The sequence below is a fragment of the Pelophylax lessonae genome (assembly GCF_965119305.1).
Source record: "Pelophylax lessonae genome assembly, chromosome: 8".
NCBI classification, from domain to species: domain Eukaryota; kingdom Metazoa; phylum Chordata; class Amphibia; order Anura; family Ranidae; genus Pelophylax; species Pelophylax lessonae.
This window is the reverse complement of record NC_138775.1, coordinates 147026515-147098603: the sequence shown is the minus strand read 5'-3', so window position 1 is coordinate 147098603 and position 72089 is coordinate 147026515. Positions and strand designations below refer to the sequence as shown.

Here is a 72089-nt window from a genome sequence, read left to right as displayed (position 1 = left end):
ACAAGGCCATGTTTTCAGTCTGTTGTATTTGAATTACTCATAGGAAATTGTGCTGACAGCATGACCTGTGTAAAAGAAGAAATTTTTGGCCCTGTGATGTCAATCCTGCCCTTTGATACAGAGGAAGAAGTTTTGCAAAGGGCAAACAATACAACCTATGGTCTGGCTGGAGGAGTTTTCAGCAGGTTAGTGGATTTAAATAATTTTTTTTATACTGGTTACAATTGAAGGAAGCTTTAGCAGGGAACGTCAGTCTGCAACCTCTGTATTTACTAAAAGACTTTGATACATTCGCACAAAGGATAACTACCATTACACTGGCTATATGTATAACATGTTTGTAGTGAAATGACAGAAGTGATGGGTTGAGTCTGAAGCTGTTGGGTTGAGTCAGGCATGAAGTTTGGTTCTAAATTCTCAAGTTATTGGACGTTTGGTTGAATTTTAATGTGTATGGGAAACCACTTTCCCAGTAGATCTTTTCACAGCTGCTATTTTTGGCTTCAGCCATTTTTTATTTATTTTTGCAGCCAGTAAACTCCCCATCATGTTATCCTATGTGTCCATGCACACATAGTCTGTTATCAGCATTTTTTGGCAGAGGCGTTTTCTAGTTGTAAATCCAACACCCCCCCAGAACTAGTGGGTTTGAGGAGGAGTTTTTCTGCTGTAAAAACGCTGAAAAACGTGGCTATTTGGCATTCATGAGAGTTAGTTTTTGAGCCATAAGCTTTTGGGGGCATATAGTTTTGCTAAATAACGCAAATGCTCAAAAACGCTGCAAAACTCATTCTACAGCTACAGCTTTCTACTGCTAACGCTACTGCCATTCTTATAACGTCCAGTGTGCATGAGGCCTAATTCTGTCAGTAGCAAAACATGACCGTGACCTAATCAATAAAACTCAGTTCACTTCTATTATGGCTTTGCACCCTCACTGCCTAAACCAGCAAGGTGTTGCACTTTCACTGCTCCCTTGCTAGTGATTCAAATTGTACAGCATTTGATTTGCAAGTGATAAGCCTTCATTAACGGTTAGTGGTTCTGCTGCTAAAAAAGGTATTGCCAGTGGCAAAATCATCAGTGCATAATGGACCTAAATAATAGCTGGATTAGGGCACATTTGTTAACACTGTAGATGTTTTCTATCACCGAGCTCAAAATGTGAGTATAACGCTCAAGCACACTGTAAACTGTTAAGGTGACATAGAAATGTGAGGGCACTGAATTTTATCAGCAGAACAGAATAATAAAGGTGAAATATTTTCAGACCTTATTTTGTGGTTTGTGTCTGCTGCTCCTATAGACATTAGATAATTATCTGATCTGGCTCAAAGATCATATCATGTCTGTGACAACCTCACTATATCTGTGTTTACATATGAGTTTTGTTTAACAAGAAAAAGCAAATAGCTGCTTGATCTTACAGAAAATACATGTTATCGTAAATTATATAAAGATTGCTATCCTCTCTTAAACAGGATACAATTTGTTAGAGATGAAGAGCGGCTGTTTGATTCCAACCTAGAAAATAAGAAAAAATATAGCAGAACTTTTACTGCTGTCGAATGACCAAAAATAGCTTTTACATACACTGCATCCAAAAAGTATTCACAGCTCTTCACTTTTTCCACATTTTGTTTGGTTGCAGCCTTATTCCAAAATGGATTAAATTCATTATTCTCCTCAATATTCTATAAACAATATCCAGGATAACTTGAAAGGAGCTTGTATTCCAGCTTTTGCTATGACACTCAAAATTGAGCTCAGGTACATCCTGTTTCCTTTGATCATCCTTGAGATATTTCTACAACTTTATTAGAGTCCACCTGTGGTAAATTCAGTTGATTGGACGTGACTCAGAAAGGCACACACCTGTCTATATAAGATCCCACAGTTAACCGGTTGCCGACCGCCGCACGACTATTTACTGCGGCGGTCAGCCCCGGCCAGGCAAAGTGACGTAGACACTTCCTTGTGAGCCAATAGCGGGCGAGCGTGCGCGCGCCGCGGCTCTTTCACAGGGAAGTCAGTGCGTGTGACCGGCAGGCCCGATGTCCGCCGGTCACTCGCCGATCGTCGGTGCAGAGGGAGAAAGTCAGGCGGCTGATGTAAACAAGCCGCCTGTCATTCTCCCCTGTGTAGAAATGGTGATCCATACGGTTCTACTATGTAGGACCGTTGATCACTGTTCCTACACTAGTAGCCACAGCCAATCACAGTAAAAAGCACGCCCCTAGGGACACACTTAACCCCTCCCTCCCCAATAAAGTTAACCCCTTCCCTGCCAGTGTCATTTTGCAGTAACAGTGCATATGTATAGCACTGATTACTGCAGTAATGTCACTGGTAACCCCAAAAGTGTCAAAAATGTCAGTCAAGGGTCCGATCTGTCCGCCGCAATGTCGCAGTACCGCAAAAAAAAATCGCAGATCGCCGCCATTACGCGTTAAAAAAAAAAAGACCACCAAAAATGACCGAAATCTTTCCCTTAGTTAGTAAACGCAATAACTTTTGCGCAAACCAATCAAAATACGCTTTTTGAATTTTTTTTTTACCAAACATATGTAGCATAAAACAAATTGGCCAAAAATGTTTAAAAATTTTGATTTTTACATTTTTTTGGGGGAATTTCATATAAAAAAATGTGAAAAATATTGTTGGTTTTGCAAAATTTACGCTCTTTTTTTGTTTATAGCGCCAAAAAGTAAAAATCGCACAGGTGATCCAATACCACCAAAAGAAAGCTATGTTTGTGGGAAAAAAAGGACGTCAAATTAGTTTAGGTACAGCGTCGCACGACCGCGCAATTGTCCGTTAAAATCACGCAGTAAAAAAATCGCAAAAAAGCCCCTGGTCAGGAAGGGGGTAAAATCTTCCGGGGCTTAAGTGGTTAACAATGCATGTCAGAGCACAAACCAAGCCATAAAATTCAAGGAATTGTCTGTAGACCTCCGAGACAGGATTGTATGGAGGCACAGATCTGGGGAAGGGTACAGAAAAATGTCTGCAGCATTGAAGGTTCCAATTAGCTCAGTGGCCTCCATCATCCTTAAACGGAAGACGTTTGGAACCACCAGGACTCAGAGCGGGCTGCCTGACCAAACTAAGCAATGGGGGGAGAAGGGCCTTAGTCAGGGAGGTGACCAAAAACCCGATGGTCACTCTGACAGAACTCCAGTGTTTCTCTGTGGAGAGAGGAGAAGCTTCCAAAAGAACAACCATCTCTGCAGCACTCCAATCGGGCTTGTATGGTAGAGTTGCCAGACGGAAGCCACTCCCCAGTAAAAGGCACATGACCGCCCCCCTGGAGTTTGCCAAAAGGCACCTGAAGGACTCTCATATCATGAGAAACAAAATTCTCTGGTCTGATGAAACAAAGATTGAACTCTTTGGCCTAAATGGCAAGCGTCATGTCTGGAGGAAACCAGGCACTGCTCATCACCTGGCCAATACCATCCCTACAGTGAAGCTTGGTGGTGGCATCATCATGGTGTGGGAATGTTTTTCAGCAACGGGTACTGGGAGACTAGTCAGGATCGAGGGAAAGATGAATGCAGCAATGTACAGATACATTCTTGATGAAAACCTGCTCCAGAGCGCTCTAGACCTGAGACTGGAGCGAAGGTTTATCTTCCAACAGGACAACAACCCTAAGCACACAGCCAAGGTAACAAAGGAGTGGCTACTCCTTGTGGCGACAACTCTGTGAATGTCCTTGAGTGGCCCAGCCATAACCCAGACTTGAACCCAAATGAACATCTCTGGAGAGATTTGAAAATGACTGTGCACCGATGCTCCTCATCCAACCTGATGGAGATTGAGAGGTCCTACAAAAAAGAATTGGAGAAACTGCCCAAAAATAGGTGTGCCAAGCTTGTAGCATCATACTCAAAAAGACTTGAGGCTGCAATTGGTGCCAAAGGTGCTTCAACAAATTACAGTAAACCCCCCTCCATCGTGGGGGTTACGTTCCGGACCCACCCGCAAAAAGTGAAAATCTGCCAAATAGAAAATCCCTATTAAAATGCATTGTAGGCATGTTTTTTTTACTGTCACTGTACTTTTAAAAGCATTTTAAGGTCTTTAAACACACTTTTTAAACACATAAAAGATACTGAGAGACAGAGCAAAAGCTATGGAAAACGCAAACATATTTAATTTTCAATGATTTAATTAGTAAAATAACATTACAGAAAAAACGCAATATACCGGGACTGCAAAAACTGAACCGCGATGGAGCGGGGGTTTACTGTATTGAGCAAAAGCTGCAAGTACTTATGTACATGTGATTTTTTTTTTTTTTTTTTTTTTTTTAAATACATTTTGCAAAAATTTCAAACAAACTTCTTTGACATTGTCATTATGGGGTATTATTTGTAGAATTTTGAGGAAAATGTAATCCATTTTGGAATAAGGCTGTAACATAACAAAATGTGGAAAAAGTGAAGCACTACAAAGTAGGTCACAGAGATTGTGTCTCCACCAGTATGGTAGGATCTAGAGCAAGCCCAGTGCTGAAGCCCAATACACCGTAAGTAAAGGTGGTTGATCAAGCATTACAGGGGGTTGTGACAACCATTAAAAAAAAAAAAAAAAAAAAAAAAAGAAAAACCTTTTAAATCGTTTCACCTTTTATTGATTAAATTTAATCTATGCAGCCAACTTAATCATCTTACACACGGAGCTAATTGCATTGAGTGCTACTGTATATTTTTTTTTCATGGGTTCCTGCTCTCGAACAGCTGGCCAACCAAGTAGAACCTTTATAGTGGCTTATACACTTGCAGCATTTGGACCCTTGTTTTTGGAACTACATATCTTGGCAAAATGTGTACAGTTTACATTTTTCTGACATTTTATTCATTTTTTTTTTTTCAAGTATTTTTTTTTTTTTTTTTTTTGCTGGGCCCTTTTTATTAGTGCCGCAGAGAAGGCAACACTTTCAAATATTTCTACTTTAGGTATACATCACCTGGGTGCAAAGAAAATCATACTCTGAGCAGTAGCAGGTTTGCAAACAAAGAAAAATCTGCTTACTAATGACTTTGAAGCAGAAAACTTTTTTTTTTTACAATTAATTGTGGGTTTTGTGGGCATGACCAAATCAAGCAAAGCTGCCACCAATATCCCAGATAGTCTGTAATTAAGAGTATGGGGTATGGGACTTTCAAGGTGCTTAAACACGCAATACCCAAATTTTTATAGTAAAAAAATAAACATTTATTTAAAGAAAAGATTTTTACACTGACTATGGCTTTCTTGGGCTTTATTATTTAGGGGGAGCATAGGATGGGGCCATCTTACTGAATTGGCACGCTGGGCAGTTTCCCAGGGGCCCCAATTGCCCAGGGGGCCCCACCTGCCCAGTGACCCAGCCCCAGCCAAGCATTAGTCCCGATTCCCATGTGCATCTTGCCACCGAACTTAGCAGGTGGCAAGCGCCTGTCGGCCCTGCACTGCTGTCAGGCCACTTTGGCCATGGAGGGGGAGCCCACAACTGCAGGAATGCCTGTCCGCCTCCACAGGAACAGGCGCACACACAGGACAGTCGAGTCTGACTCCCGGCCGTGTGTGTGTTCACCGGACCCAGCTGCCCAACTTGGAAACTGTCAGTAGCCTGGCACTGCTGTACCAATAAATTATCGCCTTATTGATTAATTTACATTTTTATTCTCATGGGTGATTGTGTAGGCGGGGCCCCAGTGCACTGCATTGCCCGGGGCCCTTTAATGCTCTTAAAGCGGAGTTCCGGGCACAGAAGTCATTTTTTACTAAACATACCCCCGGGACAGTCAGGGCTAGCACATTCCACAATGGCTAGCCTCTGATCTGTCCCGGTTCGCACTTACCTTTTAGAAGAAATACTTACTTATAAAATTTCTTCCACAGCGTTTCCATCTCTCTTGTGGGCAGCTGAAGCCGGCGCGGTCCTCTTCTGTGCCTTCTTCCGCATCTTCTTGTCCCAGAATGCGCCGCACCGGCCCCTCTCGTCATTTCCAGTGCGGCGCCGCATTCCTAAACCGCTTCTGGGCATGCCCAGAAGCTGTTTAGCAGGGGAATGCGGCGTCGCCCGGATATGACGAGCGGGGCCGGTGCCGTCAGGTTAGGTCTACCTAGCGGAGGGTCACAAAAAAAAAATATCGTTTCTCTGTCGCTCATTGACAGACGTAGTCTTCTTGATTCACATCAATTGGGTTATGTTGTCTCCGCAGGAGTAGGACTAGGCAGAAAGAAAAAACGTTCTGGCTCCACCCTAGGGGCAGTCCCAGAGGGTATATCCTCCCTCTCTCTGCTACAAGGAATCAGTTTTCCTTCCGGTAGGGAAACTCCGGAAGATTCAATCAGCAGTCCAGTTGTTACTATCCAACAGCTGGTCTTCCCTTCGGACTTGCATGAGGGTTCTGGGGTTGATGGTGGCTTCCTTCGAAGCAGTCCCATTTGCCCAGTCCCATACCCGAATTCTTCAGCAAGAGATTCTTCTCAGATGGAATCGGAATCCGGAGTCCCTGGACTATCGGATCCAATTGAGCAAACAGACCAGAGAGTCTCTGGTCTGGTGGCTTCGGTCTCCGATGCTCAGCCAGGGAAAGTAATTTCTGCCAATATATTGGACGATAGTGACCACGGATGCCAGCCTATCCGGATGGGGAGGAATTCTCGGTCAGTTATCCGTTCAGGGACTTTGGTCCCCGGAAGAATCCAGGTTACCGATAAATGTATTGGAACTGAGAGCGATCAGACTTTGTCTGATTCACTGGACCGAGCAGCTCCAGGGCAGCCCGGTTCGGATCCAGTCGGACAACGCCACGGCTGTGGCTTATGTCAATCACCAGGGGGGCACCAAGAGTGTCCGAGCGGCCAAGGAAGTGGCTTGCATTCTTCGCTGGGCGGAACAATTTGTTCCAGCTATCTCTGCAGTGTTCATTCCGGGGGTGGAAAATTGGCAGGCAGATTATCTCAGCCGTCAGACTCTGGATCAGGGGGAATGGTCCCTCCATCCAGAAGTTTTCCACCAGTTGTGCCTACGTTGGGGCACCCCGGATGTGGATCTGTTGGCATGACTATTCAACAGGAAAGTACAGAGATTCGTGGCTCGCTCCCGCGATCCTCTAGCAGAGACCGCAGACGCACTGGTCGCTCCGTGGGGGCAATACCAGCTAATGTATGCCTTCCCTCCTCTCGGGTTACTGCCAAGACTTCTTCGCAGGATAGAGGAGGAAGGAATTCCAGTAATCCTGGTAGCTCCGGACTGGCCTCGCCGAGCTTGGTACGCCGACTTGGTCAGACTGGTGGCGGACGTCCCGTGGAGACTTCCTCTCAGGGAGGATCTACTGTCTCAGGGACCGATCTTCCATCCTGCTTTACGATCGCTGGCTTTAACGGCCTGGCTATTGAGACCCAGGTGCTGAAGGACAAGGGATTGTCAGCTTCAGTTATTCCTACTCTAGTTAAAGCAAGGAAAGCGACTTCCAGAAAGATTTATCATCGCACATGGAAGTCCTACATTGCATGGTGTGAACCCCTGGGGTTCCACCCACGATCTTATTCGGTTAGTCGAATATTAGCTTTTCTGCAACAAGGGGTTGAGCAGAAACTGGCCTTGAGCACTATCAAGGGTCAGGTCTCAGCATTAGCTATCTTCTTTCAGAAGCCTTTGGCTACTCATTCCTTGGTGTGGAATTTCATCCAGGGGGTGCGACATCTGGCTCCGCCAGTGCGCGCGCCGTTACCACCCTGGGATCTTAATTTAGTATTGTCGGTTCTTCAGAAACCTCCCTTTGAAGATATTAGGGAGATTCCTCTACCTACGTTGTCCCAGAAGGTGGCCTTCTTGGTGGCTATCACTTCTGCATGCAGGGTGTCAGAACTGGCCGCATTATCTTGTCGTTCCCCATATCTGGTGGTTCATAGAGATAAGGTGGTTCTTCGTCCGAATCCATCCTTCCTACCAAAAGTGGTTTCAGAATTTCATCTGAATGAAGAAATTGTATTACCTTCCCTGTGTCCTAATCCCAGTCATCCTCGGGAGTTTGCTTTACACTCCTTGGATGTGGTCCGGGCGATCAGGGTATACTTGAAAACGACAGACTCGTTTCGCAAGACGGATTCACTTTTTGTGATCCCGGATGGACCCAAAAAGGGGTTGCCTGCATCTGCCGCGACTATTTCCAAATGGATCAGACAGACGGTGGTACAGGCTTATTCTATTAAGGGTCGGGAGCCCCCGTTCCCTGTTAAGGCGCACTCCACTCGGGCACTTAGTGCGTCATGGGCCTTTCGCCATCAGGCGTCAGTGGTCCAGGTGTGCAAGGCGGCTACCTGGTCGTCGGTGCATACCTTTACAAAACATTATAAAGTTGATGTAATGGCATCGTCTGATGCCTCGTTTGGCCTTTAAAACTTCTAGTTGGCACCGGTTGGGCCTTCTAGATTGGATTTTGATTTCTGTCAATCCCACCCCTCATTTGTGGCACTGCTTCTGGATGTCCCAATTGATGTGAATCAAGAAGACTACGTCTGTCAATGAGTGACAGAGAAAATCGGATTTTTGTAAGATCTTACCGTAAAATCCTTTTCTCTTAGCTCATTGACAGACGTAGTACCCGCCCCTCTATCATTGAGTTGGGTTGGGTTAAATTCTCTGTTGCTGCTTTATAACAGAACTGATTCCTTGTAGCAGAGAGAGGGAGGATATACCCTCTGGGACTGCCCCTAGGGTGGAGCCAGAACGTTTTTTCTTTCTGCCTAGTCCTACTCCTGCGGAGACAACATAACCCAATTGATGTGAATCAAGAAGACTACGTCTGTCAATGAGCTAAGAGAAAAGGATTTTACGGTAAGATCTTACAAAAATCCGATTTTTTTGTGCCCGGAACTCCGCTTTAAGATGGCACTGGCATAGGACAGTCTTTGGACTGTACTAGCTATGAAACACATCTGCTCCGGCTGTCATCACATGGTATAAAAGCTATAAGAAAAAAAAATGTATATATTTTTTTTTATTCACAGATTTGGTTATATTCATCCATATAGCTGGGGTCTTTGTAGGACCTTACAGTTGGATATCAAATTAATAATAGCAATTTTTGTTATGCGGATGTCAGATTCTGTTGGACAGATGGACTTGATTTTTTTCTGTCTTCTGAATATTTTATGTGACACTGTGACATTTTTCTTTATATACTGTGCATTGTTGCAAACACTTGCATGAGCTCTACTGTTCCTTGGCAAACCTTTTAAAAAAAAAAACGTTTTCTGTTAAAAAAACAAAACCAATATAAAAAAGTTCACTGGTGTTGGAGTTTAAAGCTACATTCAGTCAAGCAAGCCAGGAGTGGCTGACTGTGGGATTTAGTAGATTCTTGCTAGAGGGGAGCTATACGCTGCATGTACGTATCAGTACCAGTCAGATTTGTACTGTGCACAATTCAATGGCCAGGGCCTCTGCTGTGCGAAATGGTTCCATGCAAATAGAGCCTCTGACAGACCCGGACAGTATGCATCCAGGGACAGTGTTCCTGTAGAGTGTCTGACTCCATGCAAACTGGCCTGAGCTAATCAGCCATTTTGTATGAGGCCATTGCACAGAGTGCAGGTGCATCCAGAGGTGGCATTTAGCCATTTCTGAATGCAGCAAACTATCAACCGCTTGTGAATGTAGCCTAACTGTCATTGTTTTCCCTGGATAATAAAAGGGTTGTTTTTGGAGGATATATTTTTTTTCTTTGAGGTTTTCTCTGCGGGTTTTGGATTTTTTTTTTTTTTCCCAGTGTATTTGGCTCATGCCATGGTAATGCATCTGATAATGTTGTTTACTACAGCTGGAATACACACTATACAATTTTCTTTAGATTTTTCTCCTTCAGACTTACCAAAACCATATAAGGTCAGACCTAAACACTTTCAATTTGTATGCAATCAGGCAGGCACTTGCACTACATAGTTGAAGGTAAATCTAATGCAAATCTACCAACAAAAGTTGTATAGTGTGTATCCAGCTTAAGGGAGACCTGTAGGAAATGAATACTCTCTATGCTGGCTCTCATTAGTCTCTCCTGTTTCCTTACATGCTTTCTTTCCTCCCTACAGAGATATACAGCGTGCTCACAGAGTAGTCGCTGCTTTACAAGCTGGAATGTGCTTCATCAACAATTATAATGTGAGCCCAGTGGAACTGCCCTTTGGAGGCTACAAAAAGTCTGGTAAGTGTTGGCTACAGCTCTACAGATGGAGACGTTTAAGGAGAATTCTTGTTAACATGTTTGCTTAAAGTGGAGTTCCACCCATTTTTGGAACTTTAGATCTTTGTAATCCCATTTTAAAATGGCTTTTACCAATGGAAACTTTTTTTTTTTGCTAGTAAATACCTTAATTTTGGCTTTATTCCTCCTCTCCTCACTTCCTGGTCCGATCGGCGATGACGTCATTCGGCGATCCGCAGTGTCTGCTGGGATGTATTCTACTTGCAGTAGCTGTATCTGTACTGAGCCGTGCCTGCCCCGCCTCCGCCCCGCCTCCTCTCATTGAATTGCATTGTATGAATGTATTAAGGCTGTTCTCTGCCCAGCCTCCGCCCCGCCTCCTCTCATTGAATTGCATTGTATGAATGTATTAAGGCTGTTCTCTGCCCAGCCTCCGCCCCGCCTCCTCTCATTGAGTTGTATTGAGAGGAGGCGGAGGCTGGGCAGAGAACAGCCTTAATACATTCATACAATGCAATTCAATGAGAGGAGGCGGGGCGGAGGCTGGGCAGAGAACGGCCTTAATACATTCATACAATGCAATTCAATGAGAGGAGGCGGGGCGGAGGCGGGGCAGGCACGGCTCAGTACAGATACAGCTACTGCAAGTAGAATACATCCCAGCAGACACTGCGGATCGCCGAATGACGTCATCGCTGATCGGACCAGGAAGTGAGGAGAGGAGGAATAAAGCCAAAATTAAGGTATTTACTAGCAAAAAAAAAAAAAAAGTTTCCATTGGTAAAAGCCATTTTAAAGGGGATTACAAAGATCTATGTATTCCAACCTATTAAAAATGGGTGGAACTCCGCTTTAAAGTGATTGTAAAGTCTCAGTTTTTTTTGTTAAAAATAACAAACATGTTATACTTACCTGCCCTCTGCAGTTGGTTTTGCAAAGAGCAGCCCAGATCCTCCTCTTCTCAGGTCCCTCTTCGGTGCTCCTGGCCCCTCCCTCCCCGTTGAGTGCCCCCACAGCTAGCAGCTTACTATGGGGGCAACCTGAACTGAGCTACAGCTCCATGTTTCTATTCAGACACTGAGCTGGGCACTGCCCCCTCTATCCTGATTGGCTAACTAACTTTGATTGACAGCAGCGGGAGCCAGTGGTGCCACTGCTGTGCCTCAGCCAATCGGATGGCCGCGGCAGTCGTGCACATCGCTGGATAGAGATCCAAGTATTAGGGGGGCTGCTGCACACAGAAGGCTTTTTATCTTAATGCATAAAAAATCCTTCTGACTTTACAATCCCTTTAATACATGTAGGTATCATCACTCCAGTATCTCACTTATAGAGAGTAAGATCTCCATATCCTGCAGTTTTCAGAGTTAACATCATTGGTAACAATGATATTTACTGTATTCATGGGAAATTAGACATGGACTACAAAAACAAAAGCATTTTTGCCCCAATGCGAATGGAAGCACCAGGAATCCCCTGATCCCTGCTGCTGTTTTTGATCCCGCCAAGCTTGTACACTTTAATGACAAGTTGCTGGTGGCTGCAGCTATTCGTGGCTGTTTGTACAGCCAGTGTTTACATGCAGTGATCACTGCTGGATGCACACGAATAGCTGCGGTTGCCGGCAACCTGTCATTAAAGTGTAAGGGCTCTACAGCTAGCTGCTCACAGGTGTCAAAAATTGCAGCAGGAATCAGCAGATTCCTGCTGCTGACATTCGCACCAGGGCAAAACATTAATGCGTATGTAGCTTAAAAGGATAAGTTCACTTTAAATAAATAAATGCACATTTTTTTGCAGGTAAAAAAAATTTGCATTTATAATTTTTTTGTTGCAGGAGCCTGAAAAGCATTGCACCAGTGATCAGCAGATCGCTAAACCCATGCAGGTATCCTGCACACTGTCAGTATATCTGCTTCCCCGTATACCCCGTACCGGTAATCCAATACTCCCTAACAGGAACACTCAATAAACTACCACAGCACTCCACACCGCCATGGTAGTTCATTGAGAACTACAAACTGACAGCCGCTAATGGGACTTGTAGTTCATTAACGCGCAGAGCTCTGTGTATAAATGACGCGATTGTGTGAGTGGAGCCCCGCGCTGGTTTAAAAAACTGGCAGCTAGTATGGGGGAACTTCTTCCTGTACTGCTGTCACACGGAGGGGGGGGGGGCAGCGGGTGACAACACTGGGTGCATCACTGCAACACAGCGGGTGCAGCACTGGGAACATGTTACGTGTTCCACCTTTAAAATCGGGTGGTACATGTGTAACATGTACCCAAAGGTGAACTCATCCTTTAACCAGCACATCTTGCAAACATAATTTGACATTACTACTCCCAATCCCAGCAAATTCTGGTAGCTACAGGAGGGAACAACTCTATAACAGACTGTAGAACATCTGTTACAACAAAGGAAGCTTCAAAGTAAGTCAGTGTGGGTTGTTGGACTTATCTTTGAACTTTACATTGTGACCAGTGTTGCCATGATCCACATATTAAGCCAGTCTTGATACTGGCAATGGGGATTCAGCGCTGTTATTCTGGATGAGCTCTGAATAACTTTTAAAAGCCTTACATGTGATTGGGCATTCTTTGCAGAGTATTGATACAAAGTGAAAAATGCGCCACCAGGTGGCGGCCAACTGGGCGCATCTATAGCGCATAAATGTGCCACATCCTAACAGCTAAATGGAAAATAGGAAGTAGAAAAACATGGACTTTACTGGCACAGGTGTATAAAATATAACATTTATTAGAAATGATTAAAACATGGGACATATAAAATGGCAACACTTGCCAACACTAACAAAAAATATCAACACAATAAGTAAAGATAGGTAATCACCAAACTACCACAAGGTATAATGCAAGCATAAATCTGTGTAGACTCTGTGACAATAACCATACTGTATATTCCCCAAGAAAAGGAGAGAAGAAGAATTACCACTTCCCCTCCTGGGGAACTGTAGATAAAGTGGTCACAGATGTCCCAAGTAGACTGAGTGTGAATTAGGCTGACATGTTTCGCAGGTGTGCTTCAATTGGAGCTCTGGTTCATCACTCTGCAAGGGTGTTTGCAAATAGGGTAAATCAAGGGGGGTGATCGAAGGAGCCAACAAGATTAAGCCGAAGAAGCCGGCAAGTTTAGCCCAGAGTATACTTGTCGATGCCTACGGGAGCATTAATCCAAATCCAAATTGGCATCAACAAGTATACTCCGGGCTAAACTTTCCGGCTTCTTCGCCTTAATCTTGTTGGCTCCTTCGATCACCCCCCTTGATTTACCCTTGTATATACCCCTTTTCTTGGGGTATATACAGTATGGTTGTTATCACAAAGTCAACACAGATTTATGCTTGCATTATACCTTGTGGTAGTTTGGTGATTACCGATCTTTACTTTTTGTGTTGATATTTTTTGTTAGTGTTGGCAAGTGTTGCCATTTATAGGTCTCACATTTTAATCATTTCTAATAAATGTTATATTTTATATACCTGTGCCAGTAAAGTCCATGTTTTTCTATTTCCTATTTTCCATTCTTTGCAAAGTGAATTTTCACCTCATTCTCTAGTAAATCAACTCTGTTTAGAAACCTGTCTAAAATATCTAGATACAATTCTTATATTAATATAATTTTAATACTTTGTCAATACACAAGCAGAACAGAATGCGGGAGTAGTATTTATTTTTAAATTTTTTACTGTCACAGGCTTGTAAACCGTTACATTATATGCTTTGTGTTCGCAGGCTTTGGACGTGAAAATGGCCAGGTGGCAATTGAGTACTATTCACAGCTCAAGACTGTCTGCGTAGAGATGGGAAATGTCGAGTCTGTTTTTTAACTGGGAGGGAACCCCTCTCGTGTCCTCACTCTTTCAAGAAGTATTATGAAGTGTTGCATTCTGAAAGTTCTATTAAACTGGTTTCTGAAATTCCTGTTTTTTTGCACTGGTGCCAAATTTTTATATTTGCATGTGGCTGCAAGAACAGTATGCACATTGTTATCGTATTTACTATGGCTGTTAAGGAGAAAACATAATTTCTTTGAATTTTGTAGCAGGGAGTTAATTGAATTTTTGTATGGAATTATATTTTTAAAATGCAATATGAAAGGAAGAGCAGGTTCTGTAGTTTGCAGATTCTGTTAATGTGAGACTTCTAGAGATGACAGTGCATATTAGGTTCCAAGACAGTGGTGAAATTTAGCATAGAAAGGACAGCACAAAGTTTATTAGAATTATTTACTAGCTTTGCAAATACTAAAGGTTTGTCCTTTGGTCTGTGAATGGACTTTAGGCCGAAGCATGCTATCTACCTGTGAAGCAATTGTAACTGTTGCCACATAAAGCTCTGCAAACACTCAAACTCAATCATTAAACATTAACTACAGAAATGCTGAATAATGAATTGATGACCATATAAACTATTGCTTCGCTTTGCCTGTCTTTGGCAGTATAATTAGTAAAGTTTTTGCTCCAACTGTCCTTTGACATCTTTTGTTATCTCAGACACACCTTATGATTATATTTGTTTTGTTCTTGTATTAATGTAGTGCCAAAAACATTTTTCTCTTACGTCCTCTGACAGTCGCTGCCCACTAATACAGTCTTCACTTATGGGTATTGTCCTTATCCATAGGGGTAAACTAGGCAAAAGATTTTTGTTAAAATCATACATAAAAGCATTTGCATGTACACACCCACAGGGGGCTGTCACTCTGGACCATACCCTCATGCTAGCAGCATTCCCAACTCAGTTTGTCTTTTGCCTAGATAAGGGGTAGACAGGCTTTCCCTGGCTGGGGCTGCGGTCTCAGCCTCTCTACTTTTCTTATTTCATTTTATTTCTGAAAAAGTTTTTCTCATGATATAATTTTATTTGTTCCTGCGCTTAGTTAGTCAGACTCAGAAGACTACATCGTTTGCGGAGCTGGGAATCGGACTGGTTGTGCTGGTGTGTCAGGACAGAGAACCTTATAGAATCCCAGCCTGCCATTGAGCGTTTAGCAGGCTATGCGTACGCCCAGGCCTCGCAAACGACCTGTCCCTGTCCTCAGGGACAAATGCCCACGAATGTGGCTACTTCGCTAGGATGGCTCTACTGTGGTACGCCGCATGTAGCTAGCCTCCTGTTGGCTGACGGTACCCCCACCCGGGGTGGGAGGCTTCCCGTCTCACGGCGGCACCCCCTCTATGTGGGGGGTGTCTGTGGGGCCTCTGTGTTGGGGATGACCGTCTGCCTGTGATGTCTGTATTATTCCCCTCATGTCTGTCAGTGTCCTTCCCGGTCTCTCCCTGCCCCGGTTCTGCCGCGCTGTGGGGGGGGGGGGGTCGCGGGGGGTCCCTCTCCCCGATGTGTGCCTTTTTGTGTAATTTTTTGGGGTGCCAGACATGTGCGTGCGGCCCGCTGTGAAAAATCGCGGGGCCGCCATTTTTAGTGTGGGCGCACTATTCAGCTTCATTATGGGATCTGCGCTCCTCCCTGCAGCAATTTTGCGGCCTTCCGGCGCCATCTTGGATGTGGCAAGGTCCTTCCAAAACATGGGCTCGGCGGACATTTTCCCGAAGCCTCCCCATTACATTACATGGGCAGCCATTTTCCCTTAGTCTGTGTCCTCTAGCTGATGACATAATTTCCTTTCCTCAGACTGCAGATCGTTCCAGCAAAGTGTGGAGGTTGTATGTATGCACTTCTGGGAGTCTTTTAGCCTTTCTTGGGTCATTTTTTCATGCTGGCAGTCACTTTCCTGTTTGCTTGTGACAATATTTCATTTCTGCTGTGGTACCTCGCGGTGCGATCCGCATCGGTTCCTACTTAAAGGGCCAGTGCTTTCCAAATTCCCAGGACAGCTAATCCCCCCCCCCCCCCCCCAGCTCTGGTGGAGGATTCAGGTACGCCTGGGTCCTCTGAGCAGAGCTCCCTTAGCGCTGCACTTGCGGCTTTAGCATTAAAGGTGGATCTGCTGATGTCTGAACAGTCTTTTAGCAAAAGGTCCAGGCCTTCACCTTCTTCTGATTCAGATTCTGATATGGTTGTCCCGGACAGTGTACCCCTGAGGGGTCTCAGTCCTCTCAGTCGGAGGGGGAGTGGGAAGTGGAGGAGGGGGAAGCTTCCAGGTTGCCGGTGAACTTCCAGGTTGACTTCCTCTGAGGAAGTCGAGCGTCTGATTGACGGATGACGTAACGCGTATAGGGGGCGGAGTCTTTACCGGCAACCTGGAAGCTTACAGCTAGTTTGCTGCTCTATTATTGCGGTTTCCATGCACTATCAGTAGTGCCTGTACATGTGAGTTTTTTACCATTTTTTGTCCTGAATAAAAACCCCTGTTCATACTGAGAACATTAGATCCTGTGCCTTTTTGTTTTTTATGTGATATCCATGATGAGATCCGTGTCCCTATGTTTGGCTATCTTCGGGCAGTAGTGTGTTCTCTGAGAGGCTATGAGAGCCTGCTAACCCCTGCTGGTGATTATTTGCTTATTTTGACCTTGTGGTGAAACACCAGTCAAAACTTCAGGTGAGAGGCCAATTATCTTAGGTGTTGGTGGTGGAAGACACACAGATTCACTCGTAAAGCACTGGCTGGATTATCGTTATCAAGCTAATTGTGCACCAATTCTAGCACAAGACCACTGGACTATTTGGATATATATATATATATATATATATATATATATATATATATATATATATATATATATATATATATATATATATATATATATATATATATATTTTTTTTTTTTTTTTTTTCTTTCGTTCAACCCAAAAGTAAACTATTTGTAAGAATTGTTACTATTCAACACAAAAGCATATTTTATTCCTCCCTTCAGTTCTTAAGGATTATTCTGTGTTGACTACTTAGTTATACTAGTGCAGTCTTGGAGAATTTTGAGCTCGTCCTTGATGTGAAAGTCACAGCACTCACACTAGAGATGTGAAAAGCATATTGATTACCAGGAAGGGCACTTATAATTAAGAAAAATTATAAAGCTACCTTTTTCCACAAATTGTAAAGAAAAAAAAAAAATTACAAAATATATAGAATAATAAACCATACAAATATTCCAGTGTGCCAAAGTCTCTGGATATACACAAAAAATGAAATGGACCTAAACTGTCATTTCATGTTTGAGTACACCTCCATCCCAATTGAATACATATAAAAAGAAGATTGCTCGCGGGACTTTAAATGAGGTGGACCCAATAGTCATAAAACTCAAGTTGAAATGTATCTGGTTTATTGTAAAGAACCAATATACAAAAGTAAAACAACATGAATGTTTGACATACACAAAACAGAACATGGTCATACAAATATATTAAAATATCTCGTAACAGTAACAATATGCACATCAATACAAATGTCTTGAAACTCACACGTTTCGTGGGTCACATTGCCCACTCGTCAGGAGTGTAAGTGTGCAGGCAAGTCTGAAAATAAATTATTATTGTTGTATTATAAACATGCAGGATTGATGGCTATTGGAGTATGAATGCTCAAAAATATAACCACATAAGCGCAATGACACGGCTATATTTGTGAGTATGCTGTCTCCCCACATGGGTTATATTTTTGAGCATTCATACTCCAATAGCCATCCACCCTGCATGTTTATAATACAACAATAATAATTTATTTTCAGACTTGCCTGCACACTTACACTCCTGACGAGTGGGCAATGTGACCCATGAAATGTGCGTCGAGTTTCAAGACATTTGTATTGATGTGCATATTGTTACGTTTACGAGATTTTAATATATTTGTATGACCATGTTCTGTTTTGTGTATGTCAAACATTCATGTTGTTATACTTTTGTATATTGGTTCTATACAATAAACCAGATACATTTCAACTTGAGTTTTATGACTATTGGGTCCACCTCATTTAAAGTCCCGCGAGCAATCTTCTGCTTTTTCTCTGTGGCTATACAATAACTCCTTGTTATGAACCAGCCTTTGCTGATTACAAGTTACCCCTTCAATATGTTCATTCTTTTCCACAGCTAATATGAGCACATTCCACCACACTGACAAACAGGAAAGGAGAAAGCATCCAACACTGCTGATCAGACCTGTTCACGTAGCTGGTATACAGTAAAGATGGATTTACTTTTTTTCCTGTTAAAAAAAAAAGATTGATTTACTTTGTTCTGTAGCACGTATTTAACACACATGTTGGTGTGAATGGGCCCATAGAGTATCCTTTGTCTTTCCCTTTAGACTGCAGAACATAGATATGAACTATTCACATAGGAACGAATGGGATTTCTACTTGATGTGTGTTTTCTTGTAGCAAAATGAAAGAGTTCTGCTGCATCGAACTGGGCGAGTTATTAACTAGCCCTAAAGGCTTGCGATTATCACAGCAATGTCAAATTTTATTGCCACATATTACAAAAAGTGTTTCTCCAGCTTGGGTATGCAAGTTAAAGAGTCTCTAGGCATGAAAAGAAGTCAAAACATTTGGCCTCTGAGGGGTTTGTGTTAATACTATAGCTTAGATCAGTGGCAGCGGGGCTGCATTTCTGTTTGCAAAAATGCAGCCCCAAGTAGCTGGAAACACCCAGCATGCTTTACGATTGCCTGCATACATTTCTTAATGTACCAAAGGTAGCTAAATATTTTAAATTCTGACCCATCCGTTACATCTGATGCAGTTTTCTAACACCATTTTTTTTTTATGGGTAGGCTGCTATTTGGCTTTATTTCCATCTCCGAGCAATACTTTTTTTTTTTTTCTTTTACAACTCTAACATGTAGAAAACTTATAATAGTTCTGTAGATGAATTTACTAGGGTTCTGGGGAATTCTGCCAGTTCTGAGCTGATTGGCTTGGGATCATCTGATTTCAAAGAAAAGTAAGTTTTTCTTCTAGTTTGCTGCACTCTGTTTTCATGCCGATCCTTATCCATGGCCGTTTGTATTCTGCAGTACAACTTAAATAGAACATCTGGAAACAACTGTCTCTCGTGAAATATCTGCTTAGGAAAGACATTGATGAGGCAGAATGACCACTTCGTCATGTTACTGTGCTCTTTTTTGCAACATCTACTGCAACCCCATTTTTATTAAATCTGTATGACTGTTTCTGTTTTAGTTAATCACTAGGGTTGAGCGAACACCTAGATGTCCGTGTTCGACGGGTTCGGCCGAACTTTAAAAAAAAGTCCGGGTCCGTGTCCCGGACTTTTACCGAACTTTTCCCGGACACCGAACCCCATTGAAGTCAATGGGGACCCGAACTTTAAGGCACTAAAATGGCTCTAAAACACCAAAGGAAAGGGCTAGAGTGCTGCAAATGGCAGCAAAACGTAATTAAGAGCATGGCAAGTGCTCTGCAAACAAATGTGGATAGGGAAATAACTTAAAACAACAAAAAAAAAACAGAAAAATAAAACAATGTTCTTCTTCATCTCTGAAGGACGAGGCCCATATGGAGTAGGAGGGAGGTTGAGGTGGTGGTGGATGTGGCGGTGACATAGGCGTGCGCACAGGGTGTGCTGGGTGTGCCTGGGCACACCCTAATCACCTAGGGCACATAGCATTGCCAGTGAGGAGATGGGAAAGATCTCCCTGGGACCTGCTCTGCTCTATTTCTCCTTGCCTACAGGTACATGGCCCCGATACATTACTCTCCCTGCTGGCAAACACATGCATGTGTATTTCAACTTTGGGGTGCACACCTTAATGCAATAGGCTGCGCACACCTATGGGCGGTGTAGGTGGAAGCGGCGGTGGAGGAGGACCAGGGCTGGATTAACAGCATCATGGGCTTGGTGCTGAGGATTTTGAAGGGCCGTGCCTTGCCATGCACCCAGAGGAGGAAGGGTGCAGCCATGCATGCCTAATTCAACATGGGATGCTGTCTCTGAAGCCCATAAACACATCCATGCATCGCCAACTGTCCCTCCTTGTCCGGCCTTCACGCTGTGTGGGGAGGTTCTGAGGGTGCTGCCTGGGGAAGCGAGCATAGAAGCCAGACTTCTGTGTTTACAAGTGACAGAAGAGCGGTAACAGTGAATATGGCCAACCCGGGGCCTATATAAAAGGTAGGGGCCTGGAGCTGCAGCTCCAATAGCCCCTACATTAATCTGGCCCTGAGGAGGAGGACGAGGTAGCCAACACTGCTTCTTTTCAAAAATTTTAAATGAGGGTACACCCCAAAAGAGTGAGAAAGAGCAAAAATGGAACAATGGGTGGGTAAGGTCGGTATCCATTGCTATTCTGCATAAGGTACGGAAAAGTCCCGTGGGATCCATGCCTGGTTCATTTTAATGAACGTGAGCTTGTCCACATTGTCTCTGGACAGGCGGCTGCGCTTGTCTGTTATAACGCCCCCAGCCGTGCTAAATACCCGTTCAGATAATACACTGGCTGCAGGGCACGCCAGCACCTCCAAGGCGTAAAGGGCAAGCTCAAGCCATGTGCCCAATTTGGAGACCCAGAAGTTGAAGGGGGCAGACCCGTCATTCACTACATGTAGGCGTGTGCACACATACTGCTCCACCATGTTGGTAAAATGCTGCCTCCTGCTAAGACGTTCCATCTGAGCTGCTGGTGCTGCTGTTTGTTGTGGCGTGCTGACAAAGCTTTTCCACATTTCGGCCATGCTAACCCTGCCTTCTGAGGTGCTGGCGGTGCCCTGGTTGCGTTGGCGACCTCCTCCTCCTCCTCCTCTGCCTTGTGCTTCCACTGTGGCCCCGCTGTCAGATGGGAATGCCAGCAGCATGGCGTCTACCAGCGTGCGCTTGTACTCGCGCATCTTGCGATCGCGCTCCAGTGAGTGAATTAAGGACGGTACGTTGTCCTTGTAACGGGGATCCAGCAGCGTGGCCACCCAGTAATCAGCACAAGTTAGAATGTGGGCAACTCGGCGGTCGTTGTGGAGACACTGCAGCATGTAATCGCTCATGTGTGCCAGGCTGCCCAGAGGCAACGAAAGGCTGTCCTCTGTGGGAGGTGTATCGTCCGTGTCCTCTGTATCCCCCCAGCCACGCACCAGTGATGGCCATGAGCTGGCCTGGGTGCCACCCTGCTGTGAACATGGTTCCATCTCCTCCTCCAGCTCCTCCTCCTCCTCATCCTCCTCATCCTCCAGAACTGTGCCCCTGCTGGACAATTGCGTCCCTGGCGTTTGCGTGTGCAGGAACCCACCCTCGGAGCCCCTTGCGAATGACTGCCCTGAAAGCCTTGGAAATGTTACCTCCTCATCCTCCTCCTCCTCCTCATCCTGTGCCACATCCTCTTCCATCATCGCCCGAATTGTTTTTTCAAGGAGGCATAGAAGTGGGATAGTTAAGCTGAGAACGGCGTCATTGCCACTGGCCATGTTGGTGGAGTACTCAAAACAGCGCAACAAGGCACACAGGTCTCGCATGGAGGCCCAGTTAAATTAAATAGCGGAATAGAAAATATGATCCAAAAAAAGTGTATGTATATCACACGTACACAACCACACTGGGCCCCAATTACTATTGTTTGTACCCCTAAAAGGCTAGATGAGGAGTAGGGGGAGTATGGAACAGGCAGCACCCTCAAACCTTCAGAAGTATGAGATGAACCCCAACAACTTGGAAAGGTGGATCTCTCTCACACGTACCAACACAGACTATCCCCCAATTTAACTGATCCCCAAAGGTTTTTGATTAAATAGCGGAATAGAAAATATGATCCCAAAAAAGTGTATGTATATCACACGTACACAACCACACTAGGCCCCAATTACTATTGTTTGTACCCCTAAAAGGCTAGGAGTAGGGGGAGTATGGAACAGGCAGCACCCTCAAACCTTCAGAAGTATGAGATGAACCCCAACAACTTGGAAAGGTGGATCTCTCTCACACGTACCAACACAGACTATCCCCCAATTTAACTGATCCCCAAAGGTTTTTGATTAAATAGCGGAATAGAAAATATGATCCCAAAAAAGTGTATGTATATCACACGTACACAACCACACTAGGCCCCAATTACTATTGTTTGTACCCCTAAAAGGCTAGGAGTAGGGGGAGTATGGAACAGGCAGCACCCTCAAACCTTCAGAAGTATTAGATGAACCCCAACAACTTGGAAAGGTGGATCTCTCTCACACGTACCAACACAGACTATCCCCCAATTTAACTGATCCCCAAAGGTTTTTGATTAAATAGCGGAATAGAAAATATGATCCCAAAAAAGTGTATGTATATCACACGTACACAACCACACTAGGCCCCAATTACTATTGTTTGTACCCCTAAAAGGCTAGGAGTAGGGGGAGTATGGAACAGGCAGCACCCTCAAACCTTCAGAAGTATGAGATGAACCCCAACAACTTGGAAAGGTGGATCTCTCTCACACGTACCAACACAGACTATCCCCCAATTTAACTGATCCCCAAAGGTTTTTGATTAAATAGCGGAATAGAAAATATGATCCCAAAAAAGTGTATGTATATCACACGTACACAACCACACTAGGCCCCAATTACTATTGTTTGTACCCCTAAAAGGCTAGATGAGGAGTAGGGGGAGTATGGAACAGGCAGCACCCTCAAACCTTCAGAAGTATGAGATTGTGTTCACTGTACCCCACAAAGATTGAGTTCACTGCACCCCACAATGATTGTGTTCACTGCACCCCACAAAGATTGTGTTCACTGCACCTCACAAAGATTGTGTTCACTGTACCCCCCAAAGATTGTGTTCACTGCACCCCACAAAGATTCTGTTCACTGTACCCCACAAAGATTGTGTTCACTGCACCCCAAAAAGATTGTGTTCACTGCACCCCAAAAAGGATGTTGTTCACTGCACCCCAAAAAGGATGTTGTTCACTCCACCCCAAAAAGATTGTGTTCACTGCACCCCACAAAGATTGTGTTCACTGCACCCCAAAAAGATTGTGTTCACTGCACCCCAAAAATGATTTTGTTCACTGCACCCCAAAAAGGATTTTGTTCACTGCACCCCAAAAAGGATGTTGTTCACTCCACCCCAAAAAGATTGTGTTCACTGCACCCCAAAAAGATTGTGTTCACTGCACCCCACAAAGGATTTTGTTCACTGCACCCCAAAAAGATTGTGTTCACTGCACCCCAAAAAGGATGTTGTTCACTGCACCCCAAAAAGGATTTTGTTCACTGCACCCCAAAAAGATTGTGTTCACTGCACCCCACAAAGGATTTTGTTCACTGCACCCCACAAAGATTGTGTTCACTGCACACCAAAAAGGATTGTGTTCACTGCACCCCAAAAAGATTGTGTTCACTGCAGCCCAAAAAGATTGTGTTCACTGCAGCCCAAAAAGATTGTGTTCACTGCAGCTCACACACAGAAAAATGGATGTGGATCACTGACACCTGCCTATCTCCAATCCCACACCACACAGCAATATCGATTGTAGTTTGTAGAACACAGTTTCCCTAAAATTCAGCAGACTCTGTCCCTAACAGGATTGAGAAGAGATCGTAGATCAGGATTGAGTGCAGACCCCACCCCCCACACAGCAATATCGATTGTAGTTTGTAGAAGACACTGACCCTATAATTCAGCAGACTCTATCCCTAAAATGCCTACAACTCGCCCTGCCTAAACACTCCGACCTGTCCCTCAATTCTATCCGGACACAAATGGTTTTTTCCTGCCTATCTTTCCCTAATCAGCAGCCAGCACGTTGATGTGTGCTCTGTCCCTGAATCTAAGCAGCATAATGACGCCGCTGCGGCTGCCTCGAACTTATAAAGACTTGGTCACATGCTTCAGACGGCCAATCACAGCTACTGAGACATTTGCAGGCATGGCTGGGATGGCTTAAGGCACACCAGTTAAACGATTGTTGATTGGCTGTTGAAAGCCCGCCATGAAAAGAGCGCCAAAGCATGCAAAACCCGGAAATAAAACGACCGAACACGGATTTTTACCCGAACATACAGTAAAGTGTCCGTGTCCGTGTTCGGGTACAAAAAATCCAATTATTCGGTACGAACACGAATAATACAGTCCGTGTTCGCTCAACACTATTAATCACTTTGATTCAGCGTGTAGGACCCTTTCACAGAGTGTGGACTCTGCCAGCTCAGCAGGGAATCTGTCTGCCGAGCCTATGGATGGCTGGTCCGTGTCCACTCCGCTTATGCAGAGCAGACACAGCCCACTCTCCTCTATGGGCAGTCAGATGTAAAAATTCTAAAGAATTGGAGACCCATAGGTATGATGGGTCTTTAAAGGCACAGATCAAGATTATAGTTAAAATATATAAAGTTTATTAGAAAATTCATTTTTTTAAAAAACATCAAACATTCACACTGGAAAGAATAATCATAGGTGGTTTTAAACTATTTATGTAGCATGTAGTTTACATGAGGAGAAATATTTGTAGGCGAAAACAAAACAGTGAGCAGACCTAATGGGTAAGGGAAGTTGAAGTCATATCTCTGCTATAATATTAATCTGTCTTTTATATATCCATCAATACATGTGCCACCCTACTAAAGGACCGAGCACTATGATTTTTACTGAGCACTGGGAGCATAGGTATTGCTGTATTTCCAGTGCTCTGGCATTGTACCATCTACAGCTGCTGAGTCGTATGCAACCACTCTTCCTTCTGTTTCCCTCCAGCTGCCAAATTACAGAGCGCTTGGTATTATGTGAACCCATCTCTCCTGTCTGAGCGCTGGGAGTATAGGGACTATAGCTGCACTCCCAGCGCTCAGTATAACAATTGTAAATGATGGTGATAAATCCACGTGTCATGCACCTCATAAAACTTCACCCATAGTAAGCCAGCACATTTAAAAAAAGTGGCTGAATTCCTGAAGTTGAGCTCTAAAGAAAGTCAAGCCAAAAAACAAGAGTAAGACTAAGGGGTGGCTTTACTAAAATCAAAGACTGTGTATTTTAGCACTTTTCCCCCCAGAGTTTAGTGAATGTGGTAAAGCTCTGCTGAATTCCATTCTCCAATTATGTGCAACCAAAAGTGCTTTTTTCTTTTTTGTCCCCCCCCCTTTTTTTTTTACAAAGTGAAGCTTTACTACATTTACTAAGCTCTGGGTAAAAATGAATGCAACTGCACTTCCAAAGTGTACATACTTTTTGCCTTTAGTAAATCCACCCCTAAGATGGTAAAAATTGGTAAATACTACTCTTTTACACATGGATGGCAAAGGGATGTGTGTTAAGCCCTTTCCTGGTAATCTTCTATAGTCGTGACTGTGTCTCTTGAGGTGGACTCCGTGCTAAAGTTTGCTGATGACATTACGGTTTTGGGGAGAATGAGACAAGGCCACAAGGTGGCATATCAGCAGGAAATAGAGAATCTAGTAGGCTGGTATAAGTAGAAAAATCTAGAGTTAAGCATGAAGAAGACTAAGGAATTAATAATAGATTTTAGGAGAAGTAGGGGAACTAGTTATAAGCCAGTTGTGATTGGTGGGGTGGTACAGAATGTAGATGGGTTCTGTTTCTTGGGGACTACAATTGTATTTCCTGTGGAGGGTGGGGTTTTTTTTTTATTTTTTTTTTATTAAGAACAGGGCCTCTTCATTTTCTAGAAGGCTGTCATTGAGCATATATTGCCATATCCATGTTCCTGATTTCTGGCCATACCTGTTCCAGCGTCACCAGAGCAGAGTAAGCCAGCAACTGTGTTCCTGATTTCTACCACACCAGGGCCAATATTGTCAGATGAGTGCAGCCAGCAACCGTGCCCCTAATTGCTGCCATACCAGTACATGATCGCTAGCCACACCAATGCCACCAAACCAGTGCAGCCAGAAACAGTGTTCACATTACCACCACACCAGTGCAGTCAGTTTCTATATTTTGCAAAAGAATTGTGGTTAAAAAAAAAAAAAAAGACACTATGCTTTTTACTAAATACCTTGGAGTGTCTACTTTACAAAAAAAAAAATATTTCTCTTTCGTTCATTTATGGACACAGCTCAAGAATCTTCTTGACCATTGGTTTATGCTGCCACCCTACAGGAGTAGGACACTAGGCAGGAAAAAGCTTTACCATGTCTATGGAGCAGCCCCAGGGGGTACACTCCCACTTCCTGCTATAGGCATTCAGTTTTTTTCTGCCTATTTAGGACCTAGTTCCTTGCTGGGATTTTTGGTCCTAGCATTTTTTCTTTAAACTAATTTTCTCTTACGTCCTCTGACAGATGCAGCTCTTCAATGTTTCTTCACCAATGGGTTATGCGCCCTCTACAGGCGTATCTTGCTGCCTAGTTTAGGAGTAGGAACTAGGTTTCCTGCTGGGACTCCGGTCTCAGTTTTTTTTCTTTTGAGAAATGTTTATTTTTCCTTACTCACTATTGCTAGCTAGTGTCAGGGGGATCCTCCTGGTGAACTACAAGCGACAGCCGGGCTGAGGTTTTGCACTGGATAATCTAGATCCTTATGGTCTCCCAGCCTGGCCAACGAGCGTGAGCAGGTTGTGGTCTGCCCAGGCCTCGCCACGACAGAGCTCCGACGGATGGGGACAAGCCTGCGAGCGGATGCTTCGCCGGGATGCATCATCCTGGAACGCCCTGAGTTGCAGCGCACCCTTTTCTAGCTGGCAGCACCCCCACTAAGGGTGGGAGGCGAGCTGTCTCGGAGCGGAGCCCCAAGGTCCATGGTATGGTGAGTGATACAACGCCCCCTGTGTCCCTGGGACAGATATCTGGGGGGGGTGATGTGGGCCCACTCCTAGGGATAACAGGGCTGTGTCCTCTGAAAGATCCCACTGGCCTGACAGGACAGGTCCTGCCCTCCCTGCTCCCGCTGGGGGCGCTATAGCGGCGTCTAACACCTGGGGGGGGGCCCTGAAGTGGATTCCCGTGGTGGCCTTATTCCCTGGGCTCCTGAATGTTTCGCGCCGTTTTTGGCCACCATTTTAGGTGTGGGCATCAGGCTGCATCTGTGTAAGGGCAGCAGCCATTTTATTGCCTTCCTGAATGCTTGGCGCCATCTTAAGTGTGGGCAGGCTGTGCTGTATGGGGGGGGGGGGCATTTTCCCTATATACATTGTATGGCACCATTTTTCTGTGGTTAGTGCAGGCTCGGCCTCTAGTGCTTGTTTGGTCACTTCCTCCCTGAAGTTTCCCTTGCTGAAGGCAGATTGCAGAGCGGTTGCTTCTCCAGGTTGCTAGCACAGTAAGGGGTTTTTCTTTCAAAACATTTTATTAAAGTTTTTGCAAAGTAAGGGGTTTTTAGTCCTTTGGGCATTCCTCGGACACACTTAGCTCCTGTCAGGACACCTCCAGCTGAAGCGTGGTATAGCGGTGCGGACCGCAATTGCAATTTAAAGGGCCAGTGTACTAAATTTTTTGCCTTGCTAAAAATGGAGTCCCAAGGTGAAACTTTCCCCTCTGAATTTATTTGTGCATCAGGCCCATCTGGATCACCTTCTCTGGTGTCTGTACGCCAGAGTTTCAATGGCTGCAGACAAAGTGGATCTTGTAAAGAAACAGGTTGCTATCCAAAAATGGTCGATGCCCTCGCAGTCCTCTGATTCAGAGCCTGATGTAGTTGCCATGGACACGGCCCTCCCTGAGGGATCCCTGTCCTCACAGTCTGATGGCAGGGAGGATGAGTCCTCTTCAGCTGCGGCACAGGATCGCGCTTTGGTGGAAGCACTGATTCGATCAGTAAGGGAGACATTGCATATAGATGATGAGCCCACAAAGTCAGGAAAGCGGGTTGTCTTCAGCTCCCGCAAAGCCCAGAAGTCAAGTCAGGTTTTCCCTTGTCCCGAGGATTTTCACAATATTGTGAATGAGCAATGGCGGCGCATTAAGCACATGCTGGTGGTGCCCAAGCACTTTCAGCGCCGTTACCCCTTTGCAGACTTAGTTTCCAATCGCTGAACAGTGTCACCTAAGGTGGATCACACTGTTTCCCAGTTGAATAAATCCACTGTAGTTCCCGTGGAAGACTCCCCGGTGTTTAAGGACCCGGTGGACAGGCGCATGGAATCACTTTCACGCCACCTGCACTTGGTGGCGGGTTTGCTTCTCAAACCTGTGTTCGCATCCGTCCTGGTTTCTCAGATGGTTACAGAATGGATCAAGGTGCTTAGGAGCAACTTGCAAGCTGAGTCAGTTCCTCCAACTCTTATTGAGCTCTCGGATCAAATGGCCCAGGCCATGGTGTACCTGTGCTTTGCAGCACTTTACGAGGCTCCTCTGGTTGCCAGGGTGTCTGCGGTGTGGGTTGCAATACACCGTATGGTGTGGCTGAAGAGCTGGTTGGGGGACCAGGCTTCTAAAAAGACCGTGTCCGATCTTCCCTTTTTGGGTGAATGCCTTTTTGGTGACTCCTTGGATGAGTTGATCAAGGGTCTCACAGGGGTAAGAGTACTCTTCTTCCCTAATCCGCAAAGGGTAAGGCGCCTCGCAGTAACTGAGGGCCTTCCTTCAAGGCTCACCGGGGTCTTTTTCGTGCCTCAGGGATGCAGGAAAAAGGCAAACCGTTTAGAGTCTCCAGAGAACACAAGGCGGCTTGGTCTGGTAAGCCCAAGGCCGGCCACTCCGGTGCGACGGACAAATCCTCCTCTGCACCGCTATCGGCTAATAAATGCCTTTCCTCCGATACAGCTGCTGTCACGGTTCCTCCGCAGGGTGGTGGTGGAGAAGGTGCAGGCGATTCTGGTGGCACCAGACTGGCCTCGCCGGTCTTGGTATGTGGACTTGGTAAAGATGGCCATCAAACCTCCCTGGCGGCTGCCTCAGAGGGAGGATCTGCTGTCGCAAGGGCCAATCTTCCATCCTGCTTTACGGTCGCTGGCTTTAATGGCTTGGCTGTTGAAGGCCAGGTGTTGAGAGACTGAGGTCTCTTTGATGCTGTGATTCCTACCTTGTTAAGGGCTAGGAAGGCTACTTCCAGGAAGATTTATCATTGTACTTGGAAGATGTATATATCCTGGTGTGAGTCGAAAGGGTTACATCCTCGCTCCTTTTCGGGGATGAGGGTCTTGGCTTTCCTGCAGAAAGGAGTGGAGCAAAGTTTGGCTTTAGGCATGATTAAAGGTCAGGTGTCTTAGCCATTTACTTCCAACGTCCCATGGTGACTTAACTCCTTGATTCGCACCTTTATTCAAGGGGTGCGTCATCTGGATTCTGCCGAGATCACCTTTGCCTCCATGGGATCTGAATTTGGTTCTGTCCATTCTGCAACGACATCCCTTTGAGAATATCCGTGAAATCTCTATGCCTTTGTTGTCTCAGAAAGTTGCCTTTCTGGTGGCTATCGCCTCTGCTCGCAGGGTGTCTGAGTTGGTGGCTCTGTCTTGCCGTTCGCCTTCTCTGGTCATTTATAGGGATAAGGTTGTTCTGCGACCTAACCAATCTTTTCTCCCTAAGGTGGTGTCGGCTTTCCATCTCAATGAAGATATTGTTTTGCCTTCACTCTGTGCGAAGCCCAAGCATCCTAAGGAATTTGCCTTGAACTCACTGGATGTGGTTCAGGTGATCAGGGTTTACCTGTCAGCCATTAAATCCTTTCGGACGTATGATTCCCTGTTTGTCCTTTCTTGAGGGATCTTTCTGAGGGATCTCGTAAGTGTTTGGTTGCATCTGCGGCAACCATAGCAAAATGGATTAGACAGACTATTGTTCTGGCCTATTCATTGACCAGTCAGGTTCTGCCCACCCCGTGAGGGCGCATTCTACTAGAGCACTGAGTGCCTCTTTGGCTTTTCGCCATCAGGCTTCTGTGGCTCAGGTGTGTAAAGCGGTGACCTGATCGTCTGTACACACTTTTACAAGATTGATTTGTTGGCATCCTCGGATGCTTCCTTTGGCCGCAAGTTTTTGCAGGCTGCTCTTTGCTGAAGAGCTTGATGTTCTCTTGCAGGGGTGAATTTTTGTTTTGGGGTAAGCTCCTGTTGGTTGAGCTTTCTGTTGCCCTGTTGGCTATGTTTTCTAGCCTTGTGGATACGATAACAGTTGTTGGTTGCTTCCCACCCCTCATGCCTACACTGTTATGGGACGTCCCATTAGGGAAGAAACATTGAAGAACTGCATCTGTCAGAGAAATTGAATTTTTGTAAAAACTTACTGTAAAATTATTTTCTCTGTGTCCTCTGACAGACGCAGCTCCCACCCCTCTGTTCTTGGGTTGGTTGTGTTTTCTTTCACTGCTTGCTACGAAACTGATCTGTGAGCACAGTGTGTCAGGGGCTATGTGTGTAGGACAGCCCCTATAGGTGTGCCAAGTGAAAGCTTTCACTGCCTAGTCTACTCCTGTAAAGGGTGCATAACCCATTGGTGAAGAAACATTGAAGAGCTGCGTCTGTCAGAGGACTCAGAGAAAATAATTTTACGGTAAGTTCTTACAAACATTACATTTTTTTCCGCTTTTATTATTTTCTGTTCCTGTGAGAACTACTATCAACTGCTGGAATGGGTGACAGGCTGGATATTCTAGATCGTTACGGTCTTCCCAGTCCGGCCAGCGAGCGAGTGCAGACCTCAGCTTTGCGCTAGGACGGGGGCTGGCCTGCAAATTAAACATCTCACGAGGATGCATATGTTCTGGTCCAGGCCTGAGTCGCAGTGTGTCTCCTAGCTTGCAGCACTCCCATTCCGATGAGTAGGTGGTCTACCTGGAGTGGTGCCCATCACCCTTCCATGGTGATGTAAATACTGTCCCCCCTCCCCTAGTGGCCTGTCGGGGTGGATGTGGGCCCCCCCGGGATGGTCGGACCCTGGGTTCCCCTCCTTCCCACACAGCGTTCCCCCCCATATATCGGGGTCCCCTGTGGAGTACACCTACCTAGCTCCCCCCCCTGTGGGTGGCCATATCTGTCCAGGATTACCTGTGGGGTGTTGTGTGCAATAAGGGGGCACAGCCGGAAGCTGAATGTGTGGCTTTTAGGGGGAGTGTCCTGGTAGGGGCTCCTGCCAGGGCCCTCTTTTACTGTATTAATGTCCTTGGTGTCCCCTGTGGGTCCTGGAAGCCACTGTTTTGCCGTGGATGGCTGACTGTATATACGGCGGGCATTTTCTTGGTGGTTTCCCATTGACAAAAGCAGCAGTGATGTTTTTGGAGCCTTGTGGCTAGTGACTGTAGCAGTGGACCTCTAGTGCTGCCCCTGGACTTCCTATTTCTCTCTGATCACTGCATGGTGTACAGCATGTGTTTTTTCTATCCTAGCATTTTAGGGTCTTCAGAAATGAAAACAGTCAGAAAATCAGAGTTTATAAATTTAAAGGAACACTTTTTAATCAGAGTATATATAGCATCAGGTCAATAAAACTCCTTAGATATTGATCTGGTCCTATTAAATAGAGGGGGTTGTTAATCAGTTTCAAGTGCTTTGGTGTAAATTAAATGAACATGTGCACTAGATGGGCAACAACGAGACAACCTCCAAAACAGGAACTGTTTTACAGTCGACGCCACCGACTTTTTTTTCCCCTACTCATCTTTTCTGACTGCTTTTTCACTAGTTTTGCATTTGGCTAGGGTCAGTGTCACTACTGGTAGCATGAGGGGATACCTGGACCCTATAGAGGTTGCACAGGCAGTCCAATTCCTCCAGGATGGCGCATCAATACGTGCCATGGCCAGAAGGTTTGCTGTGTCTCCCAGCACAGTCTAATCTGAGCTGGTGGAAATTCCAGGAGACAGGCAGTTACTCTAGGAGAGCTGGACAGGGCCATAGGAGGTTCCTAACCCATCAGCAGGACCTGTATCATGTCGGTGGCACTGTGTTCCGTAGGAACACAGCTGTCACCGGCAGTAGTAAACAGTCACTGATAGTGACTGTTTACTATGTGATCGGCTGTGAATCCATTCACAGCCGATCAGAAAATGTAAACAAAGAGCAGTAACTCAGTGTTACTAGCTCTTCTCCCCTCACACAGTTTCCATTATGAGGGGGAGAAGAACTAGAAATAGTGAGTTACTGCTCTGTGTACCTGCAAAAGTAAAATCACACAAATAAAGGTCCCCCCACACAGTCCTCAGCCCGCCCCCCCCCCCCCAATGTCACCTGTCACCCAACAGTCACCTCATCAGTGCCCAGAAATTGACATCCATAACGTTCACATGTGAGCGCAGCGATCGCAGGCAGAATCACCGTGATTCTGCCCGCAATCCGGAAATCATTGCAAATTGCGGGACGCCTGTGCGTTGCCCGTTTTTTGCAATAGCACCCCAAACGCTGTGCAATGTTGCCGCCATTTCCGCCTGCCGAATCGCGGTAACATCGCGCAAACAACGCATGACGCCCAAAAAAGGTACAAGAGCTTCTTTGGGGCGTCATGCGTTGTTTGCGTGATGTTACCGCGATTCGGCAGGCGGAAATCGCAGCAACATCGCACAGCGTTTGGGGTGCTATTGCAAATCACGGGTAACGCACAGGCGTCCCGCAATTTGCAATGATTTCTGGATCACGGGCAGAATCGCAGTGATTCTGCCCGCGATCGCTACGCTCACATGTGAACGTAGCCTAAAATTCACCGGTCACCAGAGACTGCCATCAGTACCGCCGTGCACCATCGCCCGTCACCTGTCACCCATCAGTGACCATCGCCCGTCACCTCATCAATCACCATCACCTGTCACCCCATCAGTCATCGTCATCTGTCACCCTATCAATCATCGTCACTTGACACCCCATCAGTGATCGTCACTTGTCACCCCATCAATCGTCACATGTCACCCCGTCAGTGATTGTCATCTGTCACCCCATCAATCATCGTCACTTGTCACCTCATCAATCATCGTCACCTGTCACCCCATCAGTCATCGTCACCTGTCACCCCATCAGTCATTGTCACCTGTCACCCCATCAGTCATTGTCACCTGTCACCCCATCAGTCATCGTCACCTGTTTGCCATATACATGCAATCACTTACTGACCGCCTAACGACTATATGCGTCGGCCATTAAAAGCTAAATACTGGGGTTATGGCAGCAGATAGCCCCCATAACCCCGGTATTTTTTGAAACGGCGGGCGGATGGCTTTCAGATAAGGGTGGTCCCAGTGGCGGATTCGCCGCGGAATTACCCTTACGGTGCAGGGAAGAGGTGACCCCCCCCCTCCTGCCGCGTCCCAGACATTTTCCCAGCTTACCGGACCCGCCGGCAGCGGGGAAAACTATCCGGTCCCGGATCCTCAGAGACAGGAAGTCGAGTGAGGGCAAGATGGCCCTCACTCAACTCTATGGTCTTGGAGGACCGGAGCTACGTCAAAAGACGTTGCCTAGCAACCGGTTTAAAGGGCCGCTTTTTTTTTTTTTTCTTTTTTTTTTTCTCTCTTTCAACAATTTTTTTTTTTCTTTTCTTTTTTAGTGTAGTTGTGAGGTGTGAGGTCTTTTTGACCCCAGATCTCACAATAAAGAGGACCTGTCATGCCTATTTCTATTACAAGGGATGTTTACATTCCTTGTAATAGGAATAAAAATGATCGAAACATTTTTTTTTTTAAACTGTGTAAAAATAAAAAAATAATAAATAAAATAAATAGGAAAAAAAAAAATTCAAGCGCCCTGTCCCCGTTAGCTCGCGCGCAGAAGCAAACGCATACGCAAGTCCCGCCCACATATGTAAACGGTGTTCAAACCATACATGTGAGGTATCGCCGCGATCGTTAGAACGAGAGCAATAATTTGAGCCCTAGACCTCCTCTGTAACTCTAAGCTAGTAACCTGCAGAAATTTTTAAATTGTTGCCTATGGGGATTTTTAAGTACCAATGTTTGGCACCATTCTGTGAGCATGCGCAATTTTGAAGCATGACATGTTGGGTATCTAATTACTCGGCGTAACATTATCTTTCACATTATGGAAAAAAATTGTGCTAAATTTACTGTTTTCTTATTTTTTAGTTAAAAAAAGTGAATTCTTTTAAAAAAAAAAAAATCGCATCTGGAAGACTGCTGCGCAAATATGGTGTGATAAAAAATATTGCAACGATCTCCATTTTATTCTCTAGGGTCTCTGCTAAAAAAAATATATAATGTTTGGGGGTTCCAAGTAATTTTCTAGCAAAAAAAACGATTTTAGCTTGTAAACACCAAGTGTCAAAAATAGGCCCAGTCTTAAAGTGGATAAATGGACAACTTTGTGTAAAGCGCTACTTGGATGTTAGGCCTATGTGTGTGGCCAGGCTGTGAAAAAGTGTTACACATGTGGTATCGCCATACTCAGGAGGAATAGCAGAATGTATTTTGGGGTGCAATTTTTGCTATGTACATGCTATGTGTTAGAAATATTGCATAAATGGACAGCTTTGTGTTTTCATTTTCTTTCCACATTTTCCAAAAACTTGTGGAAAAAAATGACATATTCAAAAGACTCATTATGCCTCAAAAATTATACGTTGGGCTGTTTGCTTTCCAAAATGGGGTCATTTTATGGGGGTTTCCATTGTCCTGGTGCTCCAGGGCCTTCAAAAGTGCGATAGGTTGTCAGGAAATTATATGTGTAATTTGTGCTCCTAGAATGCCGGACGGGGCTACTTGAATGTTAGGCCTCTGTATGTGGCCAGGCTGTGAAAAAGTCTCACACATGTGGTATCGCCATACTCAGGAGGAGTAGTAGAATGTGTTTTGGGGTGTAGTTGCAAGTATACATGTGCTGTGTGAGAGAAATAACCTGTTAATATGGCAATTTGTAAAAAAAAAAAAAAAAAAAATAATTTGCAAAGCATTGTGGGAAAAAATTACAACTTCAAAAAACTCACCATGCCCCTTATTAAATACCTTGGAATGTCTACTTTCCAAAAAGGGGTCATTTGGGGGGTATTTGTACTTTCCTGACTTTTTAGTGTCTCAAGAAATGAGATAGGCCTTCGGTACATCAGGTGTGAGCAAGTGTGATCAATTTTCAATGATTCGCACCATAGCTTGTGGACTCTATAACTTTCACAAAGACCAAATAATATACACTTACTTAGGTTATTTTTACCAAAGATAAGTAGCAGTATAAATTTTGGCCAAAATTTTTGAAGAAAAATGACTAATTTGCAAAATTTTATGACAGAAACAAAGAAAAATGCGTTTTTTCACGATATTTTCAGTCTTTTTTTATTAATAGCACAAAAAATAAAAAACCCAGTATTGATCAAATACCATCAAAAGAAAGCTCTATTTGTGTGAAAAAAGGACACAATTTTTGTATGGGTACAGTGTTGCATGACTGAGTAATTCTCAGTCAAAGTGTGAGAGCGCTGAAAGCTGAAAATCGGTCTGGGCAGGAAGGGGGTGAAAGTGCACTGTAGGCAAGTGGTTAAGCAGCCTTTTATACTGTATACCTGTTTGCAGACTCTACAACTTTAACACATCTAAATAATATACAATTTATTTTTTTTTACCGAAGAAATAGAGCAGAATATATTTTGGCCTAGATTTAGGAAGAAAGATTTTTATTTACAAAGGTTTATAATAGAAACTAATTGAAAGTTTTTTTTCTTCTAAATTTTTTTTTCCCCTTTAGGCTCCTTTCACACGAACAATCCGTTCTGATCCACCTGTCAGTTTTTTTGGCGGATCTGATCGGATCCTCCATGCATCCCTATGGGGCAGCGGATGTCAGCGGAGACATGTCCACTGACACCCGCATCCGATCCTGTCCATAAAATCCGGATAGATGGAAACCGGAGCGGAGAGGGAGCTGTCACCTGCCTGCTCAGCGGGGATCAGTGTATCGATCCCCTGATGAGCAGCACGGAGTCCTCCGATGGAGGCGGACCGTGTGAAAGGAGCCTTATATAGTTAAATAAAAAAGACCCTGAAGTGACTGAATACCACCAAAAGAAAGCTCCATCTCTCTCTAAAATGACATAAAACTAATTTGGGTATGCCGTTACATGACCAAGTATTTGTCAGTCAAAATATTAGTTTTGAAAACTGGCCTGGTCAGAGAGAGGGTATAGCAAGGTGGTATTTAAGTGGTTAAAGTAACTGTTAAGTATCCACATTTAACTTTCTATCAGCCTCTTGGTATCCCCTACTACAGCAGACATCATAATAAAGAGGGTGAGGCAGCACAAGTAATCAGCCAACTGTGCCGCAGTGTTCGTGTGCCAGCAGGAAGCTGGAGCATGAGTGAGATGAGCTTATTTGTCTGCTTCTTTTCTTTCATTGTCCAGTCACATGATTGGGGCAAGGACACATGTAGGGAAGGATCCAATATATGGGATAACCCGTGATTACATAAAAATAAAAATCAATAAAAAGGAACCATATATTGCTGCATATAATACAAACATCAAGAAAATTGTGACAAAGTCCATCATGCTGTGTAAAATCTTATAAGTCCGATTATACTTCAGCCTTTCGATAAAAGGTACAATAGTGTAAAAAAAGTTCAAAGATAGAAGATATTGAAGTGTCCACATTAAAAAGTGAAATCCATGAATATGAGAGAAGTCTTCAGTGATCCAATTGTAGCACCCTCTTAGGTAGGTGCTAGGAAAAAGCATATGGGTGGCCCTGTCTGAATATCAGGGGGGCCTGATCAAATAGTAAAGCTGTCATGTGCTTTCCAAGGGTATCTGTTGAGTCTGGGGAATCTACCCACTATGTTCAATGAGGGCTCTCATTGGACAGTGGAGGAAACCTAGCCAATAGCACACCAGGGCTTGTATCTATCCCAGAGGGCAGATTCTGCTGCAATGCATCCTGGGATGGGGTATAAGTCTGAGGGGGAGCAGTTGACAGGGTGTCTTTGGCGGGTCCCAGGAGGAGGGTGATGGCTGTCTCTCCTGTCAGCGCAAGGGAGTGTGTCCTGGGAGGTCAGCCTAGAGGACGAAGGTTGAGCTGGGCTGCAGAGAAGGGATCCAGAGTGCTCTGGACCGAGTGGGCAGAAGTTTTGGGGAAAAACAGTATCGTGAGTACTTGAAACTGCCCAGGGGTCTGCCTAGGAGAGGGGACCACTCCATAAGGTCAAAGGGATCCAGGAGCAAGCTAACCTGTAGAGAAGGTTTAGAGAAAGGGGGTGCCAGTGTTTAAGCCCTGAAGATAAGTCACTAGAAAGAGGGTGCCAGTGTGGGCCCTGAAGTGTTTAGCAGCGCAGCAGCAGTACAAGTAGCTACCTTAGCAAGGAGTACTTAGGGAGCTAAAAAAGGACCTTTTCATGTGAGAAAGCAGTTCAAGTTCAGTTTGAAGTTAACAGACAGCAAGCCAGCGTTGACCGGTATTTAGTCAGCGTCAAGTCAGCGCCAAGAAGCATTTTCAGTTGTCCCTAGCAAATTGTGCATAGTGGAGCCAAAGGAGTATCCCACTCATTCCCTTCTCCCATCCAAGTTCCCAATAAATACAATAAAAAACAAAAGATACTGGACTGGTCATTGTCTCAGTGCTCACACTTGGAGGAACATGCACAAAAGGTACTTTTGTTGCACCCGGTGACCCAGGGGGACCCATATCCAGCAAAACGGCTGGAAATCCTGCTACACAATAAAGAAAAGGAAAAGACACCACTAGTGCTTCAAACACCAAACAGGAAAATTGCAGGAGTGCTTACCAGAGATAATGCAATCGAATGCTGTTAGCATAAAGTCGCACAAGCATATGGTAATAAAGCCTTGCTGAAACAACCCTTGGTATCCGATTCCCCCTCTGGTCTTTTAAGTGCTCCAAAAAACAAAACTGCTCCGCATAGTGTAATACCGTCCAAAATAATAACTTTATACATGGAAAATGTAAGTTGTTTACTTTTTAATAAACAGGCATTCAAATAAGAATCACATGTAGTGGCAAATAGGCGTAAGGTTAAGAGATAAGCTCATTCCAACCAGACAAACGTTTCATCCATCTGGACTATAAAATTATAGTTGTATTGTAGTGCTAACAGCTGGTTAATTTGTTTTTTTAATAAATGCATTAGTCCCCCCCAGATTTACATGTAGGGAAGGATTGAAACATATGTAAAGTTTTTATTAATCTCTTGCTTGAGCACGATATGGCATATGGTGGGACCAAATCCCCATTTTTATTTATGGATTGTCTTTATATTTGATAGTCAATTCTTTTGCATGTGTGCGCTATTCTTTTTTTAATAATCTCTGTGTATGCCTGTCCTGAACAGAGGCAGCAATAAAAACTATTTTGGAAGGCAATACAACAAAAAGTCTTGTTTGTCCCCAAAAACTAATATATACATGGTTTTAGAAGAACAGATATTGACAAAGTTATTGTCAGATCAATTGATCCATAACTGTAAAGTGAACATTCCTCTGGTCCATAGTTGCTGGAGCTGAAGTGGTTAAAATCGCCTTCCGATTCCCCAATATCCAATCCAGACCAGTTCCTATTATACATTACAATACATTTTCTAGATATGTTCTGTGAACAAAAGCACTTACTTTAGGTTAACATTAGCTTTACTTAGCTTTTAGAATCATCTGTACATTAAAAAAATATAACAAAAAAAAGGTAAACTTTTTAAACATTTTATTTAGAAAATACAGATTTGATAACACCATACTAATTTTGAACAGGCATTATATTACCCCTAACAGGGGATAAATCAAAATGAATCAGCAACAGAAATCAGCACATTTGGTCCCATCGGCTGTCATTTTCTGGTTAGACCCATGTCTTCGGGTTAAAAGACCAACCAAGTAATTTGAAGGCGGAACATACTGTAGTGCCAAACAGACCAAGGAGGGCAAAAGAACCAATGGCTCCTCTTGAACGTTTCTTTGGATCTAGTAAAGATTTAGATTGTGAAAAGAAAAACTGATTAATGTGATGCCAAACAAAATAGACACGATAAACAGTTACAGCCATTTGGCCCAAGATCATGTTTTTATGGACACTATTGCTAATAGGTATGACAAATGCATATTTTCAGTTTAGAAAAGGGGTGTGATATAAGACTGATTTTTTATTTTAAAATGTATACACAATGTTATTATATTATTGAAATAAAATAACCATATGCTTCTTTAGGGCCCATTTACACCCAGCTATCTGCTGCATTCATTTCAATTGGCTGCCAGTACAGAACAACAGACTGAGAATGGAACCAGTAGTGTTACCATTTTGGTGTGGTGGGCTGCAAAAGCAGGTGCGTTGCTTCAGTGGGTTGGGGTGCCTTTGAAAACGAGTGACACTGCCATGCACTATTGCGTACATGGGCATTTAGAGAAAAACTAAACTAGATTACATTGCTGATCTCCTCCTGAAAATGCTAGCTGACTGGCTGTCATGATAATCCTTTTACTTCAATAGTGTCAGCTGCTGACCTGGAACAAGTCATACTTGTTCCTGCTCAGTCACTCAAAAAGTATAAAAGTCATAGAAACCATGACAACCAGGAAAGTAGCATTTTCAGCAATGATAGCCTTCTTTCAGGTGGTATTTCTAACCAATTTAGGTGATTTTTTTTCTTTTTCTCTTTCAAATGAATAATGCTGTTAACTATTTCAGGGTATTTAAAATGCTTGTTCCAGGTAATCAGGTGAAGGACAAGGATTTTCACTAGATAAAGTTTAGAAAGCAAAGTCTTTTCTTTAGGCCTTATATTCTCAAATGGGGGTTACAGATGACACTAAAGCGATGATCTGATAGGTAAGGCTCCGTTTCCACTGTTGCAACTTGCTGTGTAACTTGACACATGTCAAGTCGCACAGCAAGTCAAAAGTCATTAGTTTCCATTTGGCCCTTTCTCACTGCCGCGACTTGAGTTGCGGCACCTTGAAAAGTAGTTCGTGCACTACTTTTGGGCCGACTTCAGTGCGACTTCCTTCTATAATGAGGGACAAGTCTCACTGAAAGCCGCGAACAAGTAACACTACAGAATCACGCTAGAAGTAGCACGACTCTGTAGCCGCAGCAGTGGAAACGAAGCCCAACTTACATGTGAACAAATCTTCTACCTGACCTTGAATGAAGACAGTGTGCATCCAGAGGGGGCATTTCTGTGGAGTTTCTGGCCGCAGCTAACTGGATGGTTGGAAAGCAACAAACACACAAAGTGCAGCTTCATCTATTCTAGGAGGAAGTATTTCGCCACCTCTGAACACATTCCATCGCCTGTGAGAATAGAACTTTAGACTTTTTTTCACATATTAAATTATTTCAAGTTGTATTCGGGGGTAATAAAGTTTTTTGCATACAAATCTGTATGGAGTCAAAGTTTGAATAAAATTTGTAAAGGGTCATAAAAGGTTCTAAACCTACGCTTGTCCTCACATTGGGGGTTATTTACTAAAGCTGTAGAGTGCAAAATCTGGTACAACTCTGCATAGAAACCAATCAGCTTCCAGGTTTTATTGCCAAAGCTTAATTGAACAATCTGAAGTTAGAAGCCGATTGGCTACCATGCACAGCTGCTCCAGATTCTGAGTGCACCAGTTTCAGTAAATCTCCCCCATTGTCTTTTTATTCTGAAGTCAATCCTAGCTTACCTGGTCAAAAGTTTTTTTGACATTTAGTGAAATAGTATTTATTGTCGAGTACTGGTTTTGTTACCCGGCTCTACTTTAGGCAAAGGAGAAGTATTTTTTTTTTCTTTTTTTAAGATTTTAAAACTGTCCTGGAGTTCAGCTTTAAAAGGTCAAAAGGAGCTCAAATTCAACAAATAAACCTTCATTGAATATATAATCATGTATAATCGTACCAACGGGACACCGGGGGGTTTTACACACTCCCAGTGGCTGCAGCCACCAGGAGCGTGTGTATATCGGACTGCAAGATGGAAGCAACCTCGGCTCTACGTGCCGGGTATGGCGGCTGGAGGGCTGAAAGCAGAGTGAACATCTGTTTGCTCTTCTTGCTGACCCAGAAGCAATGTGTAAAATATCACTTCCGGGTCCCCCTTTCACTTTTCCCAGCCTATATGCCTAGGGTGGAAGCTGATGGAATGTGAGCACATAAATTCCCCCTGGACAAAAATTTTGAGGCACCCCACATGCATGTTCATTTGAACAAATGCAAACGAGGCGCCTACGCACAAAACATCAATTGCACTACACATGCATAGCACCGCACATGCAAGAGCCATAATTCTAGCACCAGAGTTCCTGGGTAACTACAGACTAATGACCTGTAGGGCCTTTAAAGCGTCACCGAATGAAAATATAGGGTACTGAAGTTTATCGCCATATTACAGGCGCATACAGTTTTACAGTTTGACCCTTTGGTTATCTATTTACTTGGCACAATCTCGGCTTTTATATATTTTACCAAAAATTGGGTAACTTATTGCATTTGTGTGCCACAAAATGAATCTTAGTTTATTTTTTTTCTGATATTTTGCTTTTCCAAAACCACTGCGTTAATACTGTATAACATAAAAAGTTGGAGCTACCACTATTTTAGTGTTTTACGTAACCTTCGGACATAAATTTTTTAAACGTGTGAGAAAAAAAAAAAAAAAAAAAAATCAGGCAGCAAAAGGGTTATAATATATCATTACAAAAAGGAAGGAATTGTGGCCCAAGCTTTCATGCACATAAACGGTCATCTGACATACTATGGAAGGCTCCGTCTGCTAGAACCAATACATTTACTAGGTTTTACATGACCTTCTAGTAAGCTGCACTCACATAAGAGGAAGAACTGTAGTTCCTGTCAACAGGAGGAGGACACATTGCTGTGCTTGTATGACTCAGGAGGGAGAGAGAGGGAGATGGAGAGGGATAGAGTTTTTTTTATTATCCACTTCTGGACCGGAAGATTTTCCCCCTTAATGACCAGGCCATATTTTGCGATTCGATACTGCATTAATTTAATAGACAATTGCGCGGTCGTGCGATGCTGTACTTAACCGGTTGCCGACCGCCGCACGACTATATACTGCGGCGGTCAGCCCCGGCCAGGCAGAGTGACGTATCGGTACGTCACTCGCCTGTCACTGACTTGCGAGCCTATCGCGGGCGGGCGCACGCCCGCCGCAGCTCGTTCACAGACAAGTCAGTGCGTGTGACCGGCGGACTCGATGTCCGCCAGTCACACTACGATCGCTCCTGTGAAGGGAGAAAGACAGAGCGGCTTGTGTAAACAAGCTGCCTGTCAGTTCTCCCTGTGTAAAAGTGAAGATCTGTCCGTTCTACTATGTAGAACGGTTGATCTTTGCTTTTACACCAATAGGAATGTCCCTGCACAGTTAGAATCACGCCCCTAGGACACACTTAACCCCTCCCTGTCCAATAAAGTTAACCCCTTCCCTGCCAGTGTCATTTTTGCAGTAACAGTGCATATGTATAGCACTGATTACTGCAGTAATGTCACTGGTACCCCCAAAAGTGTCAAAAATGTCAGTCAAGGGTCCGATCTGTCCGCCGCAATGTCGCAGTACCGAAAAAAAAAAAAAAAAAAAAAAAAAGTAAATCAGCCGCCATTACGCGTTAAAAAAAAAAAAAACACCAAAAATGACAAAAATCTTTCCCTTTGTTAGTAAACGCGATAACTTTTGCGCAAACCAATCAAAATACGCTTTTTGCGATTTTTTTTTACCAAACATAGGTAGCATAAAACAAATTGGCTGAAAAATGTTAAAAAATTTTGATTTTTACTTTTTTTTTTGGGGAATTTCATATAAAAAAAAAAATGTGAAAAATATTGTTATTTTTGCAAAGTTTACGCTCTTTTTTTGTTTATAGCGCGTGATCAAAAAAAAAATCGCACAGGTGATCAAATACCACCAAAAGAAAGCTCTGTTTGTGGGAAAAAAAAGGACGTCAAATTAGTTTAGGTACAGCGTCGCACGACCGCGCAATTGTCCGTTAAAAAAAAAAAAAAAAAAAAAAAAAAAAAAAAAAAAAAAAAAAAAAAAAAAAAAAAAAAAAAAAAAAAAAATCGCAAAAAAACCCCTGGTCCTTTAGCAGCCAAATCCTCCGGGGCTTAAGTGGTTAAATAAAATTTATGTCCTTTTTCCCCCCACAAATAGAGCTTTTTTTGGTGGCATTTGATCACCTGTGCGATTTTTTTTTTTTTTTTTTTATATAACGCAAAAAATAACACCACAATATTTTTCACATTCTGCTATAGAACATTCTCAAAAAAAACAATAAATAAATAGAAAATCAAAATTTAACATTTTAAGCCAATTTGTGTCTGCTACATATTTTTGGTAAAAAAAAAAAAAAAATAAGCGGATTTTGGTTTGCGCAAAAGTTATCGCGTCTATTAACCACTTGCCGACCAGTCACTGGGACTGTACTGCGGCAAAGTGGCTCGATTCCATCCAGCGACGTAGACCTACGTCGCTGGACTCCTCCCCTTGAGGCTCGCTCCCGCAGTTTTATAAAAAAAAAAATATTGTTATTTTTTCAAAATGTACGCTCTTTTTTTGTTTATAGCGCAAAAAGTAAAAATTGCACAGGTGATCAAATACCACCAAAAGAAAGCTCTGTTTGTGGGAAAAAAAGGACGTAAATTTTGTTTGGGTACGGCGTCGCACGACCGCGCAATTGTCAGTTAAAGTCGCACAGTGCCGAATCGCAAAAAGTGGCCCAGACGTAAGACAGCAAAATCCTCCAGTGGTAAAGTGGTTAACTACAGGAAAGATTTATGTAATTTTTATTATTTTTACTAGTAATAACGGCGATCTGCGATTTTTAGCAGAACTGCGACATTGCGGCGGACAGATCGGACCCCTAACTGACATTGATGACACTTTTGGGGGGACCAGTGGTATTACTACAGTAATCAGTGCTAAAAATATGCACTGTTACTGTAATAAGGACACTGGCAGGGAAGGGGTTAACATTGTGGGTGATCAAGGGGTTAAATGTGAGCCTAGGGGAGCGATTCTAACTGGGGGGGGGGGGCGTGGCTTCTGAAATGATCATAGAGACCTGTGTTCCTTTATAGAAGGATCACATGAGCTCTGATCATTCCAGGGAGAAGAACAGTCAGCTGTGTTTACAACAGCTGACCGTTGTTCTCTCTCAGCGGGGAACGATTGCGGGTGTCAGGCGGTCGCCTGACCTGTGCATTGGCTTCCCCGCTGCCGAGTGGGGACCCCCTAGCCCCCTGCTCGCGATCGACGTAGCCCTATGTTGATTTGCGCAGCAATGCCACATTGCCACAGTAAATAGGCGGCGGCCGGTCAGGAACTGGTTAAATGTCAGGTTTGTGTGATTTAAAAAAAAAAAAATATGAGACAAAGAAATAATTTCAGAACTTTTTCCACCTTTAAACCGTACAACTCAATTGGGGAGTAAAAATAAAATAATGTGGCTGCATAAGTGTGCACAGCCTCTTATAACTGGGGATGTAGCAGTGTTCAAAATTAGGCAATCACATTCAAACTCATGGTAAATAGGAGTCAGTACACACTTGTGATTAACCCTAAAGTTCAGCTGTTCTAGTAGGTCTTTCCTGACATTTTCTTAGTCACATCCTACAGCAAAAGCCATGGTCCGCAGAGAGCTTCCAAAGCATCAGAGGAATCTCATTGTTAAACATTATCAGTCAAGGAGAAGGAGTACAAAACTATTTCAAAGGCATTAGATATACCATGGAACACAGTGAAGACAGTCATCAAGTGGAGAGAATATGGCACAACAGTGACATTACCAAGAACTGGACGTCCCTGCAATTTGATGAAAAGACGAGAAAAGAAAAAAAAACAAACTTGTCAGGGAGGCTGCCAAGAGGCCTACACCAACATTAAAAAGCTGTAGGAATATCTGGAAAGTACTCGCTGTGTGGCACGTGACAATCTCCCATATTCTTCATATGTCTGGGCTATAGGGTAGAGTGGCAAGACAGAAGCCTTTTCTTTTCTTAAAAAGAACATCCAATCCTGGCTAAATTTTGCAAAAACACATCTGAAGTCACCCAAAACCATGTGGGAAAAGGCATTATGGTCTGATGACACCAAGTTTGAACTTTTGCCCATAATCCCAAAAGATACCTTTGGTGCAAAAACAACACTGCATATCACCAAAAGTACACCATACCCACAGTGAAGCATGGCGGTGGCAGCATCATGCTTTGGGGCTGTTTTTCTTCAGCTGGAACAGGGGCCTTAGTCAAGGTAGAGGGAATTATGAACATTTCCATATACCAGTCAATATTGGCACAAAACCTTCAGGCTTCTGTTAGAAAGCTGAACTTGACGAGAAACTTCATCTTTCAGCATGACAACGACCCAAAGCATATATCCAAAATCAACAAAGGAAGGGCTTCACCAGAAAATTAAAGTTTTGGAATGGCCCAGACCTGAATCGAATAGAAAATCTGTGCGGTGATGTGAAGAGGGCTGTGCACAGGAGATGCCCTCACAATCTGACAGATTTGGCGTGTTTTTGCAAAGAAGATTAGGTAAATATTGCCAAGACCAGATGTGCCATGCTGATAAACTCATACCCAGAAAGTCAGTGCTGGAATAAAATCAAAAGGTCCTTCAACAAAAATATTGGTTTAAGGGTGTGCACATTTATACAACCATTTACTTTCAGTTTTTTTTATTTTTACTTCCCTCCACCTAAAAGATTTCAGTTGGTTGTTCAACTGAGTTGTACAGCCACATTAAAAAGATGGAAAAAGTTCTGGATTTATCTTTGTCTCATCTTTTTTTAGATCACAGAAACCTGACATTTTAACAGGGGTATGTTGCCTTTTTATAACCACTGTATAATTTTTTTACTGTGTGTGTGTGTGTAATTATATATATATATATATATATACATACATACATACAGTATCTCACAAACGTGAGTGCACCCCTCACATTTCTGTAAATATTTAAAATTATTTGTAAATTATTATTATTTATCTTTTCATGTGACAACACAGAAGAAATTACTCTTTGCTACAATGTAAAGTAGTGAGTGTACAGCTTGTATAACAGTGTACATTTGCTGTCCCCTCAAAATAACTCAACCATTAATGTCTAAACCACTGGCAACAAAAGTGAGTACACCCCTAAGTGAAAATGTACAAAATGGGCCCAAAGTGTCAATATTTTGTGTGGCTTCCATTATTTTCCAGCACTGTCTTAACCCTCTTGGGCATGGAGTTCAGGTTGCCACTGGAGTCCTCTTCCACTCCTCCATAATGACATCACGGAGCTGGTGGATGTTAGAGTCCTTGCGCTCCTCCACCTTCTCTCTGAGGATGCCCCACAGATGCTCAATAGGGTTTAGGTCTGGAGACATGCTTGGCCAGTCCATCACCTTTACCCTCAGCTTCTTTAGCAAGGCAGTGGCTGTCTTGGAGGTATATTTGCGATCGTTATGTTGGAATACTGCTCTGCGGCCCAGTCTCTGAAGAGAGCTGATCATGCTCTGCTTCAGTATGTCACAGTACATGTTGGCATTCATGATTCCCTCAATGAACTGTAGCTCCCCACTGCTGGCAGCACTCATGTAGCCCCAGACCATGACACTCCCACCACCATGCTTCACTGTAGGCAAGACACACTTGTCTTTGTACTCCTCACCTGGTTGCCATCACACACGCTTGACACCATCTGAACAAAAACACAATCTGAAAATAAGTTTATCCATCATCAGACCACAGGACATGGTTCCAGTGATCCATGTCCTTAGTTTGCTTGTCTACAGCAAACTGTTTGCGGGCTTTCTTGTGCATCATCTTTAGAAGAGACTTTATTCTGGGACAACAGCCATGCAGACCAAATTTGATGCAGTGTGCGGCATATGGTCTGAGCACCGACAGGCTGACCCCCCACCCCTTCAACCTCTGCAATGCTTGCAGGACTCATAAATCCTTTTCCCAAAGACAACCTCTGGATATGACTCTGAGCATGTGCACTCAACTTCTTTGGTCGACCATGGCGAGATCTGTCCTGGTAAACCACTGTATGGTCTTGACCACCGTGCTGCAGCTCAGTCTCAGGGTCTTGGCAATTTTCTTATAGCCTTGGCCTTCTTTATGTAGAGCAACAATTCTTTTTTTCAGATCCTCAGAGTTCTTTGCCATGAGGTGCCATGTTAATCTTCCAGTGACCAGTTATGAGAGAGCGAGAGCGATAATACCAAATTTAACACACCTGCTCCCCATTCACACCCGAGACCTTGTAAAACTAACAAGTCACATGACACCGGGGAGGGAAAATGTCTAATTGGGCCCAATTTGGACATTTTCACTAAGGGGTGTACTCAGCGGTTTAGACATTATTGGCTGTGTGTTGTGTTATTTTGAGGGGACAGCAAATTTACACTGTTATACAAGCTGAACACTCACTACATTGTAGCAAAGTGTCATTTCTTTAGTGTTACCACATGAAGATATAATAAAATATTTACAAAAATGTGAGGGGTGTTCTTTTTTGGAGATAGTGTGAGTGTGTGTGTACACACACACACACACACACACACACACACACACCCCATTTTCCCATTTGCCAGATTGGCTTGGCTTGTGCCAACTACTTAAAAGGGCAATAAATCTAATTAGTTTGTGTACTTACCACCTGTAGAGTATCCAGCAGCATAAAGTTCTCTGCCAATAATCCACACAACTCCCAAAGCACTAGCAGCACGCTGTAGGAATATAAACAAGTCAATCTTTGAGAAAGTAAAATAAAGCAACCTCTAGCTATATCCCTTAAATTAGCTTGTAAAAAGAACTAGATGAAAGGAATTAAACTTTGTAAAACCTGTTAAAGAACATACATACTAAAGACATACCGATCAAACAGTGTGCAAAGACACAAAATGTAATATGCACAGATCAAAGTTTAAAATGTAAAGCTGAACTCCAGGCAAGCCTTGCAAATGTTCCTTTATTACCCATTTCCATTGGGTAGATATCTTTGACATCACAAGGACCCCAAATCTTCTTTCTTCAGGCACCCCCACCAGTGAAGCCTGCGTTGTGACTTACCTTCTTCAGGCGATCTTCACTGTGCAACCCTGACCAACACCACACAAACTGCCAGCAAAATGGCCATTTTCTCTTCCAAGTGTTTGTGTGTGCCGCAGACGCCCCATTCATTCTGTATAAATGACCGACTTAAAGGCAGCATCCAGCAGCAAGAAGGCAAGTATTTAACCATAAGGGCTTCATTTATAGGACATCACCACTAAAAGTGACATTGTTCTTTAGGAGGTGGGCAATGAACCCCGAGAGTAAAATAAGCAGGAGTTTTCTGAGTTTTCTCTGATACCCAGTAGAGTGTGTTGTGTTGCATTTACCTGGCATTGTGCAGCAATTTGCAGCACAGCCTGTATCCTAATCTTATTTAAAAAAAAAAAAAAAAAAAAAAAAAAAAGTCCTAAAAATCAACTGGATAAAGATATGATCATTCATTTTTATGACAAACGCAGGAGTTTCAGTGCAGTATTAAGATCTGTGCTACGTACACAATTTTATACCCTTCATTGAATGTAATGACACACAATTTTTTTTTCCACATATATACACACACCCTATAAATATACACACATTCCAGTTTTTTGGCACAAAAACAACAAAGGTATAGCTCCACCAGCTTTTTTTAGTTTTGGATAGTTTTAGTGCAGTCCGTACCCCCAGAGATTCACCTCTATCTGTCCCAATTTTCCAAAAGTGAAAGTGAAAGAAAATCCCAAATTTAGGGGAAATCTTCAATGAGGACACTAGTTCTAATGACTCTGGTGACTACCATACATTCCCTCACTTTGGAGGGATTTCCTCTCGCTTCCTGTTTTAAATAGGAGACAGGAAGTGAAGGATAATCTCCCCAATGGTACAGATGGCAAATAAATCAATCACAGGGGTTTATTCTTTTTTTTTTTTTTTTTAAATTTTGAAAATAAATTTTGCCTTTGGTTACACTTTGGGCCTCGTGCACACTGGTTTAATGTAAATGCTTTTTCTCCTGACATGACATGAAAAAAATTGGTGTTAAAAATGCACCTAAGCCACGTTTTTTTTTCAAACGCTATTAGGCACTTTTAGACATTTCATTGTCCAGAATTTTAATTTATTCTGGCCATTTAAATGAATATCTGCTGAAGTGCTAAACTTGCTTAGGCACGTTTGGCACAATTCTTCTGCGTTTACGAGAAGGAAATTTGACTGACTGTAAACTCTGCTGCTCCTTAACTCCTCTAAAAGCCTGTGCAAGGACACATAGGCTTTTATTGATGAGCATTCAAGGGTCTAGGCAAAAATGCCAAAAGCCCTAAAAACTAAGAAAAGTTTAGGAGGAGCAGTGTGCACAAGTGTTAGAACAGTTTAGAAAAATCATTTTTACTATGCCTTGGTTATAGATATGAAATCATTGCATGGTACAGGTTTTTTTGGTGCAGTCAATTTACAGCAAATTAAACAAAGCATGACATTTTGGACAGAGTAGTATTTTTGGAGCTAGTATAAAATATGCCTGAGCTTTAGTTAGTGCTAGGCTCAGGTTTAGGGTTAGAGTCTCTAGAGAATACGTTGAGGTTTAGAGTTGAAATATGAAAAACGTGCAATAAAAAAGTTACTTGCACCACATATTCGTGTGCTGTGATTTCTGGTGGCAACACTCCAAAATCAGAAACGGCAAACTCAAGCTTACATACATAGTTACATAGTTAGTGAGGTTGAAAAAAGACATCAGTCCATCCAGTTCAACCTATGATGTGTGTGTGTTTGCTGTTAACCGTACATTGTATACCCCTGTATGTTGTGGTCTTTAAGGTGCCCATCTAATAGTTCTTTGAAACTATCGATGCTCCCTGCTGATACGACTGCTTGTGGAAGAGAATTCCACATCCTTACTGCTCTGACAGTAAAGAACCCCCATGTATTTTAAGGTTAAACCCTTTTTCCTCTAGTTTTAGTGAGTGGCCACATGTCTTATTGTATTCCCTTTCCCTTAAATGTTTGTTCCTTATGCTAGGGTCGCCAGTACAGTATTTGTACATTGATATTATATCCCCCCTCAAGCGTCTCTTCTCCAGAGAGAATAAGTTCAGGGCTTGTAGTCTTTCTTCATAGCTGATGTCCTCCATTCTCCTAATTATTTTTGTTGCTCTTCTCTGGACTCTCTCCAGTTCCAGCACATCCTTCGTGAGGACCGGTGCCCAGAACTGGACAGCATACTTCAGATGTGGCCGGACCAGAGTCTTGTAGAGTGGTAGAATAATTTCTTTATTTCTGGAGTGAATCCCCTTTTTTATACATGCCAGTATTTTGTTGGCTTTGCTTGCAGCGGCTTGGCATTGCATGCCACTGCCAAGCCTGTTGTCCACCAGTACCCCCAGGTCCTTTTCCATCTTAGATTCACCCAGAGGTTTCCCCCCTAGTGAGTAGCTTGCTTTCGTGTTTCTGACACCCAAGTGCCCAAGCTGAAATAGTGAATATACTATAAAAGCACTCCATATTTTTAAAGTTAAAGTTGAAAAGTCAAATGTGTTTGAACCTCAATTAGCAAAAAACCAACCTGAAATAGGTTAAGCACAGCCAAGAATGATGTAAAGTGAGAAGCTAACATACAAATCACTTACCGGATGTGTAAGTCCTCCAGCAGCAAGGAAGAATAAAAAGGGAGGGTATGATTCCAAACTGTAAAATAATGAACAATAAATACAAGAATTGTTTTGTTTGGCATTTTCCTTGTCAAATTTGTTTAATGTTTTGAATAAAATAAAGGAAAACAATCTGAATTGTACATGGATTGTGGTACATATTCAAAGGGTATCAAACTAATTTCTTCAATTGGAAAGAGACATAAAAATTCAAATGCAATATCACACTATATAAGCATCAATTATACCATCAAATTCAAAAAAGTCATAATTAAAGAAAGAGAAAGGTAGATTGTTGACTGTCTTGTTGTTTGGCATTTCCAAGCACTGTACAAGTGTTTTTGAATAAGTATAAAGTTTCAGGTGTTTTGTTTCCTGGGCTGGGGAGGAGAGCAGTTCTAGAGGAGTTTTTCAGGTGCAAAAATCAATGCAAACGCATGTGTTGCACACTTACAGGCACATCCAGGCACAAATTATGGCGGAATACATTTAAAAGAATCTCGTGTGCTTTTCTTCTTGGAACTGATAAATGCCCTATTTTTCATCCGTCAAAAAAACGGATCGGACAAAAAACAGATGTAAAACGGACAAACGGTCCGTTTTTCATCTGTTTTTGCATTGATAGTGGATGAAAAAAAAAAAAAAAAAAACAGATGGAAAAAATAGATGGAAAAAAAAGATACATTTTGACATGACTGAACTGATGAACTGAACGGTCAGACCGTATGTGTGAAAGGGGCCGTGTGAATAAGGGGATTTAGAAAGAATGGGATTTTGCATGTTAAGTGTAGTGAGGCATCTGGAAGGAAGCTAAAAGTTGCTGAAGTGTGAACGAGGGATAAAGGTTTATCACAAGACTAAAGCCCCGTACACACGATAAGAAATTCGGCTGGGAAATTTCGTCCGACGACCGATCTGCCGATTTTCGGCTTCTTAGTATGGTGCTTTCGACAGCCGACTCCGACTTTTCGGCTGACAAAAAATCCTGGTGTGCAGGCATTAAAATTTTTGTCCTCAACAAAAATGTCCGATTTTTGTCTCATTAGTACAGATTTCGATGGGGAAAAATCTTATGAGCAAGACTAGGCATGCTCAGAGATGAAAGAACACATAGAAAGCAATCCAACACATGACATCACTTCTGAAGTAGAATTCTGTCGTGCGGGAAAATTCGTGTGCAGTCTAGAGCACATTCCAACCAACAGACACCACTCTGGACAAAAGACGGACGACCGGTCGGCGGAAATTCGTTGCGTGTGTACGAGGCTTAAAACATGCCATGTATAAATTTTGATTTTAGTTTAAAAAGGTATTTTCCCATGTTTTTAAGACAGTAAACAACCATAGTCATGGATGGTACCAGTCAACCCTAGGAGCTATAAAACAAGGCAATTTTTTTTCCTACAGCCAAACAGTTCTGCCGCTGAAAAAACCTATGAAGTGAATGTTTCTGACTAGGAAGCCAAGGTAGTGTTTTGCTTTGGGGAAAAAACTGAGTAGCTAAAATGTCTTGCCCTGAACGGCTTCATAAAATTATTTAGTTAACCCCGTCAGTGAGCTACCTATTAGTCCTCATGCACACTGGATGTTTTTACAGTTGCTCTTAGGGGCGCGTGACTTTTTTTTTGCTGCCTCTAAACTCCACTGCATGTCCATGCACATACTTTAGGCTTTTTAGCAATGTTTAGTGGCAGGAGAGTTTAGGAGCAGGGAAAAAACCTACTGCCAGTTCGTCCAGGAAAAAAACGATTGACACTTGTAAATGCGCGTTAATGCTATGTGCGTTTTAGCGCTTGAGCATCAATTCATTTATTCTGGCCAATCAAATTATTCAACAGCCAAGTGCTTGACGCCTGGTAATTTGCATAAACGCTGGTAAAAGCGTTCCGCTTTCTGCAAAAAACGCTGCTGTCATGAGGAAACTTCTAGGAGAGTTAAAAAGAAAAAAAAAAAAAAAAAACATCCTGTGCGCATGAGACCTAAATCATATAGCCAGCAAAAGGGCAACTGCTAAAGTCAAGGTTTTTTTTTTTTTTTTTTTTTTTTTTTTTTTAAGATCAAGCATAGTTTACAGGATGCACAGCAAATAGCACCCAATTAGGGGTTCCTAGATTGCCAAGCTAATAATAAAAAGGCACAGGGAAAAATGGGGCACTACCCCAATGCTGTGTTCTCGGTTTGCATCGCAAGGCTTAACACCCAGATTCTCTGCTCTGTTAAATCTTTAGAATACCTTGCAAATATATACTACTTCTGGGTATGGGGGGGGGGGGGGGGCATAGATCTTCTCCTTTTCAGCTGGTCATACATTGTTTGAAATTCTGCTGGCCCAGCAGGGAGTGGACGACTCTTGATTGGTATGTGGGCTGCCCTGCTCAACAGAAGTCAATTGTTTAATCAACTTCTGTTGAAGGATCGTGTTGGAAACAATTCTGCTGATCAGTGGCTGCAGCCAATCACCTGCAGCCACTGATCAGTGTATTCTGACAATTCAATTTCCGAGTGGGGGTAATTTCACCATTTTATGAATATAAAATTAATACAGCGCAATCATCTATTTGAAAATGGTGATCTGTGTGCACAAATATCGCTACACATGTGAAAATAATTATATAATGTGAATCTGTGACAAATTGTAGCTGAATCACAAAAGTGAAATCATCATAAAAACATTAATTATTATTATATATATATATATATATATATATATATATATATATATATATATATATACACATATACACACACACACACACACACACACACACACACAGTACAGACCAAAAGTTTGGACACACCTCATTCAAAGAGTTTTCTTTATTTTCATGACTATGAAAACTGTAGAGTCACACTTCAAGAGGTAGTCACCTGAAATGGTTTTCAATTCACAGGTGTGCCCTGTCAGGTTTAATAAGTGTGATTTCTTGCCTTATAAATGGGGTTGGGACCATCAGTTGTGTTGTGCAGAAGTCAGGTGGATACACAGCTGATAGTCCTACTGAATAGACTGTTAGAATCAGGGCTGTCTTTAACACAGGGCAAAAGGGGCAGCTGCCCCGGGTCTAGTCATTGTTGTGGGGCCCAAAGCAGCTGCCCCTTGAGCCCCCAAATAGTTGATAAGTGGATTCAAGAGGGCCCAAGAAAATTTTTGCCCAGGGTCCAATCAAGAATAAAGAGCCCTGGTTAGAATTTGTATTATGGCAAGAAAAAAGCAGCTAAGTACAGGAAAACGAGTGGCAGAAGAGACTTGTTTGGGCTAAAGAACACAAGAAATGGACATTAGACCAGTGGAAATCTGTGCTTTGGTCTGATGAGTCCAAATTTGAGATCTTTGGTTCCAACCACCGTGTCTTTGTGCGACGCAGAAAAGGTGAACGGATGGACTCTACATGGAGGAGGAGGTGTGATGGTGTGGGGGTGCTTTGCTGGTGACACTGTTGGGGATTTATTCAAAATTGAAGGCATACTGAACCAGCATGGCTACCACAGCATCTTGCAGCGGCATGCTATTCCATCCGGTTTGCGTTTAGTTGGACCATCATTTATTTTTCAACAGGACAATGACCCCAAACACACCTCCAGGCTGTGTAAGGGCTATTTGACCAAGGAGAGTGATGGGGTGCTGCGCCAGATGACCTGGCCTCCACAGTCACCGGACCTGAACCCAATCGAGATGGTTTGGGGTGAGCTGGACCGCAGAGTGAAGGCAAAAGAGCCAACAAGTGCTAAGCATCTCTGGGAACTCCTTCAAGACTGTTGGAAGACCATTTCAGGTGACTACCTCTTGGAGCTCATCAAGAGAATGCCAAGAGTGTGCAAAGCAGTAATCAAAGCAAAAGGTGGCTACTTTGAATAACCTAGAATATAACATATTTTCAGTTGTTCACACTTTTTTGTTATGTATATAATTCCACATGTGTTAATTCATAGTTTTGATGCATTCAGTGTGAATCTACAATTTTCATAGTCATGAAAATAAAGAAAACTCTTTGAATGAGAAGGTGTGTCCAAACTTTTGGTCTGTACTATATATATATATATATATATATATATATATATATATATATATATATATATATATATATATATATATATATATATATATATATATATATATATATATAGTAAAACCTTGGATTGCGAGCATAATTCGTTCCGGAAGCATGCTTGTAATCCAAAGCACTCTTATATCAAAGCGAATTTCCCCATAAGAAATAATGGAAACTCAAATGATTCGTTCCACAACCATTTATTCATAAGTCCTTCAGTTTATAGTTCATATAAAAAGATTATAGCATTGCGATAGGTTGCATAAAATGTCCATCCACAAATAGCCACTTCCATAAGGGGATTAGAAGCAAAATCCAGCAGGAGCTATAGAGTATCAAAGAGAAGAGAGGCGCCTCTAAGTGTAGCAATATGATTCCATTTAATGAAGGTACAACAAGTAGCAACTCACATGGTTGACGAATAAAACAGGCACATCTAAGTATGCAGGCATCCAGGGTAAAGCTGTCCACATAGACTATCTTCTGCACCGCCAGCTGGCAGTCTGTAATCCTGACCGGGAAGACCACCCTGCAGTAAAGAGATCTGAAAGCGAGGGGCAGCATGGAAGGGATGACGTAGATGGCGGTGCGGAGGATGGTCTATGTGGACAGCTTTACCCCTGATGCCTGAATCCTTAGATGTGCCTGTTCCAATCATCAACCATGTGAATTGCTAAAAGTTGTACCTTCATTAAATGTAACCATATTGCTACACTTAGAGGCGCCGCTCTTCTCTTTTATACTTAGCTGTGACTTGAGGCTACTTGTATATCAAGTCAAAATTTATTTGAAAATTTTGCTTGTCTTGCAAAGCGCTCTTAAACCAAGTTACTCTCAAACCAAGGTTTTACTAATATATATATATATTATATATATATATATATATATATATATATATATATATATATATATATATATATATATATATATATATATATATATATATATATATATATATATATATATACACACATACAATGTATCTATACAAAAGTAAACATAAAAAGAAAAAAGTCCAAAAAGCAATGAAATTCTCCAGTTACAATGCGGCAATCCAAAACAAATAATCCTGCCACCTCTGTGTGTAGTAATCAATTGAGAAACCAGTGCTTAAATAATCCACCACCAGTAATCGCTAGCAGCTCACCTCCAATTTTGACTCCTGCTTTCAAAGTACGCTGTTCCCCCTTAGGCCCCTTTCACACGGGCTTTCCGATCAGGTCTGCCTGTTCGTTTTTCGGGCGGACCTGATCGGATGCTCCATGTACCTCTATGAAGCAGAGGATGTCAGCGGAGACATGTCCGCTGACACCCGCTATCTGATCCTGTCCGTGAAATCTGGATGGATGGAAACCCTATTTTCCATCCGTCTGGAGGATCGGATGAAAAACGGACAGGCGGTTAATTTTCAATTGATCTCCCATAGAGGAGAGCAGGGCTCTCACAGCTCTGTCTCTGCAAAATAAGCGGAGACAGAGTGGTCATCCGCCTGCATTGAGCAGCACCCACCACTCTGAGAAGCACTAAGCAGTGCCAGCTGTATCAAGCTTGTAGCTAAAATCCACCGGCTCGCAGCCGTCCGTTTGGTAATGGTCCTGGGTAAGAGTTAGATGTCAGCTCCTGTCAGAAACTGACGGCTGCGACCCGGTGGATTTTTAGCTACAAGCTTGATACAGCTGGCACGGCTTAGTGCTGCTCAGTGTGAGTGGGCCTATTTTACACTTTTTGTAAATAAATACGCTTTTACAGAGAGCACTAGTTGTTTTGTTTTATATGGTCAATTATTATGCAAACACTTGAATGAGGAATAAGTGGCATCCTGATATATCCAGGGACATCCATGCATCCAGAGTTCCGTTATCCCTAAGGGGCGGGGGGGGAATAGCATACTTTTGACTCCCTGGTAAAACAGGAGTCAAAATTGGAGGTGAGCTGCTAGTGATTACTGGTGGTGGATTATTTAAGCACTGGTTTCTCAGCAGATTACGACATACAGAGGTGGCAGGGTTATTCATTTGTTTTGGATTGACTGATTGTCACTGAAGGATTTCATTGGTTTTGGATTTTTTTTTAGGTTTACTTTTGGATAGATACATTGTATATGTGAATATTTTATGCTGATTTCACTTTTGTTTTTCTGTGATTCAGCTACAATTTATCACAGATGATTCACATTATATAATTATTTTCACATGTGTAGCGATATTTGTGCACACAGATCACCATTCTCAAATAGATGATTGCACTGTATTAATTTTATATTTTTTATTGTTGAAAAGGGAGACGAAAACACTTGTAGAGTACTGGCAGCAATCAATTCACATTCTTATTATATTTATTTTTTTCTAGGATATTGAATTGCGCTGATTTTGTTTTGGACACATAATTCCACTATTGCCTATGTGGACAGTGGGGATAAAGGCCCATACATACACGATCAAGAAAATTGGAAATACAAATTTTGTCTGAATGATCTGCTGATTTTCGGATCGCTAGTATATTGCTTTCAACAGCTGATTATGAATTTTTGGACAACAAAAACTGGATGTGCAGGTTATAAAATTTTTATCGTACGTCAACACAACGTCCGATTTACGTTTAATTAGTACAGTTTTTGTCTGAAAATAATTGTAAGAGCAAGACTAGGCATGCTCGGAAACGAAAGAACTCATACAAAACAATTCAACACATGGCATCACTTCTGAAGTTGAATTCTGTCGTACAAGAATTTTCGTATGAAAGTAACCTCTTCACTAGCATGCAAAAAAAAAAAAAAAAAAAAAAAAAATGGATGAAAATTCGTTCCGATAATCCGATTGTGTGTACAAGGCTTAGTTCCACCATTGTCTGTATGAATGGTAGACCCTGCCAATTTTTTTTCCCAGTCCCTTGGCTGAATCTAGCATCTCCTTCTACACAAAGTGCTACTGATCAGTAAGGGTACAGGATAAGTAAAGCCATATATGAAATCTCAGACACATATACTTACGTATTTTGATGTGCCCGCTGTATGCAGTTAAAGATCTTGCCATTTTCTGGGTCATTACTGTACAAATTAGGATACTTGTAGGAAGAAAATGAAAAAGTTCAATTAACATCAGAAATCGTCAGCATTTCTCCATTTAAAAATAACAGACAGATGAGCTCAATGCAGTACTGTCAGCTTCAAGAAATGTACAGTTTCAAAATCACTCAACATAATGGTTAGTAAAATGACAAATCCTCACGATTAAATGCAGATCATACAGATATGTGCTAATGTTAGGATACCTATTGTGTTTCACAACATACTATCTAATCTAACCAATTAAAAAAGACAGTAAACACATTTTTAAATTTACAAACAATATCCATTTACATACTGTTTTATTCAACAGTGTTAATAAAACATGAAATTATAGAATCTCTTTATTAATCACCCCTTTAACCCAATAAACAATTCTGCCTAAGAAATGGATAAGAAGTAGAGAGCATCCCTAACCACACTTGTTTACAGCAGGTCGGTACAACAAAGCAGCTAGCAAAGGAAACAGCAAGGGACACATCACACTAACTGTATGTTATGTCCCTTGTGCTGATTCTTTAATTTTTAGGACTAGAATACTTCCCAACACACTGACTGGGAGTGCTAACATCACTTGCTGCATTTTTGTCCCAGGACAGAAAAATGGTAGATCTACATCATCCATCTACAAAAAAACATTGTAGGTGAAATTTATTAAGAAAAATTAGGGAAACAATTCTAGAAAAACAATGCGACATACATTGCAATCTTTGGGGTTTCTTTACTAAAGCTAGAGAGGGCAAAATCAGTCACAATTCTGCAGAGAAACCAATCAGCTTCCAGGTTGTATTGCTAAAGCGTAATTAAACAATCTGAAGTTAGAAGCTGATTGGTTTCTCTGCAGAATTGTGACTGATTTTGCCCTCTCTAGCTTTAGTAAATAAACCCCTTTATGTCTGAAATCCTAGGCAGCAAACAGACCGATCTGACCAGGTCTGCCATATCTGCACATGAGGCAGAGTTTAAACAGAGGCATAATTAGGCATTGGTCAGAGGCAGGTTTCATTCTGATATTGTACTTTAGAGCAACAGAGGAAAGAATGTATGTATCAAGCTAAACACTAAGGGGTCTATTTTTATTTTTTTATATTTTACATAGCAATTCGCCCAGTAAATGTGCATGTACATTTGATTTGTGTAAATAGGACATAAAACCCCCAAAAAAGTTATTGGGCTATTTCCTGTGGTCAAATCCTTTTCCTTGATATAAACCAGAAAATATCGCACTTGGCTACTAAATGGAGCGAAGTATCACAAGTACTTCCTGTTATACTTGGCGCCATCTAGTGGCCAACTGTTTTTTATATCAATGAAAAAACATTTGAAAAGCACAGGAAATTGCCAATTAACATTATTTGTTTTTTCGGCCCCATTTGCAAGGAAACAATTTAAATGCACTTTCACTGCGTGATCGGCTATGCAATCATTTTTTTTAAAATACACCCTTTAGAGTAAATTTATAATATAATCTGTCTCACTGATCCTGTTTAGTACTGCTTTGCTATGCAACAGAACTGATAAATGCCCCCTTAAGTTTTTCTTTAAAAGGAGAGGTGGGAGGAACAAAAGCCCACCAAACCGCTCGCCCATATGGCTTCAGCATCCGTCTGTAGCTGTCCCCTGCCGGCTGTAAACCTGAGAATGGAGTGATCATGTGAACGGTGATTGTCAGTCATCACTTTGTGCTCTGCCCTTCCAGCGGTCACTGAAGCATGGGGCAGGAGCAGCTGGCTCAGGCTCTCAGTGATGCAATGTTCCAGCTGCCAATCAGGCATCTGGGTGGATCCCGACATTATTATCGGGATACATCCAGAGACTGAAGAGGCTTGATGTCGACAACGGGCTTCAACTCACTGTCGGCCGATTCTGGGTCACAGGAGTGCACAAGAAAATACACTCCTGTTACCCACAAGTGACGTATGGCCAAAAGACATTTGGCAATACTTATATTTTAATAATCCACTGGTTGTTAAAAAGAGAAATGACACTCTTCATGTTAGGTTCTGAGAAACAAGGACATAGTTAAAGAAGGTGCCTGCTTCTCACCTCTACTTTATACTGCTTGCGAGCTTTTGACACCTTTATAGCCAGATGAGCCACCATAACAAAGCTGGCTGCTCCTGTGAGGATTACATATCCATGTTCTTTGGAAAGGACCACCATCTTGAATCTGTAAACAATGACAAATAGATATGGATGTGACAATATGGATTAGCCTCTACAAATTAGAACTGTACTATTGTAATGTAGCCTTCGGGTGGCACTCCTTTACTGAATCACAGGGGGTAAGGTCCAGCTCCAAAATTATACCCCCTCCCATTCACATTAACCACTTGCTTACTGGGCACTTATACCCCTTTCCTGCCCAGGCCAATGTTCAGCTTTCAGCGCTCTCACACTTTGAATGATGATTGCAAGGTCACGCAACATTGTAACCAAACAACATTTTTTATTTTTTTTTCACACAAATAGAGCTTTATTTTGGTAGTATTAAATCACCTCCGGGTTTTTTTTTTACAATAGAAAACCAAAAAAAAGAAAAAAAAAAAAAAAAGGACTATAAATGTTAACAAAAACAAAACATTTTTTATAGTTTGTTATATAAAATTTTGCAAACAGGTAATTTTTCTCCTTCACTGATGTGCGCTGATAAGGCTGCACTGATGGGCACTGAGGAGGATGCACTGATAAGGGAATGATAGGTGGCACTAGTGGGCAATGTTGGGACCAAGGAAATCGGCGCTACCTACCACATGTGCAACGATGTGAGTAAAAGAGGAAAAAGTGCTTAGTGCATACAAAATAGTGCAAAAAGTGACAATTATAATTAATCTTGTAAATGAATAGATAATAAATCCAATAAATAAATAAAAAATAGAAAAAAGTTATTAAATATATGGTGTTTGAAGTGAAGTAAAAAAACTGGGTATGTATACAAAGTTAGTGGTTACAATTGCCACTATAAAATGCTGAATGAGGTAGTTGTGAATTAGTCATAAATACTATAAAAATGCCATTTGTATATCCTTTTGTTAAATGCTCATGTAATGTGTCGGTCTGGACACTGGGGGGTCACACTTACCCTGGGACACACAGAAGTGTATAAGCCAGATAACAGGAACTAAGTAATTCTCAAACCTGCCTGTTGGTGGTCCCACAGGACCAGAAAGATCCCATCTGGGTGTAAAGGGAAAAATAAAAGATCCTTAGTGTGACAAGTAGAGAGCAAGTATACAAGGCAATAGTATCGACTCACGCTTGAAATTGATGCAGCAGATCTTCTCAGATACTGGCAGTCTGCGCCGGGGAAAAACTACAGCGTTCCAAGCATCGGCGAGCTGCGGACCGGAAGTGACGTGGGTTTCCGCCCGACGTACGTTTCGTCATAGGACGTCTACGGGGAGCGGTCCCCGTAGACGTCCTATGACGAAACGTACGTCGGGCAGAAACCCACGTCACTTCCGGTCCGCAGCTCGCCGATGCTTGGAACGCTGTAGTTTTTCCCCGGCGCAGACTGACAGTATCTGAGAAGATCTGCTGCATCAATTTCAAGCGTGAGTCGATACTATTGCCTTGTATACTTGCTCTCTACTTGTCACACTAAGGATCTTTTATTTTTCCCTTTACACCCAGATGGGATCTTTCTGGTCCTGTGGGACCACCAACAGGCAGGTTTGAGAATTACTTAGTTCCTGTTATCTGGCTTATACACTTCTGTGTGTCCCAGGGTAAGTGTGACCCCCAGTGTCCAGACCGACACATTACATGAGCATTTAACAAAAGGATATACAAATGGCATTTTTATAGTATTTATGACTAATTCACAACTACCTCATTCAGCATTTTATAGTGGCAATTGTAACCACTAACTTTGTATACATACCCAGTTTTTTTACTTCACTTCAAACACCATATATTTAATAACTTTTTTCTATTTTTTATTTATTTATTTATTGGATTTATTATCTATTCATTTACAAGATTAATTATAATTGTCACTTTTTGCACTATTTTGTATGCACTAAGCACTTTTTCCTCTTTTACTCACATCGTTGCACATGTGGTAGGTAGCGCCGATTTCCAACCCTTCACCCCCACATTACATTCCTGCCCCTAAGCTTCTTAGAGGTCGGTTGGTGGCTGCAACCTTTTATATTTTCACTGCCTGGCTGTTCTTATTCATAGCGCTGGTTCTACACCCCCCATTTACAATGTTGGGACCAATGTCCCTGTAACAAAACCCAGTTACCGGCTTTCTGTTCTCCCTTGAAGGACTCGACAATCACAAAGCGTGTCGGCCAAGCAAGCAGCGTGGTAATGGGAGGATGTCTATGGACGTCCTCCCGGCCCTGGAAGCAGTCTTTCGGCTATAGCTTTCACACTACAGTGCATGTAGAACGTGCTACGCATGTTTTAACTGCTCTGCATTAAAACTTACCGCAATGCATCTGAAGTGAATAGCTGGTTGTTAAGGATGCCAGCTAGTTACGGCTCCTTAACAACCATCTATTCACTGGTTGTTAAAGAGGCCAGCAGGTGTCAGCTCTGCTATTCACGGGCTGTTAAGTATCTGACAGAAAGATGTGGGACAGCCAGGAGCATCAGCTCCGAGAACGTGAGAGGAGCAGAGGGGGCAGAACAGACTCCTCCACAGAAGCTGGACAGTGACCACAATGGGGTTGGGAAGTGCGGGAGCAGTTTGTTTTTATAGCTGCTGATTGTTAAGGAAGCCAGCAAGTGCCAACTCCCTAACAATCAGCTATTCACTGGTTAAGGATGCCAGTGGGTGCCACTCCTTAACAACTAGCATCTTTGTGCCACATGACCCCAAAACAGCACAAAAAAAAAAAAAAAAAACACACCCTAGGTGCATTTTTTGGTGTGTTTCCCATTGACTTAAAGCAGAGTTCCGGGCTCAAAAACAACAAATCCCCTAAAAACACAAATGGATACTCCCGTTTTTTTTTTCTTTACTTACCTTGTTTTTGAAGAAAGTATACTTACCTTCCTTCTACTTCCTCCCTCTTTGGCTGCAGCCCACACCTTCACTTCCTACTTGCGATGACTCCTGGGAGCTGAACGTCATCGCTCCCAGGAGTCAATGCGCCTGCACCGGCCCCGCTCTTCGGTTTAGGCGCAGGCGTGTCATTCCCTGCTAAACAGCTTCTGGGCACAGGGATGACGCGCCTGCGCTGGAACTGACGAGCGGGGCTGGTGCAGGGCATTCTGGGACAAAGAGGACACGGAAGAGGGCGCAGAAGAGGACGCAGAAGAGGACGCAGAAGAGGACGCGCTGGCTTTAGCTGCCCACACCTGAGATGGCAGCGCTGGAGAAGAAATTTTCAAGGTAAGTATTTCTTCTAAAAGGCAAGTGCGACCCGGGACAGTTCAGAGGCTATCCATTGTGGAATGTACTAGCTCTGACTGTCCCGGGGATATTTTTATTGAAAAAACATTTCCGAGGCCGGAACTCCGCTTTAAATAGATGGTGCATCTTTGGTGCGCTTCAGAAAACTGCACCAAAGAAGCTGCATGCAGGATTTTTAAAATCATAGCGCAAAAGCAGAGCAGAAACTAAAAAAGTCACATGGGATTTAAACGATAGAATTTAATTATATTTTAAAGGAATACATTTTGTTACTCTGCAAATGTGTCTTTTAGCACGACAAAAGCGCAAAGGTGTGAAAGAGCCCTTACCTACCCGCTGCTATATATCCAACAGCAAGTGTTCCTGTCCATCAGCCAGCAACAAGGACAACAGAAGGACCTTTTGACCACAGAATTGGGTAAAAAAGGGGCTTTTCAGATTCTGATTCTTTTAAAGCTAAGTAGTTGAATAGTTAAGGTGTAAGTAGGAGGATCGAATGTCCAGAGATCAGCTTACATACAGTGCAAGTCTCAAGCGGTTCACTGCATGAACCAATAGGTAAGTCTACTGAATGTTATGATCGAACTCCTCAAAAGCATCCATTGTCTACCTGGAAAAACTAACTACAATTTTAATCTAGGTTATCTGATGTAACCATGTCAGCCATCCCCTAATAATTCCTAATTCCCATCCCATAATAAATACACATAGTAAAGTATACTTATGTAATAAACTTCATGAAGCGTGTGCTGCCAATCTTAGTAGTTGAGGGAGGGAGAAGAGGGGCAGATGATGTCATGATTCCCCCCCCCCTTGTCCAATCAAAGAAAGCCTTGTGTTGAATGAAGAAAATGCAAGAAGTTTCCTGAATAGCTGAGATGTGTTTTAGATACGGGAAGTTGTGCAAGTACCTAGAAGAGGTCATCACATACTGTATGTAGCACAAGAGGTTACAACAATTGGCAGAATCACCAGCGGCCCTCTGGAGGCGACTTATGAAGAATTACATTGGACCAAAGTCATTTTTTTTTTAACATAATTCCTAGGGTTCCCCTTTAACGCTAAATTGAAGGCAGATATGAAATACACACACAATATTGCAGCTCTTTTTTTTAATAAGGTTTTTTTTTTTTTTTTTTTTAAAGAAGGCAGTATTGCGGATTTAGCCGTTTGCATGGAATTCAGCTGTAAATGCACACAAATTTACCTGGGAGACTTTGTGGAGTTTTAAAAGTAAGGGGTTTGCAAACAAAACATTAATTAGATATCGTTTTCTATATTTCTGCACTTTGTAAGTGGTTAATAAAAAAAAAAAAAAAATGATCGATCGGTTTGCCTCAACTGGCAGCATGGGGATGCTTTGTTCATTAATATAATTGTATTTCCATTGATAAAATTATGAGATTACATTGTGGAAACAGAGATGCGCTCAATATCGCATTATGACCTTAAATTAAATCTTGATTTAAGAAAATCTTAAATTAATAATTTAAAATGAAATAAAATAATGATAGAAATCAAACAAAATCCACTTTCCTGTGTGTGACATATTGATTAAATAGCTTGCCAGCCATTTGTTTATAGCCATCACAAGAGAAATCTTTGATTTACCGCAGCATGTATGGCCACCATAAAAGAAGCCCAGGAAAAGGGCAGACAGTAACTGAGAGCACATTTAATATGGCCGTGTGTCACCAGACTGTAGGATAATTCAGCTGGTTTTATAGAGTGGGTGTGTGGCGCAATCCCCAGTGTGGCACAGACACACCTAACCTAACGCTGTCTCAGCAATGCAGTTAACCATCGAGTGTCAGCTTGTAATACTTCTGTCATTGCCAGGCCGGTTTTCAGTTTTATGTGATAGTCTGACAACCAGAAATTACCCAGTGAAGCAAACCGTACTCAAATTACATTTATAACACTTTTTTTGAGATTGAGTTTTTTTTTGGTTGGATTATTTTAACCACTGAGGTCTTTATTTTTATTAAATAAAATAATTAAAAAAAAAAAGAAAAAAACAAAAACACATTTTACATAAGTTCCGATAAAATAAAAATGACAGGAAAGTACAAAAAACCCTAAATGACCCATTTTTGCAAGGTAGACACCACAAGGTGATTTTTTTTTTTTTTTTTTTTTTAAATCGGTGGGGGGGGGGGGGGGGGGCGAGGGGGATAAAGAAACAATAAAATAAATAATAATAAAAATAAAGCTTGGTGATGGTGCACCTATACATGATTGTTTAGATCATATACAAGTAGGGTGGTGGTAAAAGGGTTAATATAGAGGTCATACATATAAAGTGGCTGGCTAAAGATGAAGGGGTTAATATGCAGGATAGGGAAGGTGAGGTCAGTAGGGAGACAGGCTGGTGATCAGATGTGTAAGAGAGAAGTAGAGTTGGGCTCTGGCGTTTTCGGGATCCTAGTCCCAACCCACCTGCCCGATAGGACTAGGATCCTGAAAACGCCAGAGCCCGTCTCTAGGATCCTGAAAACGCCAGAGCCCGTCTCTAGGATCCTGAAAACGCCAGAGCCCGTCTCTCTAGAGATGTGCTTTGGCACGTTCGGGATCCTAGTCCTAACCCACCTGCCCAATCTCACCAGGAAGCCGTCACTGCACTCCACCAATCATAGGCAGTGAGACATTTCTCGGTTCGCAGCTGCACAGACCGGGAAATGTCTCACTACCTGTGATTGGTGGAGTGCAGTGACGGCTTCCTGGTGAGATCGGGCAGGTGGGTTTGGACTAGGATCCCGAACACACCAGAGCCCATCTCTAGAGAGAAGGTGGTGACAATTTTTTGTCAGGGCAAATGAATGAATGAATACATGAGCAGCTCCTGATGCAGACCATTCATTTTCCATTCAAAGAATGAATTCCATCCTCTGTTGTAAGAGGAACCATGTTATATATATATATATATATATATATAAATAATTTTTTTTTATACATTGTGTTTGTTGTAATTGGATCTCACAGGGATCACAAGGTACGCGCTCAAGACCAGACATTCAGTACACAGTGGTTTGCAGCTGGAACAGCCATCCATGGTCTTTATTTCAGAGGATGTTTATAAACGGTAGTGGGTGAAAAACAGTCCACCAATCCGCCATTCATAAAACACTCTGGAAGACAAGGGGTTAACCACCAGTGTGGTGGGACTGGAGTTCAGGGATGCTAGCACTGCTTATAGAACTTGCCTAGGGAAGGATCAAGGATTTTCATAAAGAAATGGCAGCAAAGGTCCTGTCACCTTCTTCATTCAGGACACACAAAGCATTCCTTCCACCTCAATATACTTGTCTGGGGAGACTAAGACCCTCCATGATGCAGTGATGGTGCCTAGCAGCCAAGTACCAGTCACAACACTATCACCTGATTGGGGGGGAGGGTGAGGTCACCACCCCTTGTAAGCCCAAACACCAGGGAACACTGGGCATTCTGTGCTGGTTGGATGGAAATGAAAGGGAGGACTGTGAAGGCAAGTGTGAGTCCATGCACAGGCATTAAAAATAGGCACATGTTGGCACCCAGGGGGCACAGGGGCAGTGCACAGACACAGCCAGCAATCTGCCAAAATCAATCACAGGCTGAAATAAGCAGCAGCTGTACACGGTTCCAAGTGGTATTCCTTCTACAGGGCTGCGTGCGTATACGGGCCTAAACCTCAAATGTGGACTTTCTGCATTCTGGAAAAAAAATCTGCTTTAATGGGATCAGTAGTGGAAGTGCTTTTCTTTCCCTTGTGAGAAATAAATGTATTTACTGTACAGGCGGTCCCCGGGTTACAGACAAGATAGGACTGTAGGTTTGTTCTTAAGTCAAATTTGTTAGCAAGTCGGAACAGGTACATTTTTTAGGTTTAGCTCCAGCCAAAAGAATCATTTTTACGTTTTATAGATAGCATAGGTAATGGTTAAAGTGGAGTTCCACCCATTTTTAATAAATTGGATTACATAGATGTACAGTGGGTACGGAAAGTATTCAGACCCCCTTAAATTTTTCACTCTCTGTTATATTGCAGCCATTTGCTAAAATCATTTAAGTTCATTCTTCTTCCTCATGAATGTACACATAGCACCCCATACTGACAGAAAAACACAGAATTGTTGACATTGTTGCAGATTTATTAAAAAAGAAAAACTGAAATATCACATGGTCCTAAGTATTCAGACCCTTTGCTGTGACACTCATATATTTAACTCAGGTGCTTTCCATTTCTTCTGATCATCCTTGAGATGGTTCTACACCTTCATTTGAGTCCAGCTGTGTTTGATTATACTGACTGGACTTGATTAGGAAAGCCACACACCTGTCTATATAAGACCTTCCAGATCACAATGCATGTCAGAGCAAATGAGAATCATGAGGTCAAAGGAACTGCCTGAAGAGCTCAGAGACAGAATTGTGGCAAGGCACAGATTACAAAAAGATTTCTGCTGCACTTAAGGTTCCTAAGAGCACAGTGGCCTCCATAATCCTCAAATGGAAGACGTTTGGGACGACCAGAACCCTTCCTAGAGCTGGCCGTCCGGCCAAACTGAGCTATCGGGGGAGAAGAGCCTTGGTGAGAGAGGTAAAGAAGAACCCAAAGATCACTGTGGCTGAGCTCCAGAGATGCAGTCAGGAGATGGGAGAAAGTTGTAGAAAGTCAACTATCACTGCAGCCCTCCACCAGTCGGGGCTTTATGGCAGAGTGGCCCGACGGAAGCCTCTCCTCAGAGTAAGACACATGAAAGCCCGCATGGAGTTTGCTAAAAAAACACCTGAAGGACTCCAAGATGGTGAGAAATAAGATTCTCTGGTCTGATGAGACCAAAATATAACTTTTTGGCCTTAATTCTAAGCGGTATGTGTGGAGAAAACCAGGCACTGCTCATCACCTGTCCAATACAGTCCCAACAGTGAAGCATGGTGGTGGCAGCATCATGCTGTGGGGGTGTTTTTCAGCTGTAGGGACAGGACGACTGGTTGCAATCGAGGGAAAGATGAATGCAGCCAAGTACAGGGATATCCTGGACAAAAACCTTCTTCAGAGTGCTCTGGACCTCAGACTGGGCCGAAGGTTTACCTTCCAACAAGACAATGACCCTAAGCACACAGCTAAAATAACGAAGGAGTGGCTTCACAACAACTCCATGACTGTTCTTGAATGGCCCAGCCAGAGCCCTGACTTAAACCCAATTGAGCATCTCTGGAGAGACCTAAAAATGGCTGTCCACCAACGTTTACTATCCAACCTGACAGAACTGGAGAGGATCTGCAAGGAGGAATGGCAGAGGATCCCCAAATCCAGGTGTGAAAGACTTGTTGCATCTTTCCCAAAAAGACTCCTGGCTGTATTAGATCAAAAGTGGGGTTTCTACTAAATACTGAGCAAAGGGTCTGAATACTTAGGGCCCTGTGATATTTCAGTTTTTCTTTTTTAATAAATCTGCAACAATGTCAACAATTCTGTGTTTTTCTGTCAGTATGGGGTGCTATGTGTACATTCATGAGGAAGAAGAATGAACTTAAATGATTTTAGCAAATGGCTGCAATATAACAAAGAGTGAAAAATTTAAGGGGGTCTGAATACTTTCCGTACCCACTGTATGTAATCCCCTTTAAAACGACTTTTACCAATGGAAAGTTTTTTTTTTGTGTTGCTAGTAAATACCTTATTTTCTGCTTTATTTATCCTCTTCTCACTTCCAGGTCCGGACGGTGATTACGTCATTCGGCGATTCACAGGGTTTGCTGGGATGTATCTCAGGGCATGAAATCTCGCATTATTACACAGGAGATGAGCTGCCCGCCTCCTCTCAGTGAGCTCAGTGAAGATATAATGCTTTCAGTCCTCGCTCACTGAGAGGAGGCAGGGCGGAGGGGGGCGGAGCACGGCCTCAATACAATACATACAGTACAGCTCACTGAGAGGAGGCGGGGCAGAGCACGCAGTGCAGCTCATCTCCTGTGTAATAATGTGAGATTTCATGCCCTGAGATACATCCCAGCACACACTGCGAATCGCCGAATGACGTAATCGCCGACCGGACCCGGAAGTGAGAAGAGGATAAATAAAGCAGAAAATAAGGTATTTAATAGCAACAAAAAAAATTTAAAAAACTTTCCATTGGTAAAAGTCGTTTTAAAGGGGATTACATACATCTAAAGTCACTAAAATGGGTGGGACTCCACTTTAACTTTTGTTTTGATGTCTGTGTCCCTGTTCAGCAGATTTCCCCTCACTTTCTGTCCCCATGACAATTGGATTTTGAGAATTTTGGGTTGTTATGGAAACAAGGATTGGTAATAAAGTTTCAGTGGAGACACCTTTTTCCCTTCCTAGGGGGAGATTTCCTCTCACTTCCTGTTGTCTGCCCCGGTTGTAACCCGGGGACTGCCCATATATGTATAATGGCCCATTTACACCAGCCTGATCTGCTGTGGTGTAAGAAGGTTATACTGCCCCACCCCTGTCATTAAAGCAAGTCATCCTTCCCAGTAACGGATAGCTACATGTTCAGGTGACCATACACACAATGATTTTATACAGTAATTCACAGATTTACTGTCTGATCAGATGAATAAAACATCGGTTCCATGTGCCACACAGGCTTTTTTGGATGGATGTGCAATTTGATCAGAGCGACTGAATCCACAAATCATCGAATAGCCATAATGTTCCTTCCTATGGATTTAGACTCATCTCAGTGGGATATACCTCAATTGGCAGCATTGGGATACTTTGTTCCCAATTCTGATTGTATGAATCACATGATAGAAACAGAGATGTGATTGATAACATACAACTGTAGCCTTAGGCCTCATGCACAATGGGCGTTTGAAAAAACGAGCTGCAAAGCCAGTTCGGACGCCAGGAAAAAGCAGCCGTAAAAACGCACTTTTAGAAGCGTTCTGTATTGGCGTTAATGCGCGTTTAGCAGCATTTCTCTGCCCTCTTCTATTTTCCAACCCCAAATCCAACTACTACAGCCTAAAAACGTCTGACGTGGCCCAACGCTGTATGCGGCCTCTAGCAGCGTCAGGCATTTTTTACAGCCCAGCGCTGCTGCTCCAGAACGCACTGGACCTGGGTTTTTGTTTTACAGCCTTAAAACGCCAATGCCACTTACAGCTCCTAAAAGCCCGTGTGTGCATGAGGCCATAGAATAACATGGAGGGGCGTTTCTAAGCTGCAAAAAAAGAAAAAGAGTCTGACGCTCCTATAAGCAGCTATAAAAACGCGCTGTGTGTACGAGGCCTAAATATTGATGGAAATCTACTTCCCAGAGAGACACATTGATGGAATGAGTTGTCAGTAGTGATAAGCTCAGACACGTTCAGATCCTGGTCCGGACCCACCTGAGCGATCCCGCCAGGAAGCGGTTTCTGTATTGGGCCAGCCAATCACAGGCAACTCAAGCATTCCATGGATGCCTATGATTGGCGCAGTACAGTGACAGCTTCCTGGTGCGATCAGGTGGGACTGAGCTCATCACTACTCCATTCTTCCTCAATCATTTATCCAGGTGTGTATGGCCATCATTAACCATCATATTAATTGTGCCAGTTACTATGGGCCATTTGGAGTTCTGTCTAGCCTGATCAGTCATTTTGATGTATTTGTTCTGTTGTGCTTGGAATCAATGGATGAGAGACTTAACACCATGCGATCATACTATCAGATCCTGCGATCAGATGGTTAGGTGTATGGCCCCATCGTACAGCCCCGTACAATCCATCTGTCAGAATAGCTGACCCCTTCTAAGCACTGTCCCTGGTGTCACACAGATCGTATTGTGCCCAGATGTCAGGAGATCGGTGACCCCGGGGAACACTTATCGGTGACCGGATCGTCCTTTCTCCTCAATGTCAAGGTGACACAAACCGGAAGCCGCTCCCAGAGGGATCCTCAATACTCTGCTCCAGCAGCACTGTGTGACCCCATAGAGGACTGGGCCGTATAGGAGCCCCACGTGTGTGCCACCTACCTGTCCGTATGTACTAACCATCATATCACTTACCTGTACTTCTACCGTCCGGACCTGACAACCAGCTACACTCCGCCTGAGGATCCAAACTGAGTGCAAGAGGAGGAGGAGGGGGCGGAGACTCCGTACATGCCCCGCCCACTGGAGTACGTGTTTCACAGCGTGGGATTTGTAAAGTTATATACGGGGTTTCTCATATATATATATATTTAATACACACAGTATATCATTAGGTGCGCCCTCACACTACATTAATGTCCAGGAGCAGTCCTGGTGGGGGGAGAATGTATTCCTCTATATATTTATATACACAGTAATATAATGAGGTGCCCCCCTCACATTACACTCATGTCCAGGAGCAGTCCAGGGGGGAGAGAAAGTATTCCTCTCTCTCTATATATATATATATACCTGTACACACACAGTAATATCATGAGGTGCCCCCCTCACATTACATTAATGTCCAGGAGTAGTCCTGGGGGGGGGGGGGGATGTATTCCCCTCTATATATATATATATATATATATATATATATATATATATACATACAGAGTAATATCATGAGGTGTTCCCCCCCCCCCCCTCACATTACACACTCATGTTCAGGAGCAGTCCTGGTGGGGAGAGAATGTATTCCTCTATATATTTATATACACAGAGTAATATCATGAGGTGCCCCCCTCACATTACACTCATGTCCAGGCGCAGTCCTGGGGGGGGGGGGAGAATGTATTCCTCTATATATATATATATATATACACAGTAATATCATGAGGTGCCCCCTCACATTACACTCATGTCCAGGAGCAGTCCAAGGGGGAGAGAAAGTATTCCTCTCTCTCTCTATATATATATATATACCTGTACACACACAGTAATATCATGAGGTGCCCCCCTCACATTACATTAATGTCCAGGAGTAGTCCTGGGGGGGGGGGATGTATTCCCCTCTATATATATATATATATATATATATATATATATATATACAGAGTAATATCATGAGGTGTCCCCCCCCCCCCCTCACTTTACACACTCATGTTCAGGAGCAGTCCTGGTGGGGAGA

At 42.9% G+C, this 72089-nt stretch overlaps 2 protein-coding genes across 3 annotated transcripts in view; one reads left to right on the top strand and one right to left on the bottom strand.

Moving 5' to 3' along the window:
* The window catches only part of ALDH9A1 (aldehyde dehydrogenase 9 family member A1), a 96584-nt gene extending 82436 nt beyond the window's left edge, over window positions 1-14148 (top strand). For both annotated transcript variants that reach the window (XM_082265908.1, XM_082265907.1), the window contains exons 10-12: window positions 44-185; window positions 10093-10205; window positions 13962-14148. In XM_082265908.1, the coding sequence (XP_082122034.1) occupies window positions 44-185; window positions 10093-10205; window positions 13962-14056 (350 nt within the window). In that variant the 3' untranslated portion in view covers window positions 14057-14148. The remainder of the gene's footprint in view (window positions 1-43; window positions 186-10092; window positions 10206-13961) is intronic.
* A 24429-nt stretch (window positions 14149-38577) lies between these two features.
* MGST3 (microsomal glutathione S-transferase 3) lies at window positions 38578-71167 on the bottom strand. Its single transcript, XM_082266461.1, has 6 exons — window positions 71057-71167; window positions 59723-59846; window positions 57602-57675; window positions 50543-50600; window positions 47536-47608; window positions 38578-38851 (listed from the first exon to the last, which is right to left on the bottom strand). The coding sequence occupies exons 2-6, from the start codon at window positions 59837-59839 to the stop codon at window positions 38730-38732; spliced, it is 444 nt and encodes a 147-aa protein (XP_082122587.1). The 5' UTR covers window positions 59840-59846; window positions 71057-71167; the 3' UTR covers window positions 38578-38729.
* Window positions 71168-72089: the final 922 nt, after the last annotated feature.

Bases quoted from the DNA above. Each gene is read 5' to 3' on its own strand.
- MGST3 (XM_082266461.1), bottom strand. From the start codon at position 59,839: ATGGTGGTCCTTTCCAAAGAACATGGATATGTAATCCTCACAGGAGCA. The intron at 57,676-59,722 runs GTGAGAAGCAGG...TCTTCCTACAAG, and splicing joins GCAAGCAGTATAAAGTAGAG to TATCCTAATTTGTACAGTAA. The intron at 50,601-57,601 runs GTAAGTATATGT...ATTATTTTACAG, and splicing joins CAGCGGGCACATCAAAATAC to TTTGGAATCATACCCTCCCT.